General features: G+C 35.6%; 1 protein-coding gene across 1 annotated transcript; it reads left to right on the forward strand.

Moving 5' to 3' along the window:
* Positions 1-8,319: 8,319 nt before the first annotated feature.
* CFHR5 (complement factor H related 5) lies at positions 8,320-38,592 on the forward strand. Its single transcript, XM_010358454.2, has 10 exons — positions 8,320-8,505; positions 14,012-14,206; positions 15,093-15,269; positions 23,462-23,638; positions 25,125-25,307; positions 25,430-25,609; positions 27,509-27,685; positions 31,578-31,760; positions 33,766-33,948; positions 38,358-38,592. Exons 1-10 carry the CDS (start codon positions 8,448-8,450, stop codon positions 38,558-38,560), a joined length of 1,716 nt encoding a protein of 571 aa, XP_010356756.2. The 5' UTR covers positions 8,320-8,447; the 3' UTR covers positions 38,561-38,592.
* The last annotated feature ends 23,987 nt before the right edge of the window (positions 38,593-62,579 follow it).

Below are 62,579 nucleotides of genomic sequence, written 5' to 3' on the forward strand. Positions count from 1 at the left end.
AACATGAATAAAAAAATCTGAGAGTATCTTTAGTAAACTTGCATAATTCTGCTATGAGACATACATTTCTAAAATAGGTTGGTCCTGAGCATCGGTAGAAAGAAGATGTTCTGTAAGTAAAGGATGGGCTGCATAGCAAGGACTTAATAGAGTATAGCTGGAGAATGCTGGAGGTATCAGCAAGGCAGGAGGCTATGGATTAGGTAAACTCTTGCATGATCATCTTACATGATCCCTGGAGGAAAATAGTGTGAGTAGGACATCACAACCTGTTCTCATTTCTTTGCTCAGTTAGGAGGTAAAAGTCGAGTAAGTATCCATTAAAACTTATCAACTGCGGTGGCTCACATCTGTAATCCCAGCACTTTGGGAGGCTGAGGTGGGCAGATCACGAGGTCAGGAGATCAAGACCATCCTGGCCAACATGGTGAAGCCATGTCTCTACTAAAAATACAAAAATTAACTGGGTGTGGTGGTGTGTGCCTGTAGTCCCAGTTACTCAGGAGGCTGAGGCAGGAGAATCACTTGAACCCAGGAGACAGAGGCTGCAGTGAGCCAAAATCGCGCCACTACTGTACTCTAGCTTAGGCAGCAGAGCAAGACTCTGCCTCAAAAAAAAAAAAAAAAAAAAAAAAAAAAAATCTTATTAACTGATGAAACACAGTGGGCACCAAAAACAACACAAAACAAACAAAAAAGATGAAAATAAAATGTGTTGAAGTTAGTAACACTATATAGAATTTTAGAAATAATTTAATGTTTGTACTTTATATGTGCATAAATAAATTAAAAGATTCTGAAGGTTTTTTTAAGACAGGGCCTCATTCTGTTGCCCTGGCTGGAGTGCAGTGGCACGATTTTGGTTCACTGCAGCCTGCACCTCCCAGGTCCAAGAGATTCTTTTGTCTCAGCCTCCTAAGTAGATAGGATTACAGGAGTGTGCTACCATTCCCGGCTAACTTTTTTATATTGTTAGTAGAGACGGGGATTCACCATGTTGGCCAAGCTGGTCTCAAACTCCTGACCTCAAGTATTCCACCCATCTCAGCCTTCCAAAGTATTGAGATTACAGGTGTGAGCCACTGCACCTGGCCTAATTAAAAGTTTAATAGGATTTAGCTTCAGGTCTTTGAAGATTGGTTTTTGTCTTTACTTAAGCAAATATTTCAGATTTGGTCTCTTTATTAGAAAACTTGTTGAAAACAATTTTCATCCTATCAAAAGGTATCTTAAAACTGTGATAAACATTAATCGTGGAGTAATGTACATAAACTTTGTGTTTACATACAAATTATTTATATTTCTTTACCATATATTACATTTTTATTTCTATATTAATATTTATTTATATGTTGTTTATATGACGTGTTATGTCCACACAGTTGATTCTATTTCTCTAAAGACAATGCCAATTCTAAATTATTTTCGTATTTTACCACCACAATTTTTACAAATGTATACATATGTACATACTTATTTTCTATTCATCATAATACGATTGTAATTATATCTCGGATTTTTTGTTTGGGGTGAATTTTTGCTTCTTTATGATTCTTTGTTCATTCTAAATTTCTTCACTGAAAATATATTACGTTTACAGTCAGAAAAATAAATAATAGTATAAAAAACTTACCCAGGTAGTATCTTGGCTGAACTATCAGGGGACAGACATGGCTCAGCTTTCTGCTAAAAGATTTCATGATAGGCAAAGAAAAGAAAGGAGAATGGAATTGAATAGAGATTTAAAATCTGTACTATTATCCTGACCAACGTGAACCTTAGACATGGGAGGACGACAGTGTAAAGCTACTCATATCCTCTACCTTGATTTTTGTTTTGTTCTGTATTGTTATCTTCTTGGAGATACTTCAAAACAGTTTACACTTGATTTGACTCCAAAAATGTTAGAGTATCTTATTTAACGATGATGTTATTAAGTCATTATGAGTTACATATAGTTCTCTGTTTCTTAATCACTAATGACAAGTGGTAATGAGTTAAATGAATAAAATGCATCAATGATATCATTGATATATAAGCTGTGTATTTTCAAATACAAGATACTTATTTGTCTTTTCTCCCCAGAGAAATTTGTGGATATGCAGAAATAAAATAAGGACAGTTATATGACCAAGATAAATATAAACCAATTTTACCAGTTCACAAGAAAAAAAAATTGTTCTATTACTTCTGTGAATATAACTTCACATCTCCTTCAAATCCCCTATGGACTCACGTAACATGCACAGAGAAAGAATGGGTATCAACAGTGAAGTTTCTTAGTAAGTAAATATCCTGATCATCATCTGCATAAATGATTCACTGAGTAGAGAGGGACACCTCAAAAGGGATCAGGGTCTTGACATCTCAGCAGAGATGAGAGATGTAACCCTTATATTATTTGGAAGCATTTTATGAAAATCAAGTGACAAGAAAAAACGTAAAGCTTTGGGGACTATGTATTCCCCAAATATAGTATTTCTATTTATAGAAATATTTGAATTATTTCTGAAATGGACAAAAGCCTTGATAGTTGATACCTATTTTCTAATATGTATTTGTGTCAATATGAAAACAAGTATTCCCTAGGAAAATCAAGGAAGAATTAAATAGAGAGCAATACCATGTTCTTGGACTAGAATACTCAACAAGGTAAATAAATAAATTTTTCTCAAATTGTACTATAGGCTTAATATAATTCCTTATTAAAATTTCAACAGAATTCTTTGTAAATATAGATCTTTTCATACTAAATTTATATTGAAATGCACAGGAGTTAGAAGGGCTGAAACATTTTTCTTTAATAATAAAGTTGAAAGGATCACACAAATCAAATTTGAGGCCTTGAAATATAGCTACCATATTCAAAACAGTATAGTATTGACGGAGGGATAAACGTAAATCAATAGAACAGATAGAGAATCCAGAAATAGACCCACACAAATATGCTCAACTAACTTTTGACAAAGACACACAAATAATTCAACAGGGAGAAGATCCTTTTTTTTTTTTTTTTTTTTTTTTTTAGTTCAGGGCTACACATGCAGGTTTGTTACACAGGTAAACTTGTTTCATAAGAGTTAGTCATACAGAGTATTCTGTCATCCAGGTATTCAGCCTAGTACCCATTTGTTATTTTTCCTGATCCTCTCACTCTTCCCACCCTTCACCCTCCAGTAGTCCCCAGTGTATGTTGTTCCTCTCTATGTGTTCATGTGTTCTCATGATTGAGCTCACACTTAGAAGTAAGAAAACACATGGCATGTGGTTGAGAAAAGTTTCTTTTCAACAAATTATGTTGGGCATTAGCACTTTGTTAGCCAAAAAATTAATTTTGATTTAATCTCACATATTTTAGAAAACATAACTCCAAATGGCTTCTATATCTAAATATATAATGTAAAACAATCAAACTTGTAGAGGAAAAGAAGAGAAAATCTTTGTGACCTGGAGTTTGATGGAATCGTTTTTAAACAGGACACCTAAAGGATGACCCACAAAAGAATTAAATAATAGTAATACTTTATCAACATTAAACACTTTTTCTCCATGAAAGACATTCTATAAGAGTGAAAAGATAAGCTACGTATTAGGAAAAAATAGTTGCAAATAGTATATCTGACAGAGGACTTATACACCGAATACATAAAGAATGCTCTAAACACAGATAAAACAATCCAATTAAAAAAGGTGCCAAAACCTTGAACAGATCTAACAAAAAAGATATTCAGATGGAAAATAAACATGGGAAAAGTTATTCAATGTCATTAACCAATAGGGAAATACAAATTAAAACCGCAATGAGATTTACTATATATCTAATAAAATGTTTTTAAAAGAAGTAAATGAAACACACTGGTAATAGCAAGTGCAGTTGAAAATACAATACAATGGATCTCTCATGCATTGCTTGTGGAGATGTAAAATGGCATAGCCACTATGGAAAACAGACAATTTCTTATAGAGCTCAACAGCGCTTTTCATAAAACCCAGTAATCTCACCCCTGACTGTTTATCATAGGGCAGGAGATGGCAAACTGTATCCTAGGAACTAGTGATCTATTTTCTAGTAAAGTTTTATTGGATGTGAGCCATACCTTTTTATTTATGTATTGTCTATCATCATTTTGGCTCTATAACTGCAAAGTTAGGTAGTTGTGGCAGAGGCCTTATGGTTCACAACCCTAAAATACTAAACATATGACCCTTTGAGAACAAGTTTGCTGTTCAAGTAAAACACTGCACAAAATTGTCCATCATAGCTTTATGTGTTATAGCCAAAAAAGTAGAAGCAACTCAAAAGTCCTCAGATGAGTGAAAGAATAAACAAACATGTTACATCCATACAATGGAGTGCTTCACAACAGTTAAAAGAAATGATTTATAATGCAACAGCTTGGCTACATGTCAAGGACATTATCCTATGTGAAAAATATCCAAATCAAAAGTTGACTTACTGTATAATCCAATTTATACAATACTCAAAAAGACTAAATTGCAGCTATGCAGAACATACTAGTGATGGCTAGCAATGAGGGGTGGGGGAATGTGGGGACCATAAAAGGACAGCATACAGGAGTTTTCTGGAGGTGACAGAATAGTTCTGTATATGACTGAGTAGTTCGGCATATGACTGATTGTGGTAATGGTTACATGAGTGCATACATGTTGTAAAATTAATATACCATACACACACATACACAAACACAAAGGCAAGTTCATGGAAAAAAACCATGAAATTCAGTAAGGTTCATAGTTGAGTTAGTAGTAGAGTACTAATGTCAATTTTCTGGTCTCAATTATTGTACTATAGATATAAGAGATGGAGGAAGTTATAGTTATTGGAGGAAGCTGGGTAAAGGGTACATGGGCATTCTCTGTACTATTTTTGTGACTTATATGAATCTAAGATTATTTCAAAACAAAAATTGTTTGGATTATATAGGCTGGGATGTTTTATTTTTATAGCACTTTTGGGGATGAGAATTTTGAATATTCAAGAGTTATAACCAATTTCAGTAATTTTTCTTTGAGATACTTAAATGTATCTCAAATTTTATCAGTAATAACTTCTACAAGCCAGTTTCATATGTATTTGAATGTTATAATTTGCCTTTTAACCCTTTCATATTTTTTGTAACAATAAATAGTTTGAGACTTAATTTACTTTCCCTGCACTAAACCTGGAATCCACAAAAAAAAAAAAAAAAAGAGGTCCCAGTTTCCTAGATTTAAAATGCTGTGTAAGAAACTTATTGGCATAAAACAGCAATCATTTTATTATACTTAAGGATACTGTTAGGAATTGACACAGGGCACTGAGGTGATGACTTATAACTGTTCCACAATATTTGAGCCTCACGTGAAAAGATTTAAATGGGTTAGGACTCAAATAACTGAGATTTGGAATCTGCAAATTTCACTCACATGTATGACACCTGGGCTGATTGCCTGGACCTACTGGGACTGTCAACCAGAAGACCTACATATGGCTTCTGCATGCAGATTGAACTTCTTGCCAAATGGCAAAAGGCTAACAAGACAGTGTCAGAGAGATAGTCTTCCAAAATATAAACCCATAACTCTCTAATGCCTAGCAGAGTCATTACCCCTGTATTGTATTGACAAAAGCATGCCACTAAAAAGTACAGATTTTCAAAATGAGGGAAATTTGATTCTAAATCTTGATAGGATCGTGGCAAAATCACACTGCAGAAGAACAAGTGAGATGAGACACAGTGGAGTGAGCATCTTTCAAAATAAAATTGGCCACAAAATTGAAGACAAAGTTATTTTCTAACCTGCCCTTTTATTTCTTATCAAGTATAGTTTCCTTCTTTTATTTATTGCTAATGTTTCCGGGGGGGAGGGGCATAATCTCCTGAAATTACTCGGAATAGGAAACAGACAAAAAAGGGCAATCTAAGTTTCTAAATTAGAAGAAATATTCAGCAAATAAAAGGAGAATAATTGTTGAGTACTGGGCTTCAAAAAAAAAATAGACAAGAGAAGATAGTGTTATTTCAACTAAAAATCAGCACTAGCTCTGTGAAAATTAACTCTGTGCTTACAAATAAATGATAACATCCCCTAGATTCAGACAAACCAATATTTAAAGGTCAGAGAGATTAGAAGAAGCCAGCAAAAGACTGAGATGGTGAAGCCTTTGAGACAGAAGAGAAACCAGGAGAATGTGGTGTTCCATAAACCCTGTGAAACAGGTATTTCCAAATGGAAGGGGAAAGTCATGAAATTGTTCTGAGTATTCAGTTTTGACCAATGGATTTGATTAGATTGAAGAAGACACTGGTGACTGTTACAAGAGGGGTTTAAGTGTAGTGGTGGGAATGAAAAAATGAATTAAAGTAGAGATTGTAGATAACATATTAGAGTCATTGTATTATAAAATGAGAAGTGAATTAGATTACTAGAAAGAGATTTGGATTCTACAAACAATTTTTTGAGCTTTTGTTTTTGCTCTTTACGATGAAAAATGTTTGGTATGTTTGCATACCAGTGGAAATCATTTGGAAAATGGAGAAATTAATGATACAGGTGAGAAGGAATAATTGAAAGAGCAAAATCCTTGCATAGAAAAGATGGGACCAAATCTGGTAGAGACCATAACAAGATAGGAGTAAAGATCAACATCCAGTGAAACAGGAGACAATGCAGAAAAAGGTGCATATGAACAGCAAGTAGTTTTCTTCTGATTGCTTGTATATCTAGAAGAAAAAATCAATGAAGTCATTAGCAAAGTGCAAGGTGAGGATTGGTGGTTAAGGAGGGAGATAATGAAAATAGGGGAGGGGAAAAGCAGTGTCAAAATTATTTAGCACCATGATCATTAATTTAAAGCAAGGCAAGTCAACACAGTTGCCTTTATTTTTCTTGTAGACACACTCTGGTGTTTCAATTCAGGAACGGGGCAAGCAGAGAATTTATTTGCAAAGGACTGAGGTTTCCTAAGACTTGGATTACAGATAGAAAGGAAGGAATGGGCAGGAGAGTGTGTGCAAGGGATTGACTTACAGTGATAACCCATGGAATCTAATTTAGATGTGGTGGGAAGAGAGAAAGTGAAGGGCAAAGAACAGTGAATAAGCGTCAGGGTCTTTGAATGTTTGGAACAAATTTAGTAAAGTGAGATAAAAAGATTGTTGAAATGTTCTAGAGTGTGATGCTTAATATTTAGATATTTTAGGTAGTGTAGTAATTGGAAATGACAAGGTTTAGATAGACTAGAATCAATAGTGGAGACTACTAGTAGCTCACAGGGACTTCTCTGGTTTCTTGATTGGACATAGCTATGTGCATTCCCATTGACTTCTGAACCACTGTCAGTAAGTTTCATCTTAGTGAGATCATTAGGCTGTCTATTTCTCGAAATTTCCCCATTAAATGTTAAATTTCTTGCAGGCTGGGCACTTTTTGCTTGCTTCAGCTAGTATCCTCTAGACATACTCGTCTTCTCTGATTGTTTCCCACTGTAATCTCTTTGTATTCAATAGGATCCTCAGGCGTGGACCTTTCCAAGCTATAAAGTCACTCTTCTCCAGCAAGGGAGCAGAGCTTCCAGTCCACATAGACTGCCTGCCCATCCAGGGTTCAAATTCTGAGCCACAGAATTGGGCTGCGAGACAGAGGTGGATGAAAGCATCGCTCTCTTTTACTGAATTTTATGGAAACTTTCTGGAATAAATATTTCCCAACATTATGCTGTTTGGCCAGTTTCCAGAGACAACCAATGGTTACTTTTAAAATTGTATCCAGTTTTATTGCTGCCTTTTGGTGGGTAGTGAATATACCAAGACCCTCACAAAGCCATTCTCAAAGTCCCACCTGAACAAAATGATTTTGAATTATAATTTTGTTCCTTCAAACATTTCAGGAAACATTACTTGGCAAAAATTATTCTTGATTAGACCTTTTATAGTTTATGAAATATTAAAACTGTTAAGAAGGTACTATTAGTGCCAGTTTTAAAAGGAATTTACAACTACAAAAGTGATGTTGTTGTATTAAGATGAGGACTGATGACTTGCACTTGCTTGCCTTTTGAAACAGCTGAACCCTTGGCTAGGAAAAAAAAAAAAATAAAGGCAGGGGAGAGCTTCCTGTCTCCTCTAAACAGTCATTTCTGATTATTCCAAACTCAGAGACTCGGTGACTACAACAAGGAAATTGAACAGCAGTTATTTTGCTCAAATAATCATTACATAATGAATTGAGAATATTATTGTGAAAACACTGATTAGACACTATTTGCTTATTTCACACAACCCTCCATGAACTTTGATATTTTCCACAAAGGGTTTTACTAAAGTAGCTTCCCGTTAGTATACTGAAATACAAAGTCATGCTCATAACTGTTAATGAAAGCAGATTTAAAGCAACACCACCATCACTGGAGTATTTTTAGTTATATGTGATTGGGACTACCAAGCATGTGGCTTTTATTCAGTGTAATCCTAATCTCATGGGTATCCACTGTTGGGGGAGAAGGTAAGTTGAAAACAGATCTGAATATTTTAGTTCCTTTTCAAATGTATTTATTGATTGTGTGTGTATATGCATAAGATTATTTTTAAATGAATAAATAGCTGAGGATAATTTGAAGGGGTATCATAATATTCATCTATTTTCTGCAAATATTTTCCAACATGCAATTAGTAGGAAAATAAAATGAAATTAGTTCTCTCTGTTCTCTAGTTTGCAAAGGGTAAATGGTCACCAAATAGAAATGTAAAGAGAAATCAAATGAGAGAAAATCTGCTATAATAAAGGTGACAAGGTGAAGTATTAATGTAATTCTGCATAAACTCTGCAATGCCACTGACTGGAAAAATCAACCCCAAAAAGATTTGGCCACCTTCAATATGTTTTTTAGAATTTTATTTTCATAGATTTGATAATTTAAATTTCAAATGTTATTAGAATGAAGGAATTCTCATTTCAGTCGAATTATAATTCAACAGGGAAATATATTTTAATGAAACAATAGAAAATATTGTTTTTATATGTAAACCAGTGAACTGCCAAAAAATTGTTTCTTCTGAGCTCTTCCACAAATTTCAAAATTTAAATAATATATCACCTCTTTATTAATACTATATACTGGTTCTTATAACATTATAAACTATCCCATTTTATTTCATGTGAAAATTAAAACCACCATATCAAAATAATTGCAAACAAAATCTCTAACAGGGTCTAGAATACTGATTAAACTATGTGTGTACATGGAGTTTCAATCATTGTACTATACTCTTTGATTTCCAGAAAGTTTTTCTTTTACTGCTTTACTGCTTTCTAATGTTTACAGATCTTTAAAATTGTTTGAACACTTTCTTCTCAGTCCTGACATAAGAGAAAAATATGAACAAATAAAATACTTTCTTTTTAAGATATGCCCTTACAAATGTGGCAAAACATTATTTCTATGGGCCTGAAATTCATTTAATTTTGTTTTCACTTTTAGTACTGAGTTGTAATCACAAGAGTGCGATTGTATGAGTGTATTTGATTTTTCTTAAGTCTGTGTTTATGATATTTATTAAGTGGCTTAAACATCTGTTACAAATGGCATTACACAAGGATTTCTAAATGGGGGTGGAAGCAGACGAAGGTAAGTGAAAATTATAAGGATAGTATGTAGAATTTTGACAATTCCTAATCCAACAAAAAAATTTCAAGCTTCAGTCCAGTCCCAGGATAAACTTCAGCGAAATTCTGTCTAAAAATTGTCTAGGTGTTAAATGACATGTAAGTGTGCGTTACACTTTTATTTTGGTGTCTATTTAGAAACTGGCCAAACAGCAGAAATAACACATGAAAGCAACACTTTTGTACAAATAGAAAACTGCATGCTTCCATTAGCAAAACATTATTCAAGCAATATATTGTGCTTCATGCTGCAGCAAAGAAGCTGGAAAGAATATGACAACCACGCCCTCGCCTCACTACTACTTAGAATGTCCTAAAAGAAAAGCAAAATGTAAATAGGCAAAGAAATTGCAAGGTTTTATATACAGGTGATTGTGTGTGTGTGAGTGTGTGTGTGTGCACTCATGCATCACTTAATGATAGGAAAACGTTCTGAGAAGTATGTCTTTAGGCAGTTTTGTCCTCCTGCAAACATCACAGAGTGTACTTACACAAATCTAGATTGTATAGCCTACTACCTAACTAGGCTATATGGCCTGTCACTCCTAGACTGCAAACGTGTACAACATCTTACTGTACTGAATACTGTGGTCAATTGTAGCACAAATGTAAGAATGTATTTATCTCAACATAGAAGAGGTACAATAAAAATACAATAGAAAATATTAAGAATGGCAGACTTGCATAGGGCTCTTACCGTCAACAGGGTTTGCAGGACTGAAAGTTGTTCTGGGTAAGTCACTGAGTGAGTGGTGTGCGAATATGAAGGCTCAGCACATTACCATACACTGCTGTAAACTTCATAAACACTGAATACTTGAGCTAGAGTAAATTTATTTTATTTATATATTTATTTCCATATTTTGGGGGGGAGCAGGTGGTTTTTGGTTACATGGATAAGTTCTTTAGTGCTAATTACTGAGCTTTTGGTGCACCCAGGATAGACCAAATTTATTTCAAAAACTTTTCTTCAATAATATATTAATTTATGGTAAGCTTTTTACTTTATCAACTGAAAATTTTTTAACTTGTAACTGTTGTGATACATTTAGCTTAAAACACACCTTGCATAGATGTACAGAATATTTTTTCTTTCTATTCTTATTCTGTAAGATTTTATCTTTTAAATATTTTATTTACCTTCTACACCTTTTTGTTAAAAACGGACACAAACACACACATTAACCTCGGCCTGCAAAGGATCAGGATCATCAGTACCACTGTCTTCCTCCTCCGCTTTTGTTCCACTAGAAGGTCTTCAGAGCAGTAACACACATGGAGCTGTCCTCTCCTATGATAACAAAGGTTTCTTCTGGAATAGTTCCTGAAGGACCTGCCTGAGGATGTTTTACAGTTATTTTTTTAAATGAGTAGAAGTGAACTGTAAAATAATGATAACAACTATAGTACATTAAATACATTAACTAGTACCATGGTCATTTATTATCATTATCAAGTATTATGTGCTATATATAATTGTGTGTGCTATTGTTTATATGACTGGCAATGCAGTAGGTTTGTTTATACCAGCATCACCACAAACATGTGAGTAATACATTGGACTGTGATGTTGTGGTGGTCATCAGTTGATAGGAATTTTTCAGCTACTTTATAATCTTATGGGACCACTGTGATATAAGTGATCTGTCACTGACCAAAACGTCATTATGTGGTAAATGACTGTATGTCTGTATATATGTGTTTGTGTGTGTGTGTGTACATATATATATATATATAATATATATATATATGTCCCAGAAGAAATGTATTCATAGTATTCTATCAGAATGTTGAGACAAGGAAAATTATTTTCTGCTTTTGAAGTGGGTGATTGTGTAATGGCAAGCTTGCAAAAGGACGATAACACTCTTAGCTAGCACCATTGCGGATGTACACAATGATTATACAATGCATGTTGTAGAGCAAGTTCTGAAGGATAGGTAGAATACAACTGGATGATGAGAACAAAGTTATTCTGGATAGTGAAGAATATGTAAGTACAAATGTATGAAAATCAAGTACTGTAACTGCAATTTTCAAGGAACAAAGGATATTTAAAAGGAGTTATGATAGGTTAATACTATCAAGACACGAGGGAGTCTTTCCCTCAATATCTTCTCCAAAACTATCTAATGTCAATTTTTAAACAGTTAGATAATAAATTTAAGGTTTCACAAGGTTAAATACCACAAGAATTATTTCAAATATTGTGCAACATTAAATATTACTTCTAGGTAGATAAAAAAGAGAAATTTCCCTTGATTGTCACCTGAATTTCTGCATGCTTTTTCTAAATAAGGTGAGAAACAAAACAATTTCTTACACAGCAATGCTATATTGAGAAAATATCTTGAGCTAAAAAATGAGCACACTATATTGAGGAAATATCTTGAGCTAAAAAAGCATTCAAAGATAAAGTACATCAAATCCACAGAATGTACTATATCAAGAGTAAACCCCAATGTAAACTATGGACTTTGAATGACAATAATATTGATGGGGAAAGGGGCTATTCATGTGGCAGGGAAGAGGAAGTGTTATATAGGAAATCTCTGTAACTTCCACTCAATTTTACTGTGAAAAACTATAAATAAAAATTAAGTCTAATAAAAAATGTGTATACATATAAAATATATATACACAAAAAAATAGAGTCAAAACATGAAGATTTCACCCATTTTCTACATTGTTTTAATATATCTTGCACCACAGTGGGTATGGATGTATGTGTAAGTGTCTATATACATATATCCAGTAGTATCCTCAGTATCCTTAGTATCCTCAAGGAATTGTTCCAGGACTCTTTTCACCCCCGGCAGATAACAAAATCCACAGATGCTCAAGTCTCTAAGAGAGAATGGTGTAGTATTTGCATATAATATATGCACATCCTCCCATATAATTTAAACAATCTTTAGATTATTTATAATATCTAATATAATGTAAATGCCATAAAAATAATTGTTATATTGTATTTTTAATTACATTATTTTATCATTTTATTATCTTTTTATTGTTTTTTCTTTTTCATTTGTTTTGGACCTGCAGTATAACAAACATTTATATATACAGCATTTACAAGAATTTAACTCTAATTTTATCTTGGTTGAGTTGTTCTTAGTGATTTTCTTTTTTTTTTTTTTTTTTTTTTTTTTGAGGTGGAGTCTCGCTCTGTCGCCCGGACTGGAGTGCAGTGGCCAGATATCAGCTCACTGCAAGCTCCGCCTCCCGGGTTTACGCCATTCTCCTGCCTCAGCCTCCCGAGTAGCTGGGACTACAGGCGCCCGCCACCTCGCCCGGCTAGTTTTTGTATTTTTAGTAGAGACGGGGTTTCACCGTGTTAGCCAGGATGGTCTCGATCTCCTGACCTCGTGATCCGCCCGTCTCGGCCTCCCAAAGTGCTGGGATTACAGGCTTGAGCCACCGCGCCCGGCCAGTGATTTTCTTATACCTCTAAATTGTTTCCACAAAAACTATATAAACTTTGTAACCAGAAAGTAATCAGAATATTAATAAACAAAAAATCAAATTACCTACCCAACATTTTTACTGCACCAGAAAAAAAAAAATAGGACAGATTTTTCTGGTGGAGATACCTATGACACTCGATGAGTACAGAAAAAGAAAGAAATCTGAGAGCTGAGAGTAATCCTATCACTCCTCTACTGTACACTATACTGATCAGGGAGATTTGCCACTCTTACAGTCTGCCTTCATTCTTAAATTGTTATGGAGGATATTGTTCTTGAAGACATTGCAGAAGAGTTCAGATTTCATATCACTCCAAAATATAAATTTTATATTCATTAACAATGACCTCCTCAGTCCGGCATGGTGGCTCAAGCCTGTAATCCCGGCACTCTGGGAGGCCAAGGTGCATGGATCACCTGAAGTCAGGAGTTCAAGACCAGCCTGGCCAATATGGTGAAACCTTGTCTCTACTAAAAATACAAAAAAATTAGTCGGGTGTGGTGGCAGGCACCTGTAATCTCAGGTACTCAGGAGGCTGAGGCAGGAGAATCGCTTGAACCTGGGAAGTGGAGGATGCAGTGAACCAAGATTTGCACGATTGCACTTCAGCCTGGGCAGCAAGAGTGAAACCTGAAACTCCTTCTCAAAAAAAAAAAAAAAAAAAAAAAAAAAAAAAAAAGACCTCCTTAAATACTCTTGTATTCTTATTTAGTGATCTTTCTTCATTCCAAATTAGTACACTGGAAAGCATTTAAGCTAAAGGCATTTAAGTTGAATGAAAAACAAAACTATAAATGAGATGATTAAAATATAATCTAGTGATTCATTAATGTAGCTTTTTATTTAATTCTTCAGTTTTGTGTTATTTTTCCAGCAACACTTTGTGATTTTCCAAAAATACGCCATGGGTTTCTGTATGATGAAGAAAATTATAAGCCATTTTCCCAAGTTCCTATAGGGGAAGTTTTCTATTACTCCTGTGAATATAATTTTGTGTCTCCATCAAAATCCTTTTGGACTCGCATAACATGCACGGAAGAAGGATGGTCACCAACACCAAAGTGTCTCAGTGAGTAATGCCCCTGTTCATTAAATGGATGTCATTCAGTGAATAAAGAAGGATGTGCCAGACAAGATCATAAGGTCTTGATAATCACAGGGGCAGTGACCAGAGGAGCTGCAAAGATGGGAGATGTAGTCCTCCTATTTTGAGATGCCTCCTATGAGAATCAATGAAGAATAAATATGTCAACTGTCTTGCATTACCTGGAAATGTTCTACATGTTGAAATATATTAATTTTTTTAGACTGATGATTAATGTATTTGACTGCTAATATTTCTTTACTAATATTCATTTGGCAGCAGCCTGATCATAGTTTTTCTTTAAAATAAGTCATTTTGTATAGCTATTCTGTTTTGAATTTACCATTCTCTTGCATATTGCAAGGTAAGGTTTGGTATTTTAACTTTTATATTTTCAATACATCATTTATTTGGTCCTTCAAAATGTAGCTATATTAATACTTCAATAAATATAGAGACCAGACTCCAATGACAACAGGTGTATTAAAAAAGAAAAACAATGGGAGAGAGACTAGATGAGGCGACAAAGGACATAGTAATGATCTTTCTCCTTTTGTAAGAAACGTTTATGAGAATTGCGAGAAATATTTATATGAAGATATGGTTTTGTCCCTAGAAGAGTTTATAAACACAAGATATTTTGTTATAAAAACTATTGAGTAACAATATGAAATATTAACTTTCTTTTATATGTACATATATAGGAACAAAAAATATATTTCATCATTTATACAGTAGCATGACCTAAATTATTTTGAAAATATTTACACATTATTTCAGTTTTCAAAATTTTCCTTTCTTAATAAAATATTTTAAAATGCACTTTTTTTACTACTTCCATCTTGTACATTAATCAATTTTTGGTCCTTAGGAATGTGTTCCTTTCCTTTTGTGAAAAATGGTCATTCTGAATCTTCAGGACAAATACATCTGGAAGGTGATACTGTACAAATTGTTTGCAACACAGGATACAGCCTTCAAAACAAGGAGAAAAGTATTTCATGTGTAGAACGGGGCTGGTCCACTCCTCCCAAATGCAGCTTAACTAGTAAGCAAAATACTGCTCTCTCAGTTTTGCTAATTATTTAAAGAAATAAGTCTATTGTTTATAGATTAAATATAGGTTAAATATAGGTTTCACCATGTTAAATATAGGTTTCACCACTACTTCTATCATTATTTATTTGATTTTCAGTTCCAATTTTGTCTAAGTAGATGTGCAATAACATTGTTTGCCTACCTATATAAATCAAATGTACATAAGAAGAAGAAATATTAGAGAATACACTGAAGATAATCCATTAATGTAACACCTGCTTGTCGTTTATATTATCAAGTTAGTTCACAATAAATGGTTACAAAACTGAGGTATTAAAGTGCAAATAAGTCCAATTACAGTTAAAATGTATTATAAGGAAGTTTTTAGTATTTATCTTTATTTAAATTAATATGTTTGAGTCAATAAATCATTTTCTAAGTTGTAAAAAGTCCGTACTTCTGAGAGGTATGTTTATTTGTGAGCAGCTTAGAACTTGGAAAACGATTCTTTCAGAAGTCTATGGTATAAATGATGGCAATTCCCAGTCCTGTGTGAACTCTTGTAATTCTTCGTCTTTACAGTTCTTCAGTAATTGTTCTTTGCCCAGCCCAATGCGATTCCATCCTATGCTTGCACAGCTCAGTATTCAACCAAAAACTTAAGGAAACTTCCATAGCTCTTTCTCTTCATAATACTTTCTCTCTGCTTCTGTGTCCAGTAACTTCTGGCCACCAGTCTCCAAGACTGACCTTACTAGTCTCAACTAAAGAAGACCACGGCATTCTTCCTGGGTTTTCCCTCCTTGCACAGTCCAGAAAAGGCCTCCCAACACACAGCTGGGGCTGTCATTGACTTTGCTTTATTATTTTGAGGTATTGAGGGTTTTTTCCTTTTTTCAGTCATCACAGTCCTGTACTGGCTGATTTCCAGCGTTCTGAAAATAAATTTTGTAAAATTTTCTAAATTTTTTTTCAGTGGGATGATATGTTGATAGCAACTACTCCATCCTATCAAGAAATAAAATCTATGGTATGTTTTTCAAAAGATGATATGTTATCAAATATTATTCCACATCTTCAATTCTTAAATTTAAACCTCTAGAGCCGGGCACAGTGATGTGCACCCGTAGTCCCCACCACTGGCAAGGCTGAAACAGGAGTTCAATGCTGCAGTGAGTTATGACTGCACCAGTGCACTCCAACATGGGCAACAGAGTGAGAGAAACTTCCCCACTAGAAAAACAAAACAAAGTAAAGGAAAATGAAATTTGAACCTCTAGAAATGGAGTCTTTTTAAAACAGCTGGAACTGTGATACTTTTTCAGTAAACAGTTAAGTCCTGGTCTCTTTCAATTACAAGGGGTTAAAACATTATTAACATTTGCAAAAAGAAATAAAATAACAAATGTTACCAAAACTAGAAAATTCCAGTGATTGAAAAGAGTTCAAAATTTATAGGCTTCAATTATGGTATAAATATTTCCACACTTTCTCTTGTCCATACCTATTCATGTCATGAACAAGCTCTCTTCATTTTGAGAGATGATGGCTATTGTCAGCCCAACAATTATGTTTTAGAAGCTTGACAAATTAAGTTTGGCCAGCTGTAACCCATACAAGCTGGCTCTGTGTGCAGTCTCTAAGATTTTGTTAGTCTTTGAACAATTCGGTTGCTTTGTGACACAAAAAATATCTGAGACTTAAGTCATGTTTCCACTGCCCAGGAACTGGAATCAGCCATACCTCCAATAAGTCCTGGTTCCATTTAGTGGGCAATGACATTTAGAAACTAAGTTGTCAGAATAAACTTGTTTCAAAATTTGGCAGATTTTATTTAATCAGAAAAAGCACATCTTGTTGTTCAGGTTCTCAGAATATTGCTACCTTTCCCTTTCTGCCCGTTGCTTACTCCAAAAGCACAAGACAACATATTGAGGTTATCAGAGTAGACGGATGAAGTCAGAGTCTCCAAAGTTGAAGAATTCAGCAGAACACTCTATGTCCAAGGTTGAATGATAGCTCACGAACACCGTGGAGAGTTAATAAAGTTTCAGGGCAACTAGACTCCTGATGACAGCTTAGCGGCACAGTCTGTTTTTTCATGTAAGGTAACATCTTACAAGTTATGGTAATCCATGTTGCAGGGATTAGTAGAGTGCCATATCTAGGGGTCATTATTCCGTTTACACCACCATGCAATAACAATATACGAATAAAGCAGCTGGAAATCCTACATAAGCCAAGATCAATTATTTTCTTTTTTATATATACTTTAAGTTCTAGGGTACATGTGCACAACATGCAGGTTTGTTACATAGGTAAACATGTGCCATATTGGTTTGCTGCACCCATTAACCCGTGATTTACATTAGGTATTTCTCCTAATGCTATCCCTCCCCCTACCTCCCACCCCACAACAGGCCCCAGTGTGTGATGTTCCCCACCCTGTGTCCAAGTGTTCTCATTGTTCAATTCCCACCTGTGCACGAGAACTTGCAGTGTTTGGTTTTCTGTCCTCGTGATAGTTTGCTCAGAATGATGGCTTCCAGCTTCATCCATGACCCTGCAAAGGACAAGAACTCATCCTTTTTTATGGCTGTGTAGTATTCCATGGTGTATATATGCCACATTTTCTTAATTCAGTCTATCATTGTTGGACATTTGGGTTGGTTCCAAGTCTTTGCTATTGTGAATTCTAGCACAATAAACATACATGTGCATGTGTCTTTATAGCAGCATGATTTATAATCCTATGGGTATATACCCAGTAATGAGATCACTGGGTCAAATGGTATTTCTAGTTCTAGATCCTTGAGGAATCACTACACTGTCTACCACAATGGTTGAACTAGTTTGCACTCCCACCAGCAGTGCAAAAGTGTTCGTATTTCTCCACATCCTTTCTAGCATCTGTTGTTTCCTGACTTTTTAATGATTGCCATTCTAACTGGTGTGAGATGGTATCTCATTGTGGTTTTTATTTGCGTTTCTCTGATGTCCAGTGATGATGAGCGTTTTTTCAGGTGTCTGTTGGCTGAATAAATGTCTTCTTTTAAGAAGTGTCTGTTCATATCCTTTGCCCACTTTTTGATGGGGCTGTTTTTCTCTTGTAGATTTGTTTAAGTTCTTTGCAGATTCTGGCTATTAGTCCTTTGTCAGATGGGTAAATTGCAAAAATTTTCTCCCATTCTGTAGGTTGCCTGTTCACCCTGATGGTAGCTTCTTTTGCTGTGCAGAAAGCTCTTTACTTTAATTAGATCTCATTTGTCTATTTTGGCTTTTGTTGCCATTGCTTTTCGTGTTTTAGTCATGAAGACCTTGCACATGCCTATGTCCTGAATGGTAAAGCCTAGGTTTTCTTCTAGGGTTTTCATGGTTTTTAGGTCTAACATTTAAGTCTTTATTCCATCTTGAATTAATTTTTGTATAAGGTGTAAGGAAGGGACCCAGTTTCAGCTTTCTACATATGGCTAGCCAGTTTTCCCAGCACCATTTATTGAATAGGGAATCCTTTCCCCATTTCTTGTTTTTGTCAAGTTTGTCAAAGATCAGATGGTTGTAGATGTCTGGTGTTATTTCCGAGGCCTCTGTTCTGTTCCATTGGTCTATATCTCTGTTTTGGTACTCTACCATGCTGTTTTGGTTACTGTAGCCTTGTAGTATAGTTTGAAGTCAGGTAGCATGATACCTCCAGCTTTGTTCTTTTGGCTTAGGATTGTCTTGGCAATGCAATGCGGGGTCTTTTTTGGTTCCATAAGAACTTTAAAGTAGTTTTATCCAATTCTGTGAAGAAAGTTAGTGGTAGCTTGATGGGGATGGCATTGAATCTATAAATTACCTTGGGCAGTATGGCCATTTTCATGATATTGATTTTTCCTATCCATGAGCATGGAATGTTCTTCCATTTGTTTTCGTCCTCTTTTATTTCGTTGAACAGTGGTTTCTAGTTCTCCTTGAAGAGGTCCTTCACATCCCTTGTACGTTGGATTCCTAGGTATTTTATTCTCTTTGAAGTAATTGAGAAAGGGAGTTCACTCATGATTTGGCTCTCTGTTTGTCTGTTATGAGTGTATAGGAATGCTTGTGATTTTTGCACACTGATTTTGTATCCTGAGACCTTGCTGAAATTGCTTATCAGCTTAAGGAGATTTTGGACTGAGACGATGGGGTTTTCTAATTATACAATCATGTCATCTGCAAACAGAGACAATTTGACTTACTTTTTTCCTAATTGAATAACCTTTGTTTCTTTCTCTTGCCTGATTGCCCTGGCCAGAACTTCCAACACTATGTTGAATAGGAGTGATGAGAGAGGGCATCCCTGTCTTATGCCAGTTTTCAAAGGGAATGCTTCCAGTTTTTTCCCATTCAGTATGATATTGACTGTGGGTTTGTCATAAATAGCTCTTATTATTTTGAGATATGTTCCATCAGTACCTAGTTTACTGAGAGTTTTTAGCATGAAGGGCTGTTGAATTTTGTCAAAGGCCTTTTCTGCATCTATTGATATAATCATGTGTTTTTTTGTCATTGGTTCTGTTTATGTGATGGATTACATTTATTGGTTTGCCTATGTTGAACCAGCCTTGCATTCCAGAGATGAAGCTGACTTGATCATGGTTGATAAGCCTTTTGATGTGCTGCTGGATTCGATTTGCCAATATTTTACTGAGGATTTTTGCATTGATGTTCATCAAGGATATTGGTCTAAAATTATCTTTTTTTGTTGTGTCTCTGCTAGGCTTTGGTATCAGGATGATATTGGCCTCATAGACTGAGTTAGGGAGGATTTCCTCTTTTTCTATTGATTGGAATAGTTTCAGAAGGAATGGTACCAGCTCCTCCTTGGGGGTTGGGGAAGTTCTCCTGGATAATATCCTGAAGAGTGTTTTCCAAGTTGATTCCATTCTCCCCCTCACTCTCAGGTACAACAATCAAATGTAGATTTGGTCTTTTCACGTAGTCCCATATTTCTTGGAGGCTTTGTTCATTTCTTTTTACTCTTTTCTCTCTAAACTTCTCTTCTTTCTTTATTTCATTAATTTGATCTTCAATCACTGATACCCTTTCTTCTACCTTATCAAATCAACTACTGAAGCTTGTGCATGCATCACGTATTTCTCATGCCATGGTTTTCAGCTCCATCAGGTCATTTAAGGTCTACTCTACACTGTTTATTCTAGTTAGCCATTCATCTAGTATTTTTTCAAGGTTTTTAGCTTCCTTGCGATGGGTTTGAACATCCTCCTTTAGCTTGGAGAAGTTTGTTGTTATGAGCCTTCTGAAGCCTACTTCCATCATTGCATCAAACTCATTCTCTGTCCAGCTTTGTTCTATTGCTAGTGAGGAGCTGTTATCCTTTGGAGGAGAAGAGGCACTCCAGTTTTTAGAAGTTTCAGCTTTTCTGCTCTGGTTTCTCCCCATCTCTGTAGTTTTATCTACCTTTGGTCTTTGATGTTGGTGATGTACAGATGGAGTTTTGTTGTGGATGCCGTTTTTGTGGATGTTGCTGCTAGATCTTTCTGTTTGTTAGTTTTCCTTCTAACAGTCAGGTCCCTCAGCTGCAGTTCTGTAGGATTTTGCTAGAGGTCCACTCCAGATGCTGTTTGCCTGGGTATCACCAGCAGAGGCTGCAGAACAGCAAATATTGCAGAACAGCAAAGATTGCTGCCTGCTCCTTCTTCTGGAAGCTTCATTCCAGCGGGGCACCCACCTGTATGAGGTGTCAGTTGGCCCCTACTGGGAGATGTCTCCCAGTTAGGCCACATATGGGACAAGGACCCACTTGAGGAGGCAGTCTGTCCTTTCTCAGAGCTCAAACACTGTGCTGGGAGAACCACTGCTCTCTTCAGAGTTGTCAGACAAGGGCATTTAAGTCTGCAGAAGTTTCTGCTGCCTTTTGTTCAGCTATGCCCTGCCCCCAGGGATGGAGTTTACAGAAGCAGCAGGCCTTGCTGAGCTGCAGTGGTCTCTGCCCAGTTCAAGCTTCCCCAGCTGCTTTGTTTACCTACTCAAGCCTCAGCAATGACGGATGCCCCTCCCCCTGCCAGGCTGCTGCATCACAGGTCAATCTCAGACTGCTGCACTAGCAGTAGCAAGCCTCTGTGGGCATGGTACCCACCAAGCCAGGCACAGGATGCAGTCTCCTGGTGTGCCATTTGCTAAGACCACTGGAAAAGCACAGTATTTGTGCATGAGTGTTCCGATTTTCCAGGTGCAGTCTGTCACAGCTTCCCTTGGCTAGGAAAGGGAAATCCCCCAACCCCTTGCACTTCCCAGGGAGGCAATGCCCCACACTGCTTTGGCTTCCCCTCCATCGGCCAAACCCATTGTCCAACCAGTCCCAGTGAGATGAATCAGGTACCTCAGTTGGAAATGCAGAAATCACCCATCTCCTGCATCTATCACGCTGGAAGCTGCAGACCAGAGCTCTTCCTATTTGGCCATCTTAGAATGGAATCAAGATCAATTATTTTCAATGGCACTTTGTCTTTAACAATTAGATTTAAAAAAAAAAAGACTGTAACAACCAAAAAAGAGCTGCTATGCAAAATACTGGAATAAAAACAGAGATTTAGGGATACACATTTTATTTTATCGAAATAAGGCACATTCTCTTGGGATTTGCTCAAGTAAAATGTGATCAATACATTAAAGTGCCAGGCGCGGTGGCTCAAGCCTGTAATCCCAACACTTTGGGAGGCCGAGACGGGCGGATCACGGGGTCAGGAGATCGAGACCATCCTGGCTAACACGGTGAAACCCCGTCTCTACTAAAAAAACACAAAAAAACTAGCTGGGCGAGGTGGCAGGCGCCTGTAGTCCCAGCTACTCCGGAGGCTGAGGCAGGAGAATGGCGTGAACCCGAGAGGCGGAGCTTGCAGTGAGCTGAGATCTGGCCACTGCACTCCAGCCCCCGTGACAGAGCGAGACTCCGTCTCAAAAATAAATAAATAAATAAATAAATAAATAAATAAATAAAGTGCCAATAACAGTACATAAAACTAGCTAGTTTGAAAATATTTATGAGATTGTTAGTTAGAAAATATTTCAATTTTATTTTTGTGTATGCTTGATTTCTTCAGATTACTTCTTTTGTCTTGAATGTCAATTAATTTTACATAAGAATATATAATTGTATAAACTAACCTTTAATGAAAGATTATTAAATAAGAAAACTATACACATATTCATATACATATCTATTTCTAATTGAATCAGAATATATTCATAATGAGTTAGTTTTTACAAACATATTAGTGATAGAGTTGAGTATAATGGAAAGATTCAAAAAACCTAGATGGGTTTTTAAAAAGTCTTTGATATTTAGTTACCCTTTTGTAAAATTGGGAATAGTTTGCTTTTTAATAGTCCCTTCAACTTAACATTTATTAGTTGTATCCTGTTTTGGTGTTTCACATATCTACTTTTTTTTGAGATAGGGTCTCACTCTGTCACCCAGGCTGGAGTGTAGTGGTGCGATCTTGGCTCACTGCAACCTCCGTCTCCTGGGTTCAAGTGATTCTCCTGTCTCAGCCTCCCTAGTAGTTGGGACTACAGGCACCCACTACTGTGCCTGGCTAATTTTTGCATTTTCAGCAGAGACAGGGTTTCAACATGTTTGCCGGGATGGTCTCAAACTCCTGACCTCAGGTGATCCACCCACCTTGGGCTCCCAAAGTGCTCGGATTACAGACATGACCCACCATGTCCGGCCCACATATCTGCTTTTTATACATCTTTTTTTTTTTTATTTTACAAAAAGTAATTAAATATGTTGCAATTTGATTTTGTTAGTTGAAGGATTTTTTTGTGGTTTAAGTGTGAAAAAACCTTCATATTCTGTATTATAAACAAATAATGTTATTAAACTTATTTATTAAACAACAAAATTAAAACTCATATTGTTAATTAAACAAATGAAATAATTTACTGTATTAGTAACTTCATGGACTTTCTTATTACAATCCTGAAGAGATTCTTCTAGAAAATGTTACCTTGCTGCAATTTCCCAATTTGCCTGAGGGGTCTTAGATATATTCGTTGGGTATAAATAATTAGTTTATATGTTTTCTCAAAGGCAAGAATATATTTTATACTCCTCTGTATATGAAGCCCCTTGCATCTTATTTTCATATAGCACACATTACATTTGTTTCTGCAATGAAAATTCAATGTATGTTCATTTAATTTTATTTTTAGAAGAAGAATGTCATGTTCCAATTTTAGAAGCAAATGTAGATGCTAAGCCAGAAAAAGAAAGCTACAAAGTTGGAGATGTGTTGACATTCTCCTGCAGAAAAAATCTTGTAAGAGTTGGACCAGATTCAGTTCAATGTTACCAATTTGGGTGGTCACCTAACTTTCCAACATGTAAAGGTCAGTATTTATTTTAGAAGTGATGAAAAAAGAATTTGATTTTTATAATAATGCCTATATATTTTTATTGGAGCTTATATTACATCTATAATCTGACAAAGTGGTAAAATGGCAAAGGTAGTATTTTATTTAGAAAGGAGAAAGGGTACAGTTCTATAGTAACTGAGTTGCATCCATTATTTAGGTGTCCTTAATCAAGGAGTAATTCTACTTCTATGTCTTAAAATATATAATAGGATTTCATGGGTCAAAATATAGTAGCTGGAATTGAGATGTGTTAGGATTTTTCCATCTAGCTCAATAAAAAATTTATACATTTTAAAAATATTGTATGAACAACATTATATTTTATTAAGTAATTAAGAAAATAATCAAGTCATTCCATATATGGATTATTCATTAGAAAACAATGATGATTTGTACCTGCTTCAGATGGCACTATTTTTATCAAAAATGGCTTATCACATTATTTCAAGTATGTATTAGTCCATTTTCACAATGCTGATAAAGACATACCCAAGACTGGGCAATTTACAAAAGAAAGAGTTTTAATGGTCTCACAATTTCACGTGGCTGGAGAGACCTCACAATCATGGCAGAAGGTGAAAGGCAAATCTCGAATGATGGCAGACATGAGAAGAGAACTTGTGCAGGGAAACCTCCTTTTATAAAACCATCAGATCTCGTGAGACTTATTCACTATCATGAGAATAGCACGGGAAAGACCTGCCCCCATAATTTAATTACCTCCCACTAGGTTCTTCCCACAACATGTACGAATTGTGGGAGTTACAATTCAAGATGAGATTTGGGTAAGGACACAGCCAAACCATGTCAAAGTATTTCTAGATATTAATAAAAGTTATAATTATACATTGCATATGTATAATTTATCACATATTAGATAACTATTTACTTTTATGTAGCATTCAGATTATTGACCTACTTAAAAATCTTCAAGAGTACAGCTTAATATCCTGATTATAATAAACAGCCAACAAAATATTGGTAAAGATGGACAATCAGGATGTTTAAATACAGAGAGGATATAAGATTGTACTAAGAAAATATTATTAATTTGGTGAAATGTAATAAGATATTTTGTGTATGTAGGCAAATGTCTTTATGAGATACCATTCTGAAGAATTTAGGACTAAAATCTCACTGTCAGTTACTTTCAATTACTTCACAAAAAATAAGTAAATAGGGCAAAGTGTAACATTTTTATATCTAGGTAACCAGTTTATAAGTGTTCAATATGCATTCTTTCTCCTTTCATTTGCTCAAAATTGTTCATGATGAAAAGTGTCAATATGTGAGGAAATGAAAGAAGTCAATACACTATGTCTACTGCAAAAAACACATGTCCCCAAAAATAGAAGTGAAATATAAAGGTAATTAATTTCTAAGTCAAAAATACAGTAACTCCACATTTTGCTCTACTTATAAGACCATTTAAGCATTATTTATGGTTTCTTTATAATAGGACGAGTACAGTCGTGTGGTCCACCTCCTCAGCTCTCCAATGGTGAAGTTAAGGAGATAAGAAAAGAGGAATATGAACACAATGAAGTAGTTGAATATGATTGCAATCCTAATTTTATAATAAAAGGACCTAAGAAAATACAATGTGTGGATGGAAAATGGACAACTTTACCCACTTGTGTTGGTAAATAAATATTAACATTTAAACAGAACAGTTACTATTACTTTGCACTTACGTATAAATGCACATGTAAATAGATTTAAAATATTTTCAGATTAAGCACTCATTTTATCACATTTTCTTAGAACAAGTGAAAACATGTGAATATACACCTGAACTTCAGTATGGTTATGTTCAGCAGTCTGTCCCTCCCTATCAACATGGAGTTTCAGTGGAGGTGAATTGCAGAAATGAATATACGATGATTGGAAATAACAAGATTACCTGTATTGATGGACTATGGACAGAGCTTCCTATGTGTGTTGGTGAGAAAACATTCCTAAACTTCATATTTGATTATTTATAATTTCGATTGGGATTGTATAAAGTGTTTAAATCTGGCTAGAATTACAATTTTATTGATACTGACTCTTCCTTTCACAAGTAAAATATGTCAATCCATTTATTCAGGTCTTACATTAAACTTTGCCATATGGTTTTATGAATTTCTTGTTATTACTGCACAGATTTCTTCACCAGTTTATATGGGATTTTTCTGGTATGATGAATGGAAACTTTTATTTACTTATATGCTTGAATAATTATACTTTCTATATGCAGGAATGTGATTTAATTGCATACATTAATTTTGTTTACAGTAACCTTGTTGAATTTCTGTATTAATTCTTACATTTAATTTGGATATTGTATTTCTACAAATGATGGCAATTTAATATCTTTTATTTCATTGCTCTAACTCAGTCTTTACCTCAGCATGTTCCAGATAGAGCAACCTAAAAAATAACAGTGTAGCTTGCGTTCTATTAAATTTCAGAGTGTTTGGAGTCCCTCCATAGAAGAAGAGTAGGGGACTAGGACCCAGGAACTAGGCATGATCCTTGCTCTTTCTGTCCCCATAATTCCCTTATTTCTATTCCTAATTTTCTGGTTAGTTTATCAGTTTCCTCCACAGAAGTAGTAAGTAGTAGGTGGTAGTAGTCTATCAGCCTGTGTGCTCTACTCTTACCTTGCAGCCTCAGGACTTACAGCCTTGACACTTAAGTACTTGCAGGTTTTCTTCCTGACACCCTCAGATCCTGGCCTCTTTTGTTCTATCTCTAGCAAACTCAATACATTAAAGCCTCTAATTTTGAACTTTAAAGACATGCAGACCTTCTGCTGCTGTTCTCCTTACAGAAACTGAAACAGAACCACCTCTCTCTCCATCTCATGGACTTTTGGATTATCAATTGACCCACCCATTGCTGGGAAAAATTACAGTAGGTGTTGTCACCCGTTGTCCCAGGCAAATAACTGGTCAATGGCCATCCGTGATGACCTATTGTGAGGGAATGTTTTCCACTACCAGGAGCCAGAACTCTGTTATGGAAAGATGTAGATCATATATCTTCATGGTCATCAACTTTTATGCAAGGAGTACACAAACATCAACCTCTAGCACCATATGGAATAAATTAAAAATAGAAACTATTGCAGAAAAACAACCTATAAGCATAGAAGTAGCAGAGCACACTCCATGTCTCATTATCCCAAACTTTTACACACTAAGGAAAAGGCTCCATAACTATCTACATGTTTATGGGAAACGGGAAAGAAACATAATAATGAGAACTACTTAGACAAGCAAGAGGCTTACTAGGAATGTATGTTCTGAAGCTCAGTCATGTTATTATCAATGAGTTCTTCCCCTGAGAATACTCTGACTTACTGAGTCAGAGGTTTTGCTGAGCTTTTGAGATGTGAGAGTCATTGAACCTCAAGGGGGATCCTGATATATCTCTTACTGATGCTTTGCCTCCTACAGACTTACCCATGTATTGCCTCTTTTTATTATTTAAATGTTTTGAAGATATTTAAGACAGTTTAGTGCAAAACAATCACACATGTATACATTTTCAGAGCCTTTAACAATTCATTTGTAGCTTCCTAAGAACTATCCTTCAGTCAAAACTCCCACCAGGAAAACCCATCTTGCACTTTCATTTCTCAGAAAACTTTCTGACCTCCTTTCCTGTCATTCAAAGATGGGATACAGTTTTTTGTTTCATTTTTTCTTTTTCAGCAGCATTGCTCATTTTATGCAATGAGATCAAGAATAATTTTTGTGATGTTGCTTAAAAGCATCAAACATAATTATGCTATTAATATTTCAGATATTTTATTGACATAATTGTTTAGTTTCTATTTAATATTATTTTTTATAGCAACACACCAACTTAAGAGGTGCAAAATATCAGGAGTTAATATAAAAACATTGTTCAGGTCATCTGGAAATGAATTTAATCATAATATCAGAATACGTTACAGATGTTTAGACATCCTTGGATACAGGCACTCAGTCTGCATCAATGGGAAATGGAATCCTGAACTAGACTGCACAGGTAAGATTTGTTTAAAACATTTTGTTGATGCTGTTCCTTCTTTACAAGAAAAATTATTTTGAAATTAGAATGTTTTTAAATTAAATATTTATTGTGGCATACAATTTCTAAGCTAATAGTAAAGTTAGAAACTAGTTATAATACTCTTCCCAGACAAATGTTATTCTTTAAAAGCCTTGTCTTTCTGGTAAAGATGAGAGAGTAAAGCTGTTTTTACTCTATTACAGTCTCACAAAACCTTGAAAGAAAAAAAGAAATAAAGAACTGTAAAAAAAGAACAAAACTTAATCTTCAATGACTTTAAGAAACAATTAAAACCCCAATTATGAACTGTGAAACAAAACCAACAGATATTGCCAATTATGGACCAGATAGTAGGTTGAGTAAAAAGTTGGCTGAGAAAGAAAATATATTTGAGTAATAAATTATTTCCCTAAGAATAAGTCCCATATTCCTCGAAGGCTTATATTCAAATCATTTAATATGAGCAACAGGATTATAAATTACAAGTAATTGTAAAATGGGGCACCATATTAGATTAAAATAAACCAGAATTAGAGAAAACAAAGTGCTTATAAAGGAATGATAATAAAAGAGAGAAGATAGACTGCAGACTTCTCATCAGCAATATAAAAAGCCGAAGAAAATAGGGTAATCTCTTCAAAGTGCTTAGTGAAAGTAACTGGCAACCAATTATTCTATATACCAATATAATTCACTAATGATTCCAAAATAAAGAAATTTTCAAACACAGGAAGGATAGGAGTTTACACACAAGGTCATAATTTGAAAAAAAAAGCATATAAAATATACATTAATGAGATAAAATACTAATTTATAACAAAAGGTGTGAGGTCATTAGAATTTGTGAGGAAAAATACTGGAATATATTGTTAAACACATAAGGATCTAAAAATGATAACTACAATTTGTTTAAAGAAACTTGAACATTTTTATGTTTATAAAATATTTGATTTTTTATATATTTTTTTCTATTTGAGGAAGAGAAATATTCTGATAGTGGAAAGAAGTTTGAAGCCTTTTTTGTGTCCATGAAATGTTTACTTAAATTGGCCAGTCATTCTGCTCACAAATAATTCTGACAACTTCAAATATTAAAGCCCTATAGATCACTTTTTATAACCACAAACAAATAATATTAAAAGTGGATAAAAAGTTATCCACTTCCTTACCCTTCATTTTGGGTAGGGAAATAATTTACTTCCAAATAACCTAGCGATGTAATGTTTAAAATACTAAGAACTATGTTGTAATTATAAGGACACAGTAAAACCTATGAGGTGCAACATAACCAAAATTTAGAATGGTGTGGCATTCTAAAAGTATACATATATACTTTTTCCAAAATAGATAAATTTAAGACTATGAATGCCACTATGAAAGTGTGTATATATATGTATATATACTTTTGTATATGTATACTTTTATATATATATACTTTATATATATATACTTTTACACATGTATATATGTATATCCTAAAAAGCTAGGGGGAAAAATGAATTCAGATATTAGGAGGAAAAGAAAATAATAAAAGTAAAAGCAGAAGAAAATGAAATAGAATCTTGTATTTCCAACTAATCCAAGCCATGAAACTAATGTTTTGAAAAGATTAATAAGCAGAGCTGTCTAAATGAGATGACTCTAATCAAGAATGGTGTGCATACACAAACATTTCTACAACCAAAGAGTAGATGAAAACTGAAATACCTGGAATAATAATATGAGTTTAATTTTTTACGTAAATAAATTACAAGCATAAAGAGAAGGAAAATACTGTGAGGCATAGGTATCAAAATAAGGAAGAAGCCTTTTTTAAAGTTTTGAGAAGAGCTGGTAGATAGTAGTCTGGAGATTAGGTAAGAACGTTATTAGGTGGCAAATATTTGTTACACACCTTGCTTGTTCTTGAGAAAGATAATAAAATTTCTCATTTTATGCATCAGAAATACATGGCTTCAATAAGTTATTTGGTCAAAATCAAGACTGGAGCTTATTTCCAGATTTTTATATCAGTGCTGCTTCAACTAGACTGTGTCTACACTAGGCAGAAATTTCTAAAGAGAATGTCCAATTCTAAAAAGAAAGTAAGTTGGACAACTGAGATCGTTATGTGTAATGTTCTTTTACCTAAAATATAAAAACAATAGTATTTGTGTGATATTTGAACATCTAACTCACGTAGTTGGGACTTTGTTGATGAAATTTTCATTATTATTTGTACATTTGAGATTACAGACACCTTCAGCTTCCCTGTTTCCCAGCACTGGGACATCTAGGAGACTGATAGCAGGTAACTGCTGAGTCCCTAGATTGGCAGCACAGGCCTTGATGCTCACTCGAAAGAGTCTTGATGATACTCAATAAGTATTCATCTTTGTGACTATGTATTTAAACAAAAATATTTAAACCACCAAACAGAAATTCATAAACAATGAAAATGTTTAGTTTCCAAAATGTTTACAAAATACCTAAACAAAGAGGTAATAAGACATCTAAGTAGAAGAGCTTCTAAAGAATAAATAATATTGAAAAACTGACCCATCTATCTATCAAATGTGTCTGATATCCTCTCTTCATGTGCTCCTCATAGACTTTCTTCAAGCTCATGACCAAACTTTGCTAATCAAAAATGTATTCTAACAATAATAATATCAGGCTAATTTTATCTTCTTTTGCAGTTAATTACTGAAATAAGACCGATCACAAAAGATTGGTCTTGTTAAAGGTTGAGTAGAATAAGATGCATCTGGAATTAAGTACTTTAAGTTCACGCTTTTCTTAAACCAGTAAATAAGTAGGACAAGTCTTATAAAACATAAAATATGCATCAGTGGACCCCAGTCCCAGATATCTATCTAGATTTCCACAGGAACAGTTTCTGTTTAGATTTGCACTATTTTGCCTTTCTGAGCTTGAAAAAATAAGGAAAAATCTAATAAAAATTTCAGTTTAGACAATATGTATATTTTGGGTTATTTTATACTGACCTCAGGTTCTGTTCAAATAATTTATTAAAGATCTGTTGTATATAATTATTATATTTTTTAATCTAGCTAAACCAAGAAAGAGTAGATATGCATTCTTCCATCTTGATTTTTAAATGAAATAGTATAGCAAGGAAAAAATGATATCTATCACTTTCAATATAATAATTTTGAAGGGAAGTGCCAGTAGACAGTAGCCACCACTCTGGAAAAACATGAGATGAAGGAGACCACTGTAAGGGCATGAGCCCAGGTCAGGAGGTTTAGACAATGCTTTGGCATCCAAGTTGACCATTTAAAACTTTTCCCTAAGATAAGCCAAACAACCAAAAAAGAATTTAATTCCTAGTCCAACGGAGGCATTCCAGTTATGTTCATTACCAGTCATTCTCATGTTTATAAGAAAATGCAAGTCATGGAAATCCTATATTGAGATGTAGAGTTCGGTTATTAGGGGAAGTCATAGTTATTTCTGATTGTTGTCATTTTTATTTTTCGTTCTAAATTGTTTAATTAGATGTACATAACTTTTTGAATAACATGGGTTAGTTAGCAAAAAATTACAGAAATGTATTTGTAAATCATACAAGAGAATTGACAGGAATAATGAACAGGAGATGCAGGAGAGCATCTGAAAAATTTTAAACTAATGGTTAAAACAAAAACAATCGCTTTTTAAACTGTAAACTATAGGACACAAAAAATAATTGTTATTATAATGTTTATATATAGGGAGAGAGAAAGAGAAAGTGATAGGGAGACAGTGTGTGTGTGTATGTGTGTATGTGTGTGTCATTGAATGTTCCATTATCCTGAAACACTACCCTGTTGAGCTTTTTTCTTAACTTTTATTAATCATGTAATTTAATTCCAATATTTTGTAGAAAAAAAGGAACAATTCTGCCCACCGCCACCTCAGATACCTAATGCTCAGAATATGACAACCACAGTGAATTATCAGGATGGAGAAAAAGTAGCTGTTCTCTGTAAAGAAAACTATCTACTTCCAGAAGCAAAAGAAATTGTATGTAAAAATGGACAATGGCAATCATTACCACACTGTGTTGGTTAGTAGTTTATTTCTAAGTAATTTCACTTAAAAAGAGGTTATTAATCCCCTTTGCTTTATCTAAAGAAAGAAAAAAGAACTTATGACTAATCTATTGCACTGTACCCCAAAGCCTTAAATTGCTAAGTAACCAATTCTGTCATTTAAAAAGTTTCTCTATGCGTTATCTCCAACAGTGTTCATAGAAGAAACAAGTTTGAAATTTCTACATCTTCTTAAAAATCTTTTCTAACATATTTTTACTGTACCTTTTCTATGTTTAAATATGTTTAGATATGCAAATACTTACCATCATGTCACAATGGCCCTATAGTTTTCAGTACAGTAGCATGCTGTACAGGTTTGTGGCCTAAGACAGCGATACCCAACCTTTTTGGAATCAGGGACCTGTTCTGTGAAAGACAATTTTTCCATGGACAGAGGAGGTTAGGGGATGGTTTCAGGATGAAACTGCTCCACCTCAGATCATCAGGCATTAGATTCTCATAAAGAGCATGCAACCTATATCCCTTGCATGTGCAGTTCACAATAGGGTTCAAGATCCTATGAGAATCTAGTGCCCCGGCTGATCTGACAGGAGGTAGAGTTCTGGCAGTAGTGCTTGTTCACCCACCACTCACTTCCTGTTGTGCAGCCCACTTCCTAAGAGGCCACAGAGGGTACCGGTCTGCAACCAGGGGTTTGGGGACAACAGGAGCAATAGGTTGCACCACACAGCCTAGGTGTGTAGTAGACCACATTATCTAGGTTTGTGTAGGCTCACTCCATGATGCTCACACAAGGAAAAAAGAGCCTAATGACACATTTCTCAGAATATCTTCTTGTTATTAAGTGCTACATGGCTGCATTTCAAAAGCACGTATTTCAAAATATTACCTGACAGTACATCAGATATGTCAAAGAGTGCTTAGAGCTGGACAAGATGTCTGATAATTGAACAATCTATTTAACTAAATAAAAACCATTGGTAATTTTGCCTAGAGATATTTCCATAGGGAGTGAGTAAATAATTGCACTGTGTTCAAGAAAGAATGTGGGGTGATAAAGTAAGATCATAGAGGATGAGAAACAAGTAAATGTGTTCGAAAGGGGATAGAGAAATGAGGCAGTTGCTGGATAGAAGATATGGATAAAGTGAAATTTTACCTTATTGAATTGTGACATTTTCAGCATGTTTGTAGGTTGGTGAATGGTTAAGTGGAAAGGGAGAAATTGATGTTACAGAAGAAAGGAGATAATTCATGAAGAAGGGTCTTTTACTAGTTTAAAGGCGAAAGAATCTAGTGTCCTCATGAAGAAGTCAATCTGAGAAAGCAGGGACAGTAACTCAATGAAACAAGAGGAGGTACAAGTCATTTGGAACAGGATTACTTAATGATTTCATATTTATGTTCTTGGTGATATATAAAGGGAGACCAGTCAGTACAATGGAATGTATTCCAACCAATCTTAGCATGAAGTTGTTATTTTTTTTAGTTTTCCCCAAAATCTCTTCATTAGCATGAAGTTGAAACATTTATTGATAGGGAAAGATGCCTACAATATTATGTGGTATCAAAAAAGTAAATGCAGAAGAGTATGTCTGCAATTCATTTTCAGTAAAACTACAAGTTTATGATCATATACTAGTTGGTATATGCTATTTGCATAAAGTAATAATTACCCTGAGACTAGAAATCGTGAAAAAGTTGTTTACTTTTACCTTTCCTCATTAAATAACAATTGAATATTAAGGGGTGGAAGAGGAACCTAGATCAGAAGTTTACTCACCTGTCTCCCCTGCCTTAAATAAAAACTATTCCCAGTATTTTATATAAGTTTCACTTTAACATGAAAGGAGCTACGATATGTTTTGAATCAGACTTTATGACAGAAATACTGTAATTAATTATTTGAATTTCCAGATGCCTTATATTAAAGATATGATACATGGTGCTTTATGATATTACTTTGTTTAAACTAACATACTGACTGTCTCTCAACAAATAAATGCTATTTTCCAGAGTCTACAGTATATTGTGGGCCCCCTCCATCTATTAACAATGGAGATATCACCTCGTTCCCGTTATCAGTGTATCCTCCAGGGTCAACAGTGACATACCGTTGCCAGTCCTTCTATGAACTCCAGGGCTCTGTAACTGTAACATGCAGAAATAAACAGTGGTCAGAACCACCAAGATGCCTAGGTGAGTTCTTCACATTCTCTCGGAATCTGAGATTTAATATTCATAATGTAGTTTTTATGGACTAATTTCATATAATAACCCTTAAGTTTCATTCAGTCAAAATCTTTCTTGTCAAATGTAAATACATACAAAGAAACATTTGAAAAATTTGCTTTAGGCAAAGTGAGAAAAATTTATTTAAAAACTATAAATAAAATTTTAAAGACCTACGTATGATAAGGTGTATTATGAAATTCTATAAATGGAGACCAAAGCTATTTATGGGGCCTATTCTCATACCATTAAATATCTTCATGTTATAAGCATCTACCTGAGAACTTCTCACAGAGATCATTTGAAAAACATTGGTCTAGGAAAGCTGTCATTTAATACTGTATAAAGTTCTACTTGTAAACCTGAAAGCTTTCCCTAGTAGAACATCCAGTTGACTAATACTGACATGGCTTTTTACTTGTATGTTGCCAGAATTTCTGGCAGGAGAGAGAGAAAATCTGGAAGAGTTATTGAGCCACTTTCTAAATCTTCACTATCCCTTCTTTTCACCCTATTTTTTTCTACTACAAAATAATGCCAAAATAATGCCAATATTAAGTTTCCACAAATTCATGTGTTGTGGCATTAAAAAAATTAACATAGTAGACTCCTTATGAAAATTTGGAGATTCACTTTTGGGGTTTAAAAGGAGATTGTTTTATTGGTCATGACAAACTAAAAGGGACGAGATACAAAGAATATGGGTGAATTAACAACACTAATTATGGGAAAAGCATGAACGTCAGTTTACTCTAGAATAAGCAGAAGAAAACTGTAATTTCCATAAACCCCTCTGTTTTCTGGTGTCCAAAAGAGACACCATGATAATAAGGATCTGTTCCTACAACAGTTCTCACTATGGCCCGATGCCTCGATTCAAAGGGCTAGACTAGAAGTTTCTTATAGTCTTGAAAATTCATCCTTCTGATGATGTCTCTTTCTTCCACCTTCTGTAGTAACAAATTACCCCAATGCCACTATGGCCTATACAGTGCTTCCAACCACTACTCTATGTGAGTCCCCTCTCCCAGGATATCATTAAAATTATGTGGGAACTGAACTCAGAAAATGTTGAGTTAGTATAAGGCAGAAGTATCATCTGAACCATTTTGCTAGAATGTGGAAAAACTAGGTTTCAAAGGTAACTTCTAGGGTTTAAGTTGGAGGGATTGATGTATAGACAAAAATGCCGTTATCTAATATTTTAAGTGCCACAAAGTTTTAGATGGTCCAATAATTTAAAATAGGCAGAAATTATCATGGCCAGTGATCATAAAATAAATTTCCAAAAGAAAAGCAAGAACAAAATTTGTAACCTAAAAAGTGTGTACCATGTTGACAATCAGAGTTTGTGGGAAGGTCATTCTAGCAAAAAGAAACAGTATTTTGAGCAATAACAAACACACAATTACAAAAACAAACAAGCAACAAAACCCATCATAGGTATCTAGACAATTCAAGGAAACATGATCTAACTATGAAATGTAAAATAATTTTATTTCCCATGAGATAGGAGATTAAGATTGGACAGCTCTGAAGAAATAATTTTTTCCAGCCAGGCCTGGTGGCTCACGCCTGTAATCCCAGCACTTTGGGAGGCCAAGGCGGGACGAATCACTTGAGGTCAGGAGTTTGAGACTAGCCTAACCAACATGAAGAAACCTCGTCTCTACTAAAAATACAAAATTAACTGGGCGTGGCTGGCATATGCCTGTAATCTCAACTACTTGGGAGGCTGAGGCAGAAGAATCACTTGAACCCGGGAGGCGGAGGTTGCAGTGAGCTGAGATTGCGCCATTGCACTCCAGCCTGGGCAACAAGAGCGAAACTCCATTAAAAAAAATGAAATAATTTTTTCCAAAACCAGACATAAATTTCTTTGAATGGTTCGTAGGTATTGAATGAAGTAGGAAGCCATTACATATTTTTAATAGCAGTTTCTTGACATAGTATCTTTTTTTATTTTTATTTTTTTCGAGACAAAGTCTTGCTCTGACACACAGGCTGAAGTGCAGTGACATGATCTCAGCCCACTGCCACCTCCGCCTCCTGGGTTCAAGTGATTCTCCTGCTTCAGCCTCCCGAGTAGTTGGGATTACAGGCACATGCCACCATGCCCGGGTAATTCTTGTATTCTTAGTAGAGAGGGTTTCACCATGTTGGTCAGGCTGATCTCGAACTCTTGACCTCATGATCCATCCGCCTCGGCCTCCCAAAGTGCTGGGATTACAGGCGTGAGCCACCGCGCCCGGCCAAATGTAGTATTTTAAAATTATCAGTTGACTAAGAACATGTGGTTATTTTATACCAAGAAAACATGCAATATGGGAAAATTGTTTAAGGCCCTGGCAGAGATAGATTAGGGTCTCAATTAGTAGGTAAAAAACAGGAACCAAATGAAAGAGGGGTTAAAGATAACTTCAGAATTTCTCAATTTATGGAGAATATTCTCAGGTGCTTAACACATAAGAATATTTACAAATCTTGGCAATGCGGGCTCTTTTTTGGTTCCATATGAACTTTAAAGCAGTTTTTTCCAATTCTGTGAAGAAACTCATTGGTAGCTTGATGGGGATGGCATTGAATCTATAAATAACCTTCGGCAGTATGGCCATTTTCACGATATTGATTCTTCCTATCCATGAGCATGGTATGTTCTTCCATTTGTTTGTGTCCTCCTTTATTTCACTGAGCAGTGGTTTGTAGTTCTCCTTGAAGAGGTCCTTTACATCCCTTGTAAGTTGGATTCCTAGGTATTTTATTCTCTTGGAAGCAATTGTGAATGGAAGTTCACTCCTGATTTGGCTCTCTGCTTGTCTGTTACTGGTGTATAAGAATGCTTGTGATTTTTGCACATTAATTTTGTATCCTGAGACTTTGCTGAAGTTGCTTATCAGCTTAAGGAGATTTTGGGCTGAGACGATGGCGTTTTCTAAATATACAATCATGTCATCTGCAAACAGGGACAATTTGACTTCTTCTTTTCCTAACTGGATACCCTTGATGAGTTTGCGTCCTTTGTAGGGACATGGATGCAGCTGGAAACCATCATTCTTAGCAAACTATCACAAGAACAGAAAACCAAACACCGCATGTTCTCACTCATAGGTGGGAAATGAACAATGAGATCACTTGGACTCGGGAAGGGGAACATCACGCACTGGGGCCTATCATGGGGAGGGGGGAGGGGGGAGGAGGGAGGGATTGCATTGGGGAGTTATACATGATGTAAATGATGAATTGATGGGTGCTGAAGAGTTGATGGGTGCAGCACACCAACATGGCATAAGTATACATATGTAACAAACCTGCACGTTATGCACATGTACCCTAGAACTTAAAGTATAAAAAAAAAAAAAAAAAAGAATATTTACAAATCAATCAAAATTCAATATAAAAAACATGTAGGGTATATAAACAGAAAATGAAAAACATATGGCAAACATGAAAAAATGCTTGTCTACACCAACATAAAATTTCAATGAAGTGGCAATGTTCAACTAGGAAATTGGCAAAAAGAAAAAATATATAACATAAAGATTTAGCAAGGATGTGGGAAGTTAAGCAATCTAATATACATACAAGTGTATAATTACATACACATGTGTGTATACATAATAGAAATATATATTACATATTACATATATTTTTAACATATATGTATACACATATACACATAATACACATAATATATGTATACATATAATATGTTATGTATATATTTACTATATAATATACAAATATATTTGTACATTAGATATAAATTGATATTACATTAGATATAAATTGTATGTAACATTATATATATAAAATTAACATACATATATTACAATTAACATACATATAATGGTATGTGTTATATATACAAATTATATTATTATATATTATATATATATAAATATATATAAAATACTGATTTTAAGAAAGAATGAGTGATATCTGTGGTCAGGGAAGAAGATAACACTGTTTTTCCTACAGAAATCAAGGTTTCACAAAAGTTAAGATTCGCAGATAGTTACATAATAAAAAGGGATATCTAAACAAACAACATTCATGCTGGTAGAATTTTTAGTAAAGTATAGCAATTAAGAGCTCAGGCTCTGAACTCATACTGGCAGGATCCATATTCTGGCTCAAAACACTCACTAAACTGTGTGGCCTTGAGAAAATCTCTTAGCATTCATTTCCTCATATGTAGCCCATACACAGCGCTAAGAACAACACCAAGAATAGCTCAGTCAATATTATTTTTAAATAAATATTAATATTTTTCATCATTTTAATTCCAAAATACTCTTCAGTGCAATTTCACTATTCTATGAAAAGTAAAGATGTATTATTGTTTATTTATTTTATTGTACCATTTCTTCTTTCAGATCCATGTGTGATATCTGAAGAAAACATGAACAAAAATAACATACAGTTAAAATGGAGAAACAATGAAAAAGTTTATGCAAAAACAGGGGATGCTGTTGAATTTCAGTGTAAATTCCTATATAAAGCGAAGATATCATCACCATCATTTCGAGCAATCTGTCAAGAAGGGAAATTTGAATATCCCATATGTGAAAGAAGCTAGCATAATTTTCCTGAATAAATTCTTAAGACATACATCTATGCTAAGAGTAGCCATTATGTAGCCAATTCTGTAGTTACTGCTTTCATTCTTTCAGGTGTTGTTTAACTCAGTTTTATTTACAACTCTGGATTTTCAGAGTTTTTGAAATTTGTAAGCTGCGAGAATGACGCTTCACTTAATAAGAGGGGGTCTTAGTCCATTTTACATTGTTATAACAGAATATCACAGACTGGGTAACTTCTAACCAATAGTTTATTTGTTTCATAAATCTAAAAGCTGGGCAGTCCAAAATTGAGGGGCTGCATCTGGTGAGGGTCTTCTCAAAGCGTCATAATATGGTGGAAGGTATCACAACATGGTGGAAGGCATCATGTGGCAAGAGAGCATGTTCATGGGAGTGAGAGAAAAAGGGAGAGAGAGAGAGAGAAAGAGTGGTGGGGGCAGGGAGGAGGATAAACTCATCCTTTATGAAGACACCACTCCTGAGAGAATAATCCAATTCCATGATAATGGCATTAATCCATTCAAGAAGACAGAGCTCTCATGACTTAATCACATCCTAAAGGGCTCACCTCACAACATTATTGCATTGGGAGTTAAGTTTCCACACAAACTTTCGGGGACACATTCAAACCACAGGAGAAAGTCGTATTATTCCTGGGCAAATCACAATATGGGGAATTGTATTCATAAATGTCCACAGAGACAGTAAATGTTCTCGCTTCAGTACTTAATTCATCTAATCCCTCCTGTTTGTCTCAAATTATAACTTTGAAGCTTTCTGAATTAACTTTATTTAAGAGGAAACGTAGATGTTATTTTAGTCTCTATCTTCATGTCATCATCACTTAAAAACCTGCAAAAGCTGTCAACTTTTGTGGTTGTAGCAATTCTTAATAAATATTTATAAATCCTCTAATGTAAGTCTAGCTACCTATCTAATACTGAATACCCCTTAAAGTATTAAATGCCCCATCTCCTATAAAAAAGTAGACTTTGAAGTTTTAACCAGTTCTTCTGTGGAGTTTCTAATCTAGTCAAGAGGTGATATACACATACAAAAAGGTGAAAATTGTTAGGTTACAAAATTGCATATACAGAATTATCTAGATGTGTATAAATGGTTGTAGAAGAAAGAGTGAGAGAAATAAAAATTATGGCTTTAATAATTCTATATGGTTTAGGTTTAAAAAGTTAAAATAGGATGGGCACAGTGGCTCACACCTGTAATCCTAGAACTTTGGAAGGCCAAGGCAGGTGAATTGCTTGAGGCCAGGTGTTCGAGACAGCCTGTCCAACATGGGAAAACTTTATCTCTAACAAAATACAAAAAAAAAAATAGCCAGACAAGGTAGTGCACACCTGTGATTCCAGCTACTTGGGAGGCTGAGGCAGAAGAACCTGGAAAGCGAAGGTTGCAGCGTGCCAAGATCATGCCACTGTAGTCCATCCTGGGTGACAGAGCGAGACTCTGTCTCAGAGAAAGAAAGAAACGAAGGGAAAGAGAGAGAGAAAAAAAAGAAAAAGGAAGGAAGGAAGGAAGGAAGGAAGGAAGGAAGGAAGGAAGGAAGGAAGGAAGGAAGGAAGGAAGGAAGGGAGGGAGGGAGGGAGGGAGGGAGGGAGGGAGGGAGGGAGGGAGGGAGGGAGGGAAGGTAAGGAAAGGAAGGAAGGAAGGGAGGGAGGGAGGGAGGGAGGGGAGGGAGAGAGAAAGAAAGAAAGGAGGAAAGGAAGAAAAAAGGAAGAAAGAAAGAAAAGAAAGAAAGAATATTTTCAAATTCTTCACTTTTTCCCAAATTTTACATTTTTCATGTTGAATGTATATTACTTTTATATTCAGAAGAGAGTAATCAAAACTGTCACTAACAAACAAGGCAATAGAAGATGGATATAAAGACCATGTTAGTCATGATGCTGATTTCATGCAACAACTTTATTATTTTTTGATGCACCATAGTTTGGGAAAACACTAAACAGAAAGTATTAGAAATATATTTTAGATATTCCTGTACTTCACACAGCATTTCTTAATTAAAATGTTTTTGGTCAGAAAGTTTTTTTAGGTAGCCTGGAGGATGGAGGTTGCAGTGAGCCAAGATGGTGCTACTGCACTCCAGACTGGGCAACACAGTGAGACTTTGTCTCAAAAAAAAAAAAAAAGATTTTTAAAAGTATCTATTAAAAATATGACTACTAAAACAGGTAAAAATTAAGACTTAAAATATTCATCACCACAGATTTGACAATTGATTCTTAGATATCACACCAAAACCACAAACAAGAAAATACAAAGTACAGAAATTGCATTTTCTCAAAATGTAAAATGTCATGCTTCAAAGGATACTATTGAAAAAGGAAAATAGAACTCACACAATGGGAAAAAAATATTTGCAAAATTGTATGTCTCATAAAGTACTTGTATCGAGAATATATGTAAGGAACTTTTACAACCACAAAAAAAAGAGAAATAAGGCAATTTCAAAATAAGCAAAGGATTCAAAGAGACATTTCTCTAAAGAAGATATACAAATGGCCAATAGGCACATGAAAAGATGTATAACATTATTAATTATTAAGTAAATATAAATCAAAACCACAGTGAGATAACACTTCACACCCTCAAAGATAGGTATAAGCAAGAAGTCAGGTAATAACAAATGATGTCAAGGAAACCGGAAGCAACATACACTTCTGGTGGGGATACGAACTGGTTTGGCCAATTTGGAAAACAAGCTGCAGTTTTTTACAAAGTTAAACAACAACATTGCCATTAATTCAGCAGTCTACTCCTAAATACATACCTAAGATAATTTTTTTTAGATGTGCCCACAAAAACACTTGTACACGTATATTTATAGCAGCATTATTTGTGTTAGCCAAAAGTAGGAAACAATCTAAATGCTCATCAATTGATGAATGGGTAAACAAAATGTGGCATATCTAAACAATGGAATATTATTTGGGCATGAAAAGGGAATGAAGTAATAATAGATGCTATAACATGGATGAACCTTGAAAATATTCTGCTAAGTGTAAGAAGCCAGTCACAAATGACCACATATTATGATTCCATTTTTATGGCATGTCCAGACTAGGCAAACATATAGAGATAGAAGGTGGATCTGTGGTTGGTTAGGGTTGGAGCTGAAGGAGAGAGGTTAAAAGCTGATAGCCAAAGTGTACAGGGTTTCTTTTTGAGGCGATAAATATTCTAAAGTTGATGGTGGTAATTGTTGTAAAACTCTGTGATTATATTTAAAAAATTAAATTATACCCATTAAGTGGGTGAATTGTATGGTATGTAAATTAGATCTCAATAAAGACGTTACAGAAAATAGCAGTAAATGTTTACAATTCATGAGAAGGATACACTGGAAATTTAAAAACTAAAAATGGTTTTAACATTTAGGCTTAGTAGCAGAATGTAGAAAAAATTATCTGGGGTTGAATAAAAAAATAAGAATTTGTTACTCACACTTGCTATCTATTGAAACAGCTGGCTTCATGTCTAGGAAGAAGGCAGGTAACAGTTTTCGATTCTGAGGGGGAAATCTTGAATATAAATATTACCTAAAACTTAAAATATATATATATATATGTGTGTGTGTGTGTGTGTTTTATTCTGAGTACAATCATAACCTTATTTTATTTTATCTTTATTTTTATTTTTGTAGTGATGAGGCCTTACTATGTTACCCAGGGTGGTCTCAAAGTCCTGGCCTCAAGCCATCCTCCCTCCTCAGTCTCCCAAAGTGTTGGGATTACAGGCAAGTGCACCACACTGTTCCTGTAACAGTATTTTAAACTTGAACGCTCTCTCTCAGTTCCTGAGAATTTTTCTAAGTTTCTCAAGCTATTCTGTGACACATTCTAAAGCAAGGTGTTTGAACAACAATATAGGGCTCGTTGATAATGTTTGCTTCACTTACCTTACTACTCCCCTCCAAAGTATAAAGGAAGCCAGACAAGCAAAAGGACTGAAATTAGAAATTACAGAAAACATTTCCTTACAGATATTTGTCAGGCGTTGTGAGTACCACAACCACTTTTCTTGGGGGAGATGGGTAGAGCTTCATTCCCCATTCCCTCCAGTGTAATAAGAAGGGCTTCAAAGAGATTACTTGGGTGGGTTAATCAAGAAAAGACTGACAAAGCCTCCACCCCGACCGCCACTTGGCTCGTCCCCCTACTGGAAATCTAAATCCTTTTTTACTAGATAGTAAAATGGTATGCGGTGGAAAAAATGAATTCCTGGAACCAAAACATAAAATGCAAAGGCTGATAGGATTATAAAATGAAAGCTGAAATGTTTAAGCAGGTTTTATGTAAAGTAGTTGTGTATCCTTTACCTAAATGTTTCGTGGAAATGGATATTGTGTCTGACTGAGGAATGTTTCCCCTGCCTAGGACTGTAAAACAGGACGTATAAATCAGCCCTGTGAGCAATATTAACTGAACGTGCTAAATCGGAGCTAGTAAGATTGTCCAAGCCTAGCGTTTAGAGTGAAAGCTGAGAGTGCTGGTAGGGAGGAATCCTCCATTTGAGAGCCCTTTGTGGAATGTTCACTGGAACTGATGGCAAAAGCCTGTGAGTTCCTCCCAACAGCGACTACTAGCGCATTAGAGGAGAGAACTTCCCGCTTTCGGGGCATTTATTGCATTGCTATGGGAAAGTACCCTTCTGCAAATGGAAATAGCAGTGCACAAAAGACTTCCATAATAAAATGGAAATGATTTGCATAGGATCTTGCTACTTGGGGAGCACAAGGAGGAGATTCTAAGAATCAGGGAGCTACTTTTTCCCCTTGGCCTGACTTTTTCAATTCAGATTTGACTTACGGATGACAATTTATAGGTGAACAAATGACATCCTGTTTGGAAGCTGCTACTCTGTTTGAAAACGCCTCAAGAAAACCTTTTTATTTTGAGATATTTATAGCTTACCAAGATTGAGTACAGTATATTTTTGCGAGCAAAATTTACCTTCTTTCTATCCAAGATCTCCAAAACTTCGAAACTATTCATGAGTATTCTTCTTTAAGAGAAATATAATTATTTGCATAAGTTCAGTAAGAATCTGTTTTATTTTGTAACAGGATAAAACTGGAGACACTAGTTATTTTACCAAGACTTTGACTGAAATGGCATGTTTTCAGATATGACCAGACTGAGGAATTGAGGCTAACTTTATAGAGCCAATAAAAAGCCCCTTAGAAAGGCTGGCTTAGTACCTTGTCTAAATGATTCCCGTGCAAAGTTTCTGACTTATAGTAAGTAAAAAGAATGTCACTTTCAAAAAGGCCCAGGAGCCTCAAGATATTTTGGGACCTCAAAAGGCAAGGAATTTGTACATGTATGAGAAGCACAGTCTAATGGCAAGTCCTTGGCTTGGTTTCTGGCCTTGAGGCTTTTAAAAAGTCAAATCTAGGCCGGGCGCGGTGGCTCACACTGTAATCCCAGCACTCTGGGAGGCCGAGACGGGCGGATCACGAGGTCAAGGCGATCAAGACTAACCTGGCTAACACAGTGAAACCCCGTCTCTACTAAAAATACAAAAAAATTAACTGGGCGTGGTGGTGGGCGCCTGTAGTCCTAGCTACTAGGGACGTTGAGGCAGGAGAATGGCGTGAACCCAGGAGGCGGAGCTTGCAGTGAGCGGAGATCGTGCTGGTCTGGACTACAGAGCGAGACTCCCTCACCAAAAAAAAAAAAAAAAAAAAAAAAGTTAAATCTGAAACTCCTTATAAATGTTCCAGCCAAACCAACTTAAAAGACTTCTAAATGACTGATCACTATTCTTGCTGTACTTCATGCAAATGACCAAGGCAAATATAATGAGACCAAAATTTATTTTGCAAATAAATTGGCCTGCTTTCATTTATTATTGGTAGGAATGGGAACACTAGAGAGAGAAAAATTTAGATTCTAGCCCTGACCACTGTTGCTGAATTTTTGTTATCTGTCTACAATTCGGGCTAAATCCTGATTTATTTCCTGGCTGCAACAAGTCTTTAAAGAAGAACCAGGTTTTAATTTTCCTTGTGATGCTTTAAGTTGGCTCCTTAATGGAATGGGTTCTTTTTTGTTGTTATTCTGGCCTACAAATTCTCTCTTTATTGTAATCCTCTGTGCATAGTATTTCTACCATTCGAATTATTATTGTTATGTGTCTCTCAAGGTTTTACTTCTTCCAAGGAAATGGAAGTCATGGTATCCTAGAGATGATTCAACAGAGCCTGTGAATCTTGCCCATCTGGAATCTCACTGGGTCCCGATTCATTTACCTTTACTATAAACAAAGGTGAAGGCAATATGTAAAATAAATTAAGATGTACTTGCTGAACTGATGGGGGGTGCTTGCAAGGAAAAAAGCAAGGAAGAGGGAAGACAGGGCCTACTGACTTTCTTCCTGTAGTGTCATCCAAGGGGAGACATGATATGCAATTATATGTCATTGCTTTGCAATCAGGTCTTCCTAAAACTACAGTGTAAAAGTTAGGAATTATGAGTTCAGGCCAAATAATTACCTTCCGTTCTCAAAAAAGAGAGTTTCTGCCATGCTGATTTCTTCAAAGCAGTGGGCCTCTACTAATTTCAAACTAGAACTGGGAAGCTTTGAAAATTATCATAAGAATAGTATTTATTTGATTTACTATCTTCTTCATGTCCTAACTAAGCTAGAATTGAACTGGACTTTAAAGCAATTTAAGAATAATAGAATGTGTCACCATTCTACATGTAAATTTCAGGCATTATATCTAGCAGACTTATTTCTTCAAAAAATAAGAAGAATATGACCACAGAGTACTTGAGTACCAAAAGGACTTTCAGATTATAACTGTTAAATTAGCAGTTCTAGCACTAAAGGCATAATTATAAAATTTGACATTCAGCATTTACTAATGTTCTTTTGTCATTAGAAAGTGATTGGATTCTGGTCACATTTATTCCCAGTTGAATCTTATGGGAATTAACACTTATTGATTTATATCTAGAATTATCATTTCAACCGAATTGCAAATACATCAAAGAAAGCATACTAGGTTTATATTGTAGACATCCTACATGAGGCCCTGAAACAATATTCATAGATCCCTTATCTACTAGACATATAATATGAAAAAGTCATACATGATGACTAAATCAAGTCTGAAAAATGGTTTAATTACTAATTACCTAAGTGAAAATTCTTTTAACACAATGTATAACATTTTTCTTCTTTATAAACAAACTTTACTATCTCATTCTCATGCCACCCTCACCAAACGAGTGATATCTACCACCCAATCTAGCCAATCCCTTCATCAAGTCAGTCTTCATCCTTCCCCCTTCAAGTCCTGGGGTTTCTGATAAGCAGAGTTATACTATACTCCTACATCATCTACTATTTCTTTGCCTTAAATCTGAAGCATGGCAGAGCAGTTGTTTGGAGCTCCTACGACAACTATTATCCAATAGATAGCAGAACATTGCATTCAGTCACCTATACTCCCGTCACCACCCTTGAGCCTGGAGGGGCTACATTGCCAGACCCAAGGTTCAACTCTAACACTTGACATTATTGGACCAACATCATTTGTGTTAACATTTCCCTGTTGATTTCAGTCAATAAAGGAAGTCCAAGATCTACTAGATCATACATTTCCAAGCTCTCATCCAATACTGCTTTATTTTATTTACTATTACCATTATTATTACTCTGAGTCAAAGTCTCAATCTGTTACCCAGACCAGAAAGCAGTGGTGCGATCATGGCTCACTGCAGCCTCAACCTCCCAGGTTCAGGTGATCCTCTCACCTCCACCTCCCAAGTAGCTAGAACTACAGCTGCAAGTCACCATACTCAGCTAATTTTTATACTTTTTGTAGAGATGGGGTCTCACTGTGTTGTCCAGACTGGTCTCAAACTCCTAGGATCAAGTGACCTGCCCAACTCAGCCTCCCAAAGTGCTGGGATTACAGGTGTGAGCTGCTGTGCCCAGCAATAATGCTTAATCTTATTTCTCCATGAGATTCTTCCTTCTCTCTCAAAATCTCTGGAACCTATGGTCATTGAGCAATAAACTTTCTTATATCTTCATCCTCTTCTCAAGAAATTACAAACTCCTTCACATAAGGGAAACTTTGCTCTCTCTTTTGTGGACACTGCTTTCTTTGTATTCCTCTCAAACCGAGATTGTCTGTTAACATGCACCCACTCTTCTTGGGACATGGAAACAATGTCCTTACTGATCTTCATATTTTCTCTCAAATTATTATTCTGTTTCTTTCCTTCCTTTAAAATCCCCTTCTTGAAAGCTCATTCTTTTCAACGTTACCACTTGCCAAAATGTTTGCTGCTGTTATGGTTTGCCTCTGTGTCCCCATCCAAATCTCATCTTGAATTATAATCCTCACATGTCAAAGGAGGGACCTGGTGGGAGTTGATTGCATCATGGGGACAGTTTAACCTATGCTGTTCTTGTGATACTGAGTGAGTTCTCATGAGTGCTGATGGTTTTAAAGTGTGACATTTCCTCTCTCTCTCTCTCTCTCTCTCTCTCTCTCTCTCTCTCTCTCTCTCTCTCCTGCCACCATGTGAAAAAGATCCTTGCTCCCCCTTCACCTTCTGCCATGATTGTACATATCCTGAGGCCTCTCCAGCCATGCACAACTGTGAGTCAATTAAACCTCTTTTCTTTATAAATCTCAGTCTCTAGCAGTTCTTTATAGCTGTGTGAAAACAAACTAATGCAGAAAATTGGTACTGGGAGTGGGACAATGCAATAGAGATACCTAAAAATTTGGAAGCAACCTTGGAACTGGGTAACGGGCAGAGGTTGGGACAGTTGGGAAGGCTCAGAAGAAAAAAGAAAGGTGTGGAAAATTTGGAACTTCCTAGGGACGGGTTGAATGGTTTTGACCAAAATGCTGATAGTGATATGGACAATGAAGGTGGTCTCAGATGTAGATGAGGAACTTACTGGGAATTGGAACAAAGGTCACTCTTGCTATGCTTTAGCAAAGAAACTGGTAACATTTTGCCCTTGCCCTAGAGACCTGTGGAACTTCAAACTTGAGAGAGATGACTTAGGGTATCCGGGGGAAGAAATTTCTAAGAAGCAAAGCATTCAAGATATAACCTGGCTTTTTCTGAAAGCACACAGTTGTATGTGTTCACAAAGAGATTATTTGAAATTCAGACTTATTTTAAAAAGGGAAACAGACCGTAAAAGTTTGGAAAATTTGCAGCCTAACCATGCAATAGGAAAGAAAATTCATTTTCTGGGGAGAAATTCAAGTCTGCTGCAGAAATTTGCAAAACAAGGAGTCAAATGTTAATAACCAAGACAAGGGAGAAAATGTCTCCAGAGCATTTCAGAGATCTTCTTGGCAGCCCCTCCCATCACAGGCCTGGAAGCCTAGGAGGGAAAAATGGTTTTGTGGGCTGGGCCCAGGGCCTTGCTACTCTGTGCAGCCTTGAGACATGGCGCCTTGTGTCCCAGTCACTCCAGCTCCAGCAGTGGCTAAAAGGGATCGATGTACATCTTGGGCTGTTTCTTCAGAGGATGCAAGTCCCAAGACTTGGTAGCTTCCATGTGGTGTTGGGGCTGCAGGTGTGCAGAAGACAACAGTTGAACTTTGAGAGCCTTTGCCTAAATTTCAGAGGATGTATGGAAATGCCTTGATGTCCAGCCAGAAGTCTGGTGCAGGGGCAGAGCCCTCATGGAGAATCTCTACTAGGGAAATGCAGAAGGGAAACATGGGGTTGGAGCTTCCACACAGAGTCTCCACTGGGACACTGCCCAATGGAGCTGTGAGAATAGGGTCACCACACTCCAGACTCCAGAATGCATTGTATTGTGCACCAGAAAAGTCTCAGGCACTCAACACCAGCCTGTGAAATCAGCTGCAGGGGACTGTACCCTGTAAAGCCACAGGGATAGAGCAGCCCAAGGTCTTGGGAGCCCACCTCTTGCATCATTGGGTTCTGGATGTGAGACATGGAATCAAAGGAGATTATTTTGGAGCTTTAAGATTTAATAAGTGCCCTGTCAGGTTTCAGATTGCATGGGGCCTGCAGCCCCTTTGTTTTAGCCAAGTGCTCCCATTTGGAATGGGAACATTTACCAAATGTCTGTAACTCCATTGTATCTTGGAAGTAACTAACTTGTTTGATTTTACCAGTTCATGGTCAGAAGAGACTTGCTTTGTCAGATGAGACTTTGGAATTGGACTTTTGAGTTAATGCTGGAATGAGTTAAGACTTAGGGGGACTGTTGGCAAGGCATGATTGGTTTTGACATGTGAAAAGGACATGAGATTTGGAATAGACCGGAGTGGAATGATACTGTTTGACTCCATGTCCCCACTCAAATCTCATCTCAAATTGTATTCCCTACATGCCAAGAGAGGGACCTGGTGAGAGGTGATTGGACCATGCAGTCAGTTTCCCGCATGCTATTCTCAAGATAGTGAGTGAGTTCTCATGAGAGCTAATGGTTTTAAAGTGTGGTACTTCCTTACTGTCTCTCTCTCTCTCTTCCTCTCTCTCTCTCTCTTTCTCTCTCTTCCCCCCTCTGTCTCTCTCCTTCTCTCCCTCTCCCTCTCTCTCTCCTGTTGCTATATGAAAGGTCCTTGTTTTCCCTTTGCCTTCTGCCATGACTAAGCTTCCTGAGGCCTCCCCACCCATGCAGAATTGTGAATCAGTTAAACCTTTTTCCTGTATAAATTAATCAGTCTCCAGTATTTCCTTATAGCAGTATGATAAAAGACTAATACAGGTGTCATCTCTAAGCTTTCTGAACTTTCCCCCTCAGTCACTAATTGCTAGTACCTCCTGGCTCAGTTTTCTTCCTTACTCCAAATCCTTTCATGTCTATTAGCATTAACACCTACTTTGCTGTACCACTCAACAAATTTGCTTCTCAATCCTTTATTGCCTCATCTCTGTTGCCAGTTTTCTCAACTTTATGCTCCTATTGCCAAAGTACACTCCTTCCCATCATCTGAAACTCTTCAATTTCCAAAGTCACAAATTCATATATTCTACTCATTAATTACCATATTTATTTCTTCTGACTAGCTTACTCACACTTCCATGGACTGTTTTAACCACATCTATACTTTCAACCTAATGCACCTACTATTTTCTCACATCCTTTAATAGCCTCCAGTATTTACTCTTTCTTCATGTCTCTCTTCAAATTAAATAGCTCACATTCCAATAACTCTTTTGCAAACAGCCTTAAATCTCTTGCTCCACTTTCCTTTTTATTGTACAGTCTAGCAAATACTCATGGCTGAATAAACTTATACATCCATATTCTCCATTTATATACATAAGCAGCCAAGTGTTGTAGAGAAAGGAAAAAAAAAAAAAAAGCAGATTAGTATCTCTAAAAATTCATGACTCAGCACTGCTAAGCAATCCTACTCTATCTTATTTTTGTCTGCTTAGTACTCCACCACTTTGTTGTGATTAAGGCCCTACCCCCTTGGCAAAAGTACTGAAAGTACTGAATATATCACATAACTGTCCTGGGGGTGTTAACTGAGCACACCCATTACTGTATCTTACTACCCCAGACTCTTTACTTTCATTTGGTGTGTTTGTGTACATTGAAAACTAAGAATCTGACAGAGTAATGACTTTCATGATTTCTTTTTTTTTAATTTCAACTTTTATTTGAGATTTGTTACATGGGCATCTTGTGTGATGCTGAGGTTTGGTGTATAAATGATTCCATCACCCAGGTAGTGAACATAGAAACTAATAGGTAGTTTTTCAGCCCTTTCCCTCTTCCCTTTCTCCCTTCTCTAGTACTCTGCAGTGTTTATTGTTGCTATCTGTGTGTCCATGAGTACTCGATGTTTAGCTCCCACTTATAAGTAAGAATATGTAGTATTTGGTTTTCTGTTCCTGTGTTAATTCACTTAGGATAATGGCCTCCAGCTGCATCCATGTTGCTGCAAAGGATACAACTTTTGTTCTTTTTGTGGCTGCATAGTATTCCATGGTACATATGTACCACATTTTCTTTATCCAATCCACCATGGATGGGCACCTATATTGATTCCATGTCTTTGCTGTTGTGAACAGTGCTTTGATGAACATATGGATGCATTGGTCTTTATGGTTGGATGATTTATATTCCTTCAAGTATATACCTAGTAATGAGATTGCTGGGTCGAATGGTAGTTCTATTTTAACTTCTTTGAGAAATCGCTAAACTGCTTTCCACAGTGGCTGAAGTAATTTACAGTCCCACCAACAGTATATAAGTGTTCCCTTTTCTCCACAGACTCATCAGCATCTGTTTTTTTTTTTTTACTTTTTAATAATAAGCATTCTTACTCATGTGAGATGGCATCTCATTGTGGTTTTGATTTGCATTTCTCTGATGATTAGTAATGCTGGGAGTTTTTTCATGTTTATGGCTGATTGTGTATTTTCTTTTGAGAACTATTTGTTCACGTCCTTTGCCCATTTTATAATGGGCTTACTTTGTTTGTTGAATTAAGTTTCTTATAGATTCTGATGTTAAACCTTTGGCAGATGCATAGCTTGTGAATATTTTCTTCCATTCTGTAGGTTGTCTGTTTACTCTGTTGATGTTTTTCTTGTTGTTGCTGTTCTTGTTTTGCTGTGAAGAAGCTTTTCAGTTTAACTAGGCCCCGCTTGTCCATTTTTGGTATTGTTGCAGTTGCTTTTGAGGACTTAGTCATAAATTATTTGCCAAGGATGATGTCCAGAATAGTATTTCCTAGGTTTTCTTCTAAGGATTTTGTAGTTTGAGGTCTTACATTTAAATCTTTACTCCATCTTGAGCTAATTTTTGTATATAGGAAAAGATTAGGGGTCTAGTTTCTTTCTTCTGCATATGGCTAGCCAGGTATCACAGCACCATTTACTGAATACAGCATCCTTTCCCCATTGCTTATTTTTGTCAACTTTTTCTTTTTTTTTTTTTTATTTTATTTTATTTTATTTTATTTTATTTTATTTTTTTATTATACTTTAAGTTCTAGGGTACATGTGCATAACGTGCAGGTTTGTTACATATGTATACTTATGCCATGTTGGTGTGCTGCACCCATCAACTCGTCAGCACCCATCAATTCATCATTTATATCTTGTATAACTCCCCAATGCAAGCCCTCCCTCCTCCCCCCTCCCCCCTCCCCATGATAGGCCCCAGTGCGTGATGTTCCCCTTCCCGAGTCCAAGTGATCTCATTGTTCAGTTCCCACCTATGAGTGAGAACATGCGGTGTTTGGTTTTCTGTTCTTGTGATAGTTTGCTAAGAATGATGGTTTCCAGCTGCATCCATGTCCCTACAAAGGACGCAAACTCATCCTTTTTTATGGCTGCATAGTATTCCATGGTGTATATGTGCCACATTTTCTTAATCCAGTCTGTCACAGATGGACATTTGGGTTGATTCCAAGTCTTTGCTATTGTGAATAGTGCCGCAATAAACATACGTGTACATGTGTCTTTGTAGTAGAATAATTTATAATCCTTTGGGTATATACCCAGTAGTGGGATGGCTGGGTCATATGGTACATCTAGTTCTAGATCCTTGAGGAATTGCCATACTGTTTTCCATAATGGTTGAACTAGTTTACAATTCCACCAACAGTGTAAAAGTGTTCCTATTTCTCCACATCCTCTCCAACACCTGTTGTTTCCTGACTTCTTAATGATTGCCATTCTAACTGGTGTGAGATGGTATCTCATTGTGGTTTTGATTTGCATTTCTCTGATGGCGAGTGATGATGAGCATTTTTTCATGTGTCTGTTGGCTGTATGAATATCTTCTTTTGAGAAATGTCTGTTCATATCCTTTCCCCACTTTTTTGATGGGGTTGTTTGTTTTTTTCTCGTATATTTGTTTGAGTTCTTTGTAGATTCTGGATATAAGCCCTTTGTCAGATGAGTAGGTTGCAAAAATTTTCTCCCATTCTGTAGGTTGCCTGTTCACTCTGATGGTAGTTTCTTTTGCTGTGCAAAAGCTCTTTAGTTTAATTAGATCCCATTTGTCAATTTTGGCTTTTGCTGCCGTTGCTTTTGGTGTTTTAGACATGAAGTCCTTGCCCATGCCTATGTCCTGAATGGTACTACCTAGATTTTCTTCTAGGGTTTTTATGGTATTAGGTCTAACATTTAAGTCTCTAATCCATCTTGAATTAATCTTCGTATAAGGGGTAAGGAAAGGATCCAGTTTCAGCTTTCTACTTATGGCTAGCCAATTTTCCCAGCACCATTTATTAAATAGGGAATCCTTTCCCCATTTCTTGTTTCTCTCAGGTTTGTCAAAGATCAGATGGCTGTAGATGTGTGGTATTATTTCTGAGGACTCTGTTCTGTTCCATTGATCTATATCTCTGTTTTGGTACCAGTACCATGCTGTTTTGGTGACTGTAGCCTTGTAGTATAGTTTGAAGTCAGGTAGCATGACGCCTCCAGCTTTGTCCTTTTGACTTAGGATTGTCTTGGCAATGCGGGCCCTTTTTTGGTTCCATATGAACTTTAAAGCAGTTTTTTCCAATTCTGTGAAGAAACTCATTGGTAGCTTGATGGGGATGGCATTGAATCTATAAATAACCTTGGACAGTATGGCCATTTTCACGATATTGATTCTTCCTATCCATGAGCATGGTATGTTCTTCCATTTGTTTGTGTCCTCTTTTATTTCGCTGAGCAGTGGTTTGTAGTTCTCCTTGAAGAGGTCCTTTACATCCCTTGTAAGCTGGATTCCTAGGTATTTTATTCTCTTTGAAGCAATTGTGAATGGAAGTTCATTCCTGATTTGGCTCTCTGCTTGTCTGTTACTGGTGTATAAGAATGCTTGTGATTTTTGCACATTAATTTTGTATCCTGAGACTTTGCTGAAGTTGCTTATCAGCTTAAGGAGATTTTGGGCTGAGACGATGGGGTTTTCTAAATATACAATCATGTCATCTGCAAACAGGGACAATTTCAAATGGTTTGTAGGTGTACAGCTTCAGCTTCATTTCTGGAATCCTTCTGTTCCATCAGTCTATATGTCTGTTTTTGTACCAGTGACATGCAGTTTTGATTAATATAGCCTTACAGTATAGTTTGAAGTCAGGTAATGTGATGCCTTTTGTTTTGTATTTTGTTTGTTTTTTGTTTGTTGTTGCTGCTTTTGCTCAGCATTGCTTTGGCTATTTGGGCTGTTTTTTTCTTTCTATAACTAAAATAATGTAATCAGAAATATAAGCAAATATATGTTTAAAAATGAATGTAGTTAAAAGTTTAAATTGTGATTAGAAATCTGTTAATTTTTCTTACTAAAATAGAGCTCTGCATATGTAATAAAACAAGTATTACTCATAGTACACTAAAATTGCATTAATAAAACTTAAGGCTCATCTTTCAAATGTACATTTTTATATAGACAAAAGCTAATGACAGATTAATAACAAATATAGGTTAAAGAGAAGTAGAAAGTAGTGGAGGAAAAATTGTTGTCTAAATAGATGTTTGACTAAATTATTTTGAACTCCTTTTCTTTTTATAAAGTTTGCAGGTGGTTGAATCTCAAGCATGTCGTGGATTACATGCTCTGGATTTCAACAGTACTTTGAACAAAATTACTTCTAATACTGTATGGAAAAATGGGAAAATGTTTAGATTTGATTTTTTAAAATATGAATTTTTAGGAAAATTAAGAGTATATACATTCAATCACGAAAGGGGGAATTTGTAAAGAAGTAACTTTGGAGTACAGAAACACTTCTAATGAAAGATTTTGATCAAATGTTAAATAAATCTCCTATTTCAGCAGCATTTACTTATTTTTATTGAAGCAAAGAGTGGTTTAGTATATACCCTCACATGAAGTTGGCAGTGTTCATTTTCCAATAAGAAAATACATCTTTGAGACGGAGCCTCCCTCTGTCACCCAGGCTAAAGTACAGTGGCGCCATCTCTGCTCACTGCAACCTCCACCTCCCGGGTTCAAGCGATTCTCATGCCTCAGTCTCCTGAGTAGCTGGAATTATAGGCACACACCACTGCGCCTGGTTAATTTTTTGTATTTTTATTAGAAGTAGGGTTTTGCCAGGTTGGCCAGGCTGGTCTGGAACTCCTCAAGTGATCCACCCACCTTGGCCTCCCAAAGTGTTGGGATTACAGGCCTGAGTTACTGTGCCCAGTCACAAATCAATTTTTTTATATCCTCTCAAGGTGCTGATGTTTACTCTGACAACTCTGATGCTACAAGTTTACTGTGCACAATATGTATTGAGGTAACCACAACTACTAGCTCAAACAATATTAAATTATTAACAGGCCTGATTATTCAGTATATGCAATCAAGTACTATTCTTTTCTTCAGCTTTACTGATACATAACTGACAAATAAAATTAAATATATTCAAGGTGTACAACGTGATGTTTTGATCGATGTGCACATGGTGAAATGACTACCACAATCAAGCTAACATACCTGTAACCTCGCATACTTACCTTCCATCTGTGGTGAGAATATTTAGGATCTACTCTCTTGGTAAATATCAGGTATGCAATACATTGTTATTAACTGTAGTCATCATGCTGTACAAAAGGTCTCCAAATTTAGTCATCTTATAACTGTAAGTTTGTACACTTTGACCAACAGCTTCCCTTTTCTCCCAGCTTCTGGCTCCTGGCTACTCTTCAACTCTTGGTTTCTATGAGTTCATTTTTTTTTAAATTCCACATGTAACTGACATCATACAGTATTTGTCTTTCTGGTTTGTTTTTTCTTTTCACATTTTTTCTGCTTATTTCACTTAACATAATATCCTCTAGAATCATCAAATCATCATGTTGCAACCAACAGGATTTCCTTCTTTTTTAAGGCTGAATAATATTTAATTGTAGGTATATGTTACCTTTTTCTTTCTCTTGTTTCTTTCTTTTTTATTTTATTTTTATTTTATTTTATTTTATTTTATTGAGACTGGGTTTCACTCTGTTGCAGTGCAGTGGTATGGGTATGATCTTAGCTTACTACAGCCTTGAACTCCCAGACTCAACCAATCCTCCCTCCTCAGTCTCCTGAGTAGCTGGGACTACAGATGAGCACCAGCATACCCGGCTAATTTTTTTTATTTTTTGTAGAGATGAGATCTCAGTATGTTGCCCAAGCTAGCCTCGAACCCCTGGCTTCAAGCAACCCTCCTCCCTCGGATTCCCAAAGTGCTGGGATTACAGGTGTGGGCCACCAGCCTGGCCACATTTTCTTTTTTCATTTATGGACAGACCCTTAGGTTGTTTCTATATCTTGGCTATTGGGAGTAATGCTTAATATCAGTATTGTAAAGAATTATTATGTATATATTCCTTGTTTTCTTTCCTTAAATATGGGTAAATAAAAAAGAAAAAATGGCCAACATGGTGACTTATGCTTGTAATCCCAGCACTTTGAGAGTCTAAGGCAGACAGATTGCTTGAGCTCAGGTATTCCAGACCAGCTTGGGCAATGTGGCTAAACCCCATCTTTACAAAAAGCAAAAATTAACCAGGTGTGGTGGCACACACGTGTGGTCCTAGCTACTCAGGAGGCTGAAGTGGGAGTATTACTTAAGCTCAGGAGGTAGAGGCTGCAGTGAGTTGTGTTGGCACCACTGCACTCCAGTCTGAGTGACACAGCAAGACTCTGTCAAAAAAAAAAAAAAAAAAAAAAAAGCAAAAAGCAGAGTAAGACGGCAACACAGAAAGGAAAATTTTAGGTATCTAGTTAACAGAGAAAATGTTTAGTGACTATGTAATTAGTGTTATAATTACATTAAAAGTTTTAAATAGAAATACTTTAAAATAGAAATTTTAAGCCCATTGTGACAATTTTCTGTTTTATTCAGGAAACAATGTAGCTACTATATGCAATGGACTGCATCAGCTTTATAGGATGAAAACGTAAAACACGCTTTCCTCTTTCAAGGCACTAAGGGGCTTGTGGAGATAGACAGTCATAAGCAGAACTTTTCAATACACTATGAGACACAGAAAGAAAAATACTGCATGATTCTACTTATATGAGTCAAAATCACAGAATCAATAAGTAGAATGGTGGTTACTGGGGGAGGTGGAGGGGAAAATGAGGAGTTACTAGTCAATAGGCAAAAAGTTTGAGATAAACTAAATTAATAAGATCTAGAGATCTGTTGTACAACATTGTACCTATAGTCAAAAATACTATATTGTGCACTTAAAAAAATTTTTAGAGGGTAGCTCTCATATAAGTTTTCTTACCATAATAACATTTTTGAAAATCAACTCAAGTTAAAAAAAAAAAAAAGATTTTGTTCAAACAGCTATATGTGTGTGTGTATTATATACGTAGAATAAATATATATTAATATATACACATACATGTTATATACACAACTGCATATATAATATATATAATGAGAAATGCCACAATATAAATGTGTTCAAGGAGGGTCGATTAGCATATCACCCAATCTGGGGGAAGGAGAGTCAGGAATGGCTTTCTTAAGGAGATGACTGTGATCTGACTCTCAGTAGCTGAGTGAGAGTTGTTGGGAATAAGTATAACATTCTTAGCAGAGGAAATCAAACTACCAATATGCAGAGATGAAAAAACACATTTTGTATGAAAAGAAATATTAAGTAAATGTATATTGTTGAGGATAAAGAGCACACTGTAATAACAGCAACGTGATAGAAAAGAGACAATTTACAGAGGAACTACGTGCTAGAATAAAAAGTTTAGGCTTGTCCTAAAGGGAATGCAGAGACTTTGCAGGGTTTTAGGTAGACTAGAGATGAAGAAAGTTTGCATTTAGTAGGTTATTCTGAAAGTAATGTGAAACATGATTCAGAGAGAAGCAAGACTAGAGGCAGACACATAAAGTAGGAGTAGACTATTTCATTAGTCCAAGAGTAAGACTATTAGAACCTAAACCACAGCCATGGTAGTAAAAATGAAAGAAACTGTAAATTCAAGAATTATTTCACAGGTAAAATTAGCAGGATTTAGTGATTGAATAAAAGTGGTATGGGAACAAAGTGGAGAAAGGAATCAGGACAAAAGCCAGGCTTATAACATTCATGATTAGATGAATGCTTATATCCATAGCAAGAGGAGGGAGAGATAGAGACAGAGAGAGAGGCGGGGGAGTCAGGGGAGTGGTAACATAAATTCAGTGTTTATTACTTCACTTTCATGAGGTTACATATGAGTCTGAACCTGTGAGAAGAAGTTTGGGAAAAGATGTGGATTGAGAAGGGCAAAAAGCAGATGATGAAACCCTAAATAGTGCAAACTTTATTTAATGGGCAGAAATGGGAGTAAAAAGACCATGTACAGGATCAAGAATAGTAATCAGAAACGTAGAAGCATAATCAGGAGAAAGTGGAATGATAAAAGCCACAAAAAAGCAGTTTTCCAAGAAGGAGGGAATAGTGAATATTCACTGCCACTAGTAAAATAAAGACTGAAACATACATGTGTTCCCAATACATGTTCCCAAACTTAATGTATTTCAGATTAAAATAAATAAATAAGTGTAGAAGGCAATTTTCAGTTAGTTGAGAAGTTATTTACCCCATATTATTTCTTGTTATTTATATTTGTTTCATCTGTATCTTTCTATTTTATCTTTTTTAAAAATTCAGACTTTTATATACTACTTTTGTGTTTCCTAGTTCCTTAAGGTTTGTATTTAGTTGTATTATCTTCTTCCTTTTTCTCTTTGGCTTTCTTTATTGTTCTTTCTATAGTTTTCAGATTTATTTGTTTAGAATTATTTATTCTCATTTTTATATTGATTGATATATTTTAAGCTAATAGTTTACTCTGAATACTGCTTCAGTTATATCCTATAAATTCTGATATGCAATGTTTTCATTATTGTTTCCTAGAAATTCTGTCATTTTAGTTTATATTTCTTTTTTGACCCCAGAGTTGCTTAATAGAAAGTTTGTACATTTCCAGGGAAAATAGCCTTTCTGTTGTGCTTAAGTTTTAAATGTGTTGTACTATGATCAGAAAATGTGACCTATATTAATTTACATGGAATTTAAGTAGATTTTCTTTATGACTTAACATATATGGCAAGTTTTTACAACTGTTTTATGTATGCCTAAAAATAAGCATATTCTTTATTATTAGGGAACAGTGTTGATATAGATCCATAAGATACAAAGTATTGATTGTTCGAATCTTCTATAACTTTGACTAATATTTTGTTCACTTGAAATGTTTTAGATAATAAATTTTATTAAATTTTCTTCCTATTTCCTGTCTTGTATAGTTTCTGCTTTATGAAATTTACCATTACATTGATTTATTATAGATACTTAAAACTGAATTGTGTCTCCTTTTGCAATTAAGGTTTTATAAAAGGTCCTTCTTTGATTAATTTATTGTTTATGGCAGGGTTTTCACTTTATCAAGTCTAGTATCTTTTATTTTTTGTTGTTGTTTAAATTGGTTGTACTTTTAAATAATGTACTTTTTTTAAAAAGTGCAGTTATGGTACAGTACATGTAAATTAAAATTTACCATCCTAACCATTTTTAAGTGTGTAGTTTAGTGGCATTAACTACATTCGCATTATTGTACAACCATAACCAGCATCCATCTCCAAAATTATTTTCCTCTTGTAAGACTAAAGCTCTGAACCCACTAAACAACTTATCATTTCCCTCTCCTTCCGACTCCTGGCAACCACCATTCTACTTTCTGTCCATATAAATTGTCAATGCTCGGTATCTCATATGAGTAAAATAATACTTTTAATACAATATTATATAATATAATAATATTTTCTTAATGTAACTGGCTTATATAATTTAACAAGATTACCTATATCATTACTGTGGTTTTGATATACATTTCCCTAATGATTAGTGTTGGGCATCTTTTCATGTGTTTATTGGCTATTTGTATATCTTGGCTGAAGAAATACCTATTTATATTCTTCACTCATTTTTTTTCTTTTTTTCTTTTTCTTTTTTTTTTTTTTTTTTTTGGAGATGGAGTTTCACTCTTGTTTCCCAGGCTGGAGTGCAATGACGCCATCTCAGCTCACTACAACCCCGCCTCCCGGATTCAAGCCATTCCACTGCCTCAGCCTCCCAAGTAGCTGGAATTACAGGTATGTGCCACCACGCCCAGCTAATTTTTGTATTTTTAGTGGAGACGCGGTTTTGCCACGTTGGTCAGGCTGGTCTCAAACTCCTGACCTCAGATGATCCACCCTCCTCGGCCTCCCAATGTGCTGGGATTATGGGTGTGAGCCACCACGCCCAGCCAAGCAAAGTATTTTTTATAACTTTGTGGTAAATCTCACAGCAGATGAAAGCAGATTCCTGCAATAACCTGACCTCAGGTGATCCACCCGCCTCGGCCTCTCAAAGTGCTGGGATTACAGGCATAAGCCACTGCGCCCGGCCCCTCACTCATTTTTATATGCTGTTATTTGCCTTCTTATTTTGAGTTGTGAGAGTTTTTTATATATTCTGGATAAAAATCACTGATGAAATATATGACTTTTAAATATTTTCTCCTCTTTCGCGGGTGGCTTTCTCACTTTGCTGATTCTGTCCTTTGATCCTTACTCAATGTACTTTTTTCTACCCCTTGTTTTCTTTTTAACTATTTTGAAGAAGTTAGTTTTAGTTGTGCCTTTTGCAGACAACACTGAGCTGGGTTTTGCTTTGGAACCAATAAGAAAACTCTTTTCTAATAGAAGATTTAAGTTCATTATAAGAATTTTATAGGTTTTTTATATCTATAGTGTGTGCAGATACAGCTTTTTAAAACTTTTCACTATATGGTCTGTTTTCATTGTTCATTATATTGCTGCCATTGCTGCTGTTACAGTAATTTTTACCTTTATTTTGCTATTTAGGAAAATGGGTATTTTTAGGTAGTTTACTTATGTTATGATTTTAAAATAATATCCTACTTCCACAGATTTAGGGCAATGTCTGTTTGTTGTTATCATTAAAAAAATAAAATTGGCTTACAACTTCTTTCTTTCCTCTCCTTCTTTCCAACTCCTCCATCTTCTAAGTTTATTCAATGTTAAGATCTTTCTTGGTGTTTATATTGGTTCTTTTAAATGTGTTTAGAATTCTACTATTCTATTTCAGTTTTACATTTTATTATTTGACTCCCACCTATAACCTACGAAGGAAGAAATGAAGGAAAGGAAGGACAGAAAAAGGAAAAGTAAAAGAAAGAATATAAGGAAGATAAAACAATTGAAAAGTCCATTAATGAAAGAATAATTAAATAAATTATGTTACCCCTGGTTTATAAAATGCTATTCAGTTATTATAGAGAATAAAGCCAACCTATATATGCTGACATGATAGTAGCTTATTTTATTTTGGGTGAAAATGTAAGTCCTACAACAATATATACAGTATGCTATGTAATATATAGCTCACTTATATATAAAAAAACAATGCTTTTCCAGTAGCTGGAAAAGAAGTCTTTGTGTTTCTGAAGGAAATCTAAGTAGTTCATCAAAGCAACAACCCTAAGAATCAAGTACGTCCTCAAGAATCACTTGAACCTAGGAGGAGAAGATTACAGTGAGCTGAGACGGTGTCACTGCACTCCAGTTTGGGCGACAGAGCGAGACTCTGTCTACAAAAAAAAAAAAAAAAAAGAATAAAGTGCTTACTTAGTCTTTTCACTTGCCTATCTCACAGATACCTCAAAAACACATTTCCAAAATTATTAATAAAACTCTTCATGCTAATCTGCACTCCCTCCCATTGCTTCTCCTTCCCATTCTTCCTATCACATTTACATGGCCATCCCATTCACTTAGTCAAGCCAAAACCTAGGAGTTCTCCTGAACTCTTTTCTCTGCCTCACTGTCCCCCACATCTAATCAATTATCATTATAGTGATGTCACATGCTAAATATCTTATTTCAGCTTAGTTTGTACCATCCTGCTGCTGCCACCAGTGTAAGTGACTACCTTATCTTTGCTGGATGATTGCCTTATTTTCCTCAGTGATTTCTCTTTGCCTACACCTTTTTCCCTTCCAATCAGTCTCTCCATATTACAGTCAGTGATGTCTTTAAAAAATTCCCAGTAAGCATCGAATTCCATTTAGTGACTTCCAAAATCTTTAATTTGACCTACAAAGGCCTTCACAATCAGGGCTTCAACCTCTCCAAATTTCATTTACTGCTCTCTGTCCTTCACCCCTTTCCACTGAGTCAGTACCGGATTTTTATTAGCTTCTTGGAAACGTCATGTTCTTTGCTGTTTTTCATGTTCTTTTTCTACATGAATTCTTATATTTTCTCCCATCCAATCTCAGCCTATATATCACTTACATATCACTTCCTCACTGAAGACTTTTTAAACACCCAGTGCCAGGCAGTATCATGTGGTGTTTACTGACAATGATGGGGTCTTTGCTGCCATGCCTCATTTCGTAGGGATTTGCTTACATCTTTCCTCCGCTCCGAGAGACAAGCTTCACAAGAGCAGAAACAGTGTGTGTCTTATTCATTGTTTTATTTTCAGTGGTTAGTGTAATGCCTGGCATAAAGTATGAGCTTTGACTTTGCATATGCTATTCCTTCTACTTGAAATGTCTTTTCTTAAAGTCTTTTAAACCTAGACTTACTTTTACTTTTTTCCAAGATGCTTCCCCTACCACACTCATACAAAGAAAAAAAAAAAAGTTAAATATTACTTACTTTGTGCCGCCACTTTACTTTGTACGTGCTTCCACTGTTGCACTTTTCAAAATTTTTATTTCTTTAGCATGTGGAGTTTACTTTGAGCTGCACTGCCTAAAGAATTTTTTATCTCCTCTCAACAAATAAAAATCAGTGCATTTCACAATTAACAAATCAAAACATATGGCGATACTGGACACAATATTCCCCCATGACAATAATTCACCTTGAGCGAAGTAGTTGTCCTGGTTAAACAGTGCATGCCATCTCCAGTTCACTAGAAATATCACTAGATAAGCCACAATCATCACCCATTTTGAGCTTGCAATCACTAGTACAAGTTT

The sequence above is a fragment of the Rhinopithecus roxellana genome, chromosome 1 (assembly GCF_007565055.1).
Source record: "Rhinopithecus roxellana isolate Shanxi Qingling chromosome 1, ASM756505v1, whole genome shotgun sequence".
NCBI classification, from domain to species: Eukaryota; Metazoa; Chordata; class Mammalia; order Primates; family Cercopithecidae; genus Rhinopithecus; species Rhinopithecus roxellana.

Bases quoted from the DNA above. Each gene is read 5' to 3' on its own strand.
- CFHR5 (XM_010358454.2), top strand. From the start codon at position 8,448: ATGTGGCTTTTATTCAGTGTAATCCTAATCTCATGGGTATCCACTGTT. The intron at 23,639-25,124 runs GTCAGTATTTAT...TCTTTATAATAG, and splicing joins TAACTTTCCAACATGTAAAG to GACGAGTACAGTCGTGTGGT. The intron at 25,610-27,508 runs GTGAGAAAACAT...TATTTTTTATAG, and splicing joins AGAGCTTCCTATGTGTGTTG to CAACACACCAACTTAAGAGG.